The sequence below is a fragment of the Dendropsophus ebraccatus genome, chromosome 9, assembly GCF_027789765.1.
Source record: "Dendropsophus ebraccatus isolate aDenEbr1 chromosome 9, aDenEbr1.pat, whole genome shotgun sequence".
Lineage (NCBI taxonomy): Eukaryota > Metazoa > Chordata > Amphibia > Anura > Hylidae > Dendropsophus > Dendropsophus ebraccatus.
Genome location: NC_091462.1, coordinates 88,737,475 through 88,809,563, shown reverse-complemented (window position 1 = coordinate 88,809,563; position 72,089 = coordinate 88,737,475). Strand labels below are relative to the sequence as shown.

General features: G+C 43.1%; 3 protein-coding genes across 3 annotated transcripts in view; 1 reads left to right on the top strand and 2 right to left on the bottom strand.

Annotated features, from left to right (window-relative positions):
- ZP2 (zona pellucida glycoprotein 2) overlaps window positions 1–19,265 on the bottom strand; it is a 27,673-nt gene extending 8,408 nt beyond the window's left edge. Inside the window, exons 1-4 of the mRNA XM_069984914.1 lie at window positions 19,243–19,265; window positions 2,011–2,072; window positions 230–316; window positions 41–126 (exon numbers count right to left, since the gene is read on the bottom strand). Coding sequence (XP_069841015.1) covers window positions 41–126; window positions 230–316; window positions 2,011–2,023 — 186 coding nt within the window. The 5' untranslated portion in view covers window positions 2,024–2,072; window positions 19,243–19,265. The remainder of the gene's footprint in view (window positions 1–40; window positions 127–229; window positions 317–2,010; window positions 2,073–19,242) is intronic.
- Window positions 13,771–26,990, top strand: ANKS4B (ankyrin repeat and sterile alpha motif domain containing 4B). The gene is made up of 2 exons (XM_069983789.1): window positions 13,771–13,993; window positions 23,302–26,990. The coding sequence occupies exons 1-2, from the start codon at window positions 13,830–13,832 to the stop codon at window positions 24,365–24,367; spliced, it is 1,230 nt and encodes a 409-aa protein (XP_069839890.1). The 5' UTR covers window positions 13,771–13,829; the 3' UTR covers window positions 24,368–26,990.
- Window positions 26,991–35,944: 8,954 nt separating this feature from the next.
- Window positions 35,945–69,072, bottom strand: CRYM (crystallin mu). Its single transcript, XM_069981990.1, has 8 exons — window positions 68,713–69,072; window positions 63,522–63,672; window positions 57,845–57,907; window positions 54,453–54,554; window positions 50,203–50,386; window positions 48,468–48,589; window positions 43,794–43,878; window positions 35,945–36,325 (listed from the first exon to the last, which is right to left on the bottom strand). The coding sequence occupies exons 1-8, from the start codon at window positions 68,877–68,879 to the stop codon at window positions 36,252–36,254; spliced, it is 948 nt and encodes a 315-aa protein (XP_069838091.1). The 5' UTR covers window positions 68,880–69,072; the 3' UTR covers window positions 35,945–36,251.
- Window positions 69,073–72,089: the final 3,017 nt, after the last annotated feature.

The window sequence follows — 72,089 nt, the reverse complement described above, 5'->3', positions numbered from 1 at the left end:
TTAGGTATATTGTGCTTAGGTATATTGTAGTAGTACCAACCTCATGGCTTACACATCTCTCAGGAATAGTCAGCAAGTTGCCATCAGGAGTGATCTGACATTCATCCACCTCTAGCCCAGAAGAATCTTTTCAGAAAAAAAAAAATTTAGATCATAGCACAGTGCAAAAAACAAAAAAACTCTTATCTAGTTACTGATTAACAGCTATAACGCATGTACAACTACTTACCCACAACATGAAGAGTCTGCCATACACTCTGAGGAATACCCTTAGGTTTCTCTATTTGGAGCCCACTGTCTAGGCAGGTTGTGGAATCTAGAATAAGGCACTTGAGTTATATGAAATACTGCATTAAAGTAGAGTATCCATTTGTATTAGTTGTATTAAAGAGGGAACTCTGGGGTTCCCCTCCAAAATAAATTTTGCTAATACATTGCTTTAATAAAGTTATATTGCTTTGAATGATTAAAAGTAATGTAGTTTTTTTATTGAAGTTATATTACAATGTAATGGTGCGTTTACACGTAATGATTATCGTGCAAATTTGCGCTATAACGATCAAATTCAAACGATAATCGTACGTTTAAACGCAGCAAACGATCAAATGACGAACGAGAAATCGTTCATTTTGATCTTTCAACATGTTCTCAAATCGTCGTTCCGTGTAAACAGTCATTCGCCGATTTAACCAATGCGTGAGATAGGCTTAAGCAATCGCGAAACGATCGCAAAGCGAATTTTCTGTACAATATATCGTTCCATCTAAACGCTGATCATTATGAAAAAAAAATCGTTAATCGTACAATCGGGACAATTATCGTTTCGTGTAAACGCACCTTTAGGCTATGTTCCCACACAGTATTTTTGCTCAGTATTTTGTAACCAAAACCAGGAGTGGATTAAAAACACAGAAAGACTATGTTCACACAGTGTTGAAATTAAGCAGATCAACGCCATTTAAAGCCAAGCAACTATTTTAAAGTTTCCTTCTTTAAATAACTGTAATTTGCCATTGAATGGCGGCCATCCAGTGAATTTCAAGTGTGTAAATATAACCTGTGTTTTCAATCCACTCCTGGTTGCAAGATACTATAGCTTTGGCGCCCTATTGCACAGATTTATTATCACACACAAAAAAATAGTTCTATTGTTCAAATTTAAAGTGACTGTACCACCAGGCCCAGGCTGAAGCACTGGAGGTGGGTCGACCCACCCTTAGTGGGAAGAAACTCCAGCCCCTTCATGACAGGGTTCCATTGATTCCAATGGAGTCACATCATAGAGGGGCTAGGGTTTCCTCCCACTAAGGGTGGGTCGGCCCACCTCCAGTGCTTCAGCCTGGGCCTGGTGGTACAGTCACTAACAAACCACTAAAAAATGTGTTCATATGTCATTGATTGCATGTTTTGATGCAACTCTAAAATCATTGTTAATAGTCCACAAATTGAAGGTCTTACCCAGCCAATCAGTGACTGCGGCGGGGCCGTGCACCGTTTGGCTGAGTGGGACTTACAGAGCTGGGAGCCTCAGATGTAGCCGGAGTGTGGATCAGGTAAAGTATGTTCCCAGTGGTGGGGGGTAAGGGGTTGGCATTAATATACTCGCAGTGTGATGACAATCCTGCTGCGAGTATGGAATCACAGTGAAATATAAGAAAGGTATGCGCAGCGGATTCCACTGCAGATACAGTATGTGTTTCTACCCTAAGGGTGCCTTCACACACACCGGGTCTGCAGCAGATTTGATGCAGTGTTCAGTTATTTACCGTAGATCAAATCAGCTGTGGATCTGCAGCAGAAAAACCGCTGCAATAAAGTGTGTGTGAAGCTACCCTAATAGTGATTTATCTATCCCAGGTGGTATCTGCAATGGCTACATTATAGACTTGTGGGGTCTCCAGCAACCATAATCCATCCCTGTCTACATGCGTATGGTTTCTGTCAGCCCTCCTCCATACTGTGCAGCAGTCATGCAACAATGCAAAGAGCTCAGAACAGACCACTACTTACCCAGGAAACCCATCAGCTGTGCCCCGTCACACCAGGCCAACAGAAAACATACCAGTAAAAACCTTTAAAAAAATAAATAAAAAAATACAACTAAAGCTTAAGAGTCAAATGGGTGAGTTAATGTACGATTTACACAAAACAGCCATACTTGGCCAATAACCATTTGGTGTAATAGGTCACATTTTAAATCAACCATCAGCCAACACACACAATGTCAGCTGATCACTGATTTAACACATGACTAGAGATGAGCGAACCTTGAGTCGATCCGTACCCGAACTTTCGGCATTTGATTAGCGGTGGCTGCTGAACTTGGATAAAGCCCTAAGGCTATGTGGAAAACATGGATATAGTCATTGGCTGTATCCATGTTTTCCAGACAACCTTAGAGCTTTATCCAAGTTCAGCAGCCCCAGCTAATCAAATACCGAACGTTCGGGTTGGGATCAACTCGAACCCGGTTTGCTCATCTCTACACATGAACTAAAATCCTGACAATGATGGTGACGGTCTGTAGGCCAACGCCCTGTGTAACAGAAGCAGCAGCAGACTGCCACTCTCTCCTATGGGCCACCCATCAATGGTCCAGGCAGAGTCCATCACACAGACACCAAGCAGGGATCAAGGAGTGAGCGAGCACTGACAGGTCAGCACTCCTAAATATCAGGCCATGTAATTCAGCTCCTAGTAAACAGTTGCAGAGGAGAAGCAGTGCAGTTGCCTTTAGCAGCCAGGTCCCAGCCTCCTTTATCAGATGCCTTTTTCAGAATTAAAACCGCAGCCTTGATGCTATGAGAAGCTACCCCATTGCTCCTTCACACAGTTTACTATACCGCACCCAAAAGTCATCAGTATATCAGTTATAAGGCCATAGGGGGAGATTTATCAAAGGGAAAAAAAACATACACTGCTGTAAACTGCCCACAGCAACCAATCACAGCTCAGCTTTCAAGGGATAGTGCACCAAAAAAAAAAAAAAAATTCTCTTTCAAATCAACTGCTGCCATGAAGTGCCAGAGATTTGTAATTTACTTCTATTAAAAAATCTCAAGCCTTCCAGTACTTAGCTGCTGTGTGTCCAGCAGGAAGTGGTGTTTTCTTACCTGTCTGACACAGTGCTCTCTGTTGCCTCCTTTGTCCATGTCAGGAACTGTCCAGAGAAGGAGCAAATCCCCATAGAAAACCTCTCCTGCTCTCCAGACTGGAAATAATACCACTTCCTGCTGGGCATACAGCAGCTGATAAGTACTGGAAGGCTTGAGATTTTTTAATAGAAGTAAATTACAAATTTCTGGCACTTCATGGCAGCAGTTGATTTGAAAGAAAAAAATGTTGGTGCACTACCCCTTTCAGCTCTGGTAAAGTAAAAGAGGAGACACCAGTCTATATTTTACTGATAAATCTTCTCCATAGTGTTACATACCTCATCCTCAACGTAGGCACTTTAGTGCCTCTAATCCACAATCCCATCAAGGCACGTTAATACTTCAGCCCACACAGCAAGGCAACTAGCTACCTGGAAGAACAAAGCCTCACCAAGTGAGTGTAAGACACCTGCACTCCCTCCCCCCCCAGGCAGCTATAAATGCTCCATGAGCCCCCATCAGGTGATCACTAATGACTATTCCCACCCCTTACTCCAGATTCTCTCATCATATCCACAATCTGTAGGGTATAAACACACACACCGTATACGCAGCGTATTTACTGCTGCGATACACAGCAAATACACAGCAAATACGCAGCAGATTAGATCTAAATAACTGAACACAGCATCAAGTCAATCTGCTGCGTATCTGCTGCGTATTTGCTGCGTATCTGCTGCATATACGGTATGTGTGTTTGTACCCTACAAACACACACAGCAGATACAAAGCAGATACAAAGCAGATTTGATACTGTGTTCAGTTATTTAGATATAATCTGCTGCGTATCTGCTGCGTATCGCAGCAGTAAATACGCAGCGTATATGCCGTGTGTGTTTGTACCCTTAGGGTGCGTGCATACTACGGAATTCCCGCGTATGACCTGTGGCAGATTCCATCGCTCATACCCGCACGCGGCGGCGCGCATCTCCGCCCGTGTCATAGACACTATTCTATGCACGGCGGATTCCCCATTCTGCCAAAAGAATTGACATGCACGCACCCTGTCCCGGCTGTATTCCCACGTTCCTTGTTCCTCACGGAACACGGACATGGAATGCCTGTAACGGACTCTCCCCGCCCGGGCAGCATCTGTGATAAGATGCTGGGAGCGGGGAAACTGTACAGATATGTGCAGCGCTGTAATGACAGCACCGGGCGGCTGATTCATTACAGTGCGACACATATCTTTACAGTTCCCCCGCTCCCAGCATCTAACTACAGATGCTGCCCGGGCAGGGGAGAGTCCGTTACAGACATTCCACGTCCGTGTTCCGTGAGGAACACAGAATGTGAGAATGCAGCCTTTGTTCACACAGTGTCAAAGTATGGGCGTTGTTGCAATCGGCAACAACGGCCATACTTTGTATGCCATGACACCTTGCATGTTTTTCTACGGGATCCCGGCCGGAGCGTATACACATAGTATCCCAAGCAGTGCCGCAAAGAACTGACATGTAAGTTTTCTGCGGCCGCTAATCATTGAATAGCGGCCATAGAAAACCCTGTCAGTGCACACTATAAAGCGAGCGGCTCCGGCCGCTTGCTTCATACTGGGCAGTGGGAAGTTCAGATGCGGGCACGTGCTGATGCGCCCGCATCACAACTCTACGGCCATAAAGATTATCTGGCCGGTATCTTTTTAGAGACCGGTCGCTCTGTGACCCGGCTGGGTCACGGAACGGCCGGTCTCATACACCATGTGAACATGGCCTTAGGCTGGGTTCACACTACGTTTCTGCAATCTGTTTTTTTTCATCCGTTTTTGCAAAAAATAGATGGAAAAACTGATGCATTTGTGTGCATCAGTTTTTCAATTGACTTCCATTATAAAAAAGAAGGATCACAACGCATCAGTTTTTTTTAACTTTCACAAAAATAAAGTCAGCTACGTTTATGTGTATGTTAAGGGAAAAAACCAAATGCATCTGTTTTCCCATCCTTTTATTTTCCAAAAACAGATGGAAAAAAAAACACATTGCAAAAAACATAGTGTGAATTCAGCCTTACAAATTAGGTAAGGTCCATACTGTGTCCTGACATAACTGGGGTCCATCTGGCTTTTTTGTGGCATTTTTCTGGCTTACAAAAAAACTGCAAAAGATTAACTTGGCGATTTTCTGGCGTTTTTGACAAAATAAAACGCCAACTATGTATGGATTTTCATAAAACTGCATTGACTCACAGCTAACATCTGTCTGCCAGTGTTATGCTCAAGAAAAGACTATGGCGTTTTTGCAAAAAGTTTAGCCAGTGTAAAATCAGCCTATGGCTATGTTCACATGCTGTATAGGACCGGCCATTCCATGACCCGGCCGGGTCACGGAACGACCGGTCTCAGAAAAGACCATCCCAGCCAGTACTGCAGTACCGGCCGGATGATTTTTTGCACCACTGCACACTATGGAGTGTGTGGCCGGAGACGCTAGCTCCATAGTGTGCACTGACAAGGTTTTGTCAGTCACTGACTACGGCACCGCTAGGGATCCCGGCTAGAGTGTATACCATGTGCAGTGTCCCAGAACAGCCCTTCTTATGCTCATATTTTTATTATAACCAGTTCTGTTCTGTAAAGCTGTGGTCCACTGCAAACTGCGTGTATTGTGTCACCCCTGCAGTATTCAGGTCTGCTATTCCATTCATTTATTGCATGTATATTCAGGTATCAGTGCCTAATGGTATTATGTCGCCTCCTAGTGTTCGGGTGTGGTGCTTCTCATGTGTGTTTCTCTGTATATGCCTAATGGTGTGATGATGCAATGGCTGGATGTCACGTGACTGTGCCCTGCTTCCATGGTAACACCAATGGTCATCGAGCTTTTGGCTGGGGTTGCCATGTGACTTCCTGTTCTACCTCAGTCTATCTCCTGTCCCAGAGGGGATAGGGTGTGTTGCTCTGCTGTTCCTGTGCAGTCGAGTCTTGTTCTTCACCTTCAGGAGACAAGTTCTGTCTGTCCTCTTTCCCTGCTTAGAGAGAGGCCTGCGTGTGCTCTGCTGCTCCAGTCCACTGGCTGTGTTCCTGTCTCAAGTCTCAAGATTCTCATCTGGGTGTCGATTCTTCAGTCATTCTTCAGTTCCTCCCATCATCATCTTCTCTAATCATCAACGGCAAGTATTTCATTCAAGTCTTATTCCACCCAGCATCTCAACTTCAGTATCACTACTACTCCCATCATTCAGCACGCTACTCTCACAGCCTATTGCAGCATCACCCATTACTCTGCTTTATTCAAGTTTGCCTTATTCCCGGTTGCATCCGGAGAGACTGTTGCTAGTAGTTACCACCGTTACAATAAATATACAACTACCGTTGCTTCTGAACCTTGGCATTGGTGTAATTATTGGTGCCCTGACTAAGGACAACGAAGAATCGCATGCCCAGTACTCCCGCATGGTCAGGAGCCCGGTTTCCAGCTGTATCACCCTCGTGCCTACACCGTAACCACATTATCCTACAGCTGCCCCGGTTCCTGCCTGTTAGCACCATCTATACTGCGGAGTGGCCCCTAGGGGCCAGGGCATAGCACATGTATATACACTCCTGCCGGGATTCCCTCAGCCTACAGCACAACGTAAGTTCCGTACCAATCACGGCCGTTGCAACAACGGCTGTGATTAGTACGGAACTTTCGTTGTGTGAACATGGCCTAAGGCTGCATTCACAGGTTCTGTGAAGTTGTCCATGTGCATGGATCTGTGTACAAGGACAAATTTATAGCCGATTGCTTGTATTGAGCTGTTCACATGTTCAGTGTTTTCATGGATCTCCAATCCATTCAATTTTAAAAATAGTTTTACACGGATCATGGAGTACATGTGGACTACATTTACAGATGTAAATGTATGCAAAACCATGGTCAAACACTTTGGGGAAGATTTATGAAACTGGTGTAAAGTAGAATTGGCTCGGTTGCCCCTAGCAACCAATCAGATTCCCCCTTTAATTTTTCAAAGAGTCTGTGAGGAATGAAAGGTGGAATCTGATTGGTTGCCAGGGGCAACTGAGCCAATTGTACTTTACACCAGTTTGATAAATCTCCCCCTTTGTGCCTGGTTTGATCCGTTATTTTTTATAATGCGAGTCAAAGGAAAATGGCTCCTACAGAATGGCATACAATAGCATTTGATTTTGTATTGAACCTAGCCTCCAGCAAAAGAAATGTGTTTGTTGCTGTACTTTTTTGCTTTATCGTGTATTTCAATGGAAAACTTGTTGCATGTATTTTTTACGCTGGTGACCCAGGTCCGCGCTGGGTCAGAGACATCTTAGGCCTCATTCATATTTACTGATCAGAAAATACAGATTCCTTTGCAAACCATTAATTTCCATGGTGTAATTCATACATCCTTATCATTTGGGGATCCACAGTCCGCAGCACAAAACAAAGCACTGGTTGTAATGCGGTCTGTAATTGCATTACGGACGCTCCAATAGATCTTAATGGGAAACTACACAATTTGAGACCACATTGGAAACTGCAAAACCATCTGACATGTCATGACTTTGGTATTGCAGAGTACGGCTAACATACCCCACAATCCCAAGGTCAATCCCTTTTCCCCCTCTATGACAGCCCCGTCTCTTTTCCACCACCCCTTAAGCTTCACCACCCCCCACCTCCACTCCACCACCATAAAGAATGACACACCACCACCGTTTGGCTAATAATGGCCACAGCAGCCAATGTTTATTAACAAAGATAAACATACAAGTTATCAACAATGTAAACCGAATTAAATTACTAATTAAATTATTTTTAAATGCTATAACTAACTAACATAACCCTTGAGGGAGGTCCTTGTAGCTACATAGATCTGACACCCACACTAAAACCAACAGCTAACTATATTTTAGCCCCCAGCCACCCTGCCAGACTCGGGGACACCAAGCCAAATATGGCTACCATGCCAACCACCAACTCTCCGGTAATACACCTTGAGAGTCCACATGCACCAGACCGCCATTTAAATTAACTTCCAGAAATGAGGAGGAGGGTCATACCCAGGATGATCCCCCCATCCCTCGCCAATTTACCTACAACTACAACGACACCCCCTCCTGGCTGCCATGACAGCTGCAACACACCGAAACAACCCCTCGATCTGCCGTGACCTAGCCCCCCCAAAACAGCCAGCACTACACATGGGGAGGGTGGGTTTGCTACGGATTCTTCCCGCCGACTGAGTTGGCGCCCAGACCCCAGGTAGTTTTATAAACGAAGCTCCGCCCCCCTAACGTCCTTACGTACACCTCCTTCAAACCCCAGTCATGCGGGCCTCCTCATATGCCTGCGGCACTGCTCCGGCCCTCCTATTCTTTGAGCGGAGAGGTGCGGAGAGTGGAGGCGTGCGAGCCCTCCCCTTGAAAGAGATAGCAGACATGGAGTCCACGGGCGGGGGTTTCCGAGAAGAGGTGGCAACAGAGCCCAGCAAAGAGATGCTATTCCCGCTGAGGGTGCCTTCACACATACCGTATCACTGCGTTTTTAACGCTGCGTTTTTATTGCGTTTTTATCGCTGCATTTATGGTGCGTTTTTGGTGCCTTTTTTTACATGCACGTTTTGATTCTCACATGATTTTCATGTGAAAATCAAAACTCGCATGTAAAAATCGCACCAAAAACGCAGCGATAAAAACGCAGCGATAAAAACGCAGAGTTAAAAACGCAGTGATACAGTACGTGTGAAGGCACCCTGAAGATGAATCCGAAACAACACCAACTTGTCGAAGACGTCCAAAAAATACCACACCTCCAGAGTTGGGTAGCCAGAAAGCCAGGAAGCCAGGGTAAGCTGTGAAACAAAAAAAAATACTTTATTGTTTAAAACAAGTATATAAACATTTTGGGGGATTTAGTAATATGTGTAATTTCACCTACAGGTATTGGATTTCCTGCAACATAAAACAACAGTGGGGCTGGAGGAATATTTTTCAGGAACTTTAACCCCTTAAGGACCAGGCCTGAAATAACCTTAAGGATCGGGCCAATTGTCACTTTTGCGTTTTCGTTTTTTTCCCCCTCGCCTTCTAAGACCCATAAGTCATTTATTTTTCCACCTACAGTGCTATGTGAGGGCTTGTTTTTTTCAGGAGCAGGTACCAATTGTACACAGGCTCTGCAAACTTACAGCGAAGTTACATCCAGTGACTCACAGGGGGCGTCTTCTCTGATCAGAGTTGCTCCCATTATCTTTTCTTCTCCATCTGGCCCAGGCCATTATGAAGATTCTGATGACAACTTATCTCCACAGAATCTGTAATACATTTTAGGCTCTTTGCTCCAGCACCATCCTAACCTCTATACAAACTCCCGATCTATATTACTCCACATTGTAACAGGGCCCACTTTGCTGCCCGTAGGCCACATTCAGACTTAGTATGATACTGGTCATTCTGTGTCACGCCCATGTCACAGAATGGCAGGTGTCAAAGAAGTAAATCCCGATGAACTTCTTTTATGTTAAATTGCGATGCGGGGGCATCCGTGTGCGCCCGCATCCCAATTCACCATTGCTTACAATGGAGAGTGTGGCCGAGGCTGCCTCGCTGCCTCGCTCACCCGATGGGCGGGCTGGCGGAGCTTGCAGGGGCGTGATAAGGCGGGGAGGAGGCCACGTAGGGTTAAATCATGATCAAAATGTACACCTGCTGGAAGCAGGTGTAAATTTGGGACGCTGGGCGCAGAATCGGGCGCCCAGCCGGCCAGACTCACTAATAGGCATGCGCCTCTTAGCGAATCCTGACGGGGGAAAGGGGGCGGGGCCTAATATAAGACTAATATAATACAAGTCTTTGTAAATCCCCCCCCCCCGGCAGTGTAACATGAATTTTTTTATTAATCTATAAATAGAAAACTTATGTTGTGTGAATGTGGCCTTGGGCTGTATGTTTTAGGGCTTTGTATCTCATGGCCTGTGTCATCCCAGAAGAACTATTTTAGATTCGGGGATGACTATTACTTACAGCTGCAGGGGACTTCGATGGGGTTCCCTGCTGCACCAAGTGTCGCAAACATGAGCTGGGCCACTCCGCTGAGGGTAGTAGTAGGTGGTAGTACTAGGTAGGGACCCGGTTAGCCACTTGACTGATGGTAGTCACAGTATTGGCACAAGGGATAGCAGCTGTAGACCGGGAACCTGATCAAGCGGAGGCCGAGCAATTCCTCGTTGTCCTTAGTCAGGGCACCAATAATTACACCAATGCCAAGGTTCAGAAACAACGGTAGTTGTGTATTTATTATAACGGTGGTAACTCGTAGCAACAGTCTCTCTGGATGCAACCGGGAATAAGGCAGACTTGAATAAAGCAGAGTAATGGGTGATGCTGCAATAGGCTGTGATGATAGCTGTACTGAATGATGGGAGTAGTAGTGATACTGAAGTTAAGATGCTGGGCGGAATGAAACTGAGATGAATACTTGCTGTTGATGATTAGAGAAGATGATGAGAGGAATGACTGAAGAACGGCACCCAGATCTTTAGTATAGATGAGGATCTTGAGACTTGAGAATAAGGACACAGCCAGGAACACTTCTGGTAATGCTGCAGCAGAGCACACGTCTTTCTCTCTTAACAGTGGAGAGAGGATACACAACCTGTCCCCCAGAAGGTGGAAGACAGAGAGGCAGAGAGGAAGTCACATGGTATTCCCAGCCAAAGCTCGATGGCCATTGGGGTTACCATGGAAGCAGGGAACAGTCACGTGACACCAAGCCATTGCATCATCACACCATTAGGCACATAGAACTGAATGTATACAAGAAATAGGTGAAACAACAGACCTGACTACTAAGAGGGGTGACATTTGCAGTGGACCATAACTTTCCAGAACAGAGGCAATAAAATACTGAATGACCCAGATATAGACATACACTTTTGAGAAATAATAAGAAGAGAAACTCTGTTCTGGGACACTGCAAACATATTTATGTCTCAATTTGAACAGAGATACGTCTGGACACATGAACTTAGTTCACATGTCAGACTTTGGACAAGATATGTGGACGATGTGTGCCTGCTTTGGTCAGGCGAGAAAGATTCTCTTGAACAATTCATCACATTTCTTAACCAATGTGACCCCCTTATCGAATTCTCACTAGAGAGCGATCCCACCTGTATTCATTACCTTGATGTGGAGGTAAGAAAGGGGCCAGACAACGAGATCGTTACCACGCTTTATTCTAAGCCGACGGACAAGAATAATGTACTGTTACGCAATAGTGCCCATGCACCTCAAACCTTCAAAGGGATTCCCCGTGGCCAGTTCGTTAGAGCTCGATGCATATGTAACAACGATACTGAGTATGAAATTCATAAAGAGAAATTAATTGTGAAATATGCTGCTAGGGGGTACAACAGTGAAGAACTAAAAAAAAAAACAGGAGATAAGGTGGGAAGAATTGAAAGGAAGAATCTATTCCAAGGGAACAGTAAAAATAAGTAAGATAATTGCCCAATGTTTATCTCTACCTCTGATAGCCATTCCAAAATGGTGGAAAATGTAATTCGCCGTCATTGGAAGATGATGAGATACAATCCTAAATTTAGTAAACTATTTGACAAACCACCCAAATTCGTGTATAGGAGAGATAAAACATTGGCCAATCATCTGGTCCGTGCAGACATGAAAAAACGTAAAATGTCTAGACAGATGTTTTTACGTACTGCCAAACAGGGAACATTCCCCTGTAGGAATTGCCAGAATTGTGGGTCGATTATTCGAGGTCAGGACCTGTTACATCCGAGGAAAGTCACCCCAGTAGTACTAAATGGAAGACATTCATGTGACAGTAAAAATGTTGTGTATTTTTTAAAGTGCCCATGTGGGTTGGCATACGTAGGGCAGACTACGAGGTCCATTAAAATTAGATTAAATGAACATCACACTACCATTAAAAGAGCACTGTCGATAGGTGATGCAGCTACTAGCAAATATGGGTAAACAGGAGTGGCCAGGCACTTTGCCCAGTTCAGACACATAGTTAGTGAATTAAAATGGACAATATTGGAGGAGATACAAGTAAACAATGCAGAGGAGGTGAAACTGAGATTGCTGAGAAAAGAGGTCTTCTGGATACAAAAACTAGAAACATTAAGTCCACTAGAACTAAACGAGCAATGCAATTTAAAGCTATGTTCACACTACGTAAAACTACGGCCGTAGTTTTGCAGGGTGGAACATAGCCTATCTTCAATGGGATCCTGGCCGGAGCGTACACACATCGCATACGCTCCGTCCGGGATCCATGCAGCGCCGGAAAAAACTGACAGGTCAGTTTTCTGCGGCCGGAATTCAGTGAATTCCGGCCGCAGAAAGACCTGTCAGTTCACACAGTGAAGCGAGCGGCTCCGGCTGCTCGCTTCACTGTGTGCTATGGGAAGCTCTGATGCGGGCGCACGCTGATGCGCCCGCATCAGAGCTCCGCGGCCGGAAAGATCACTTATGTACCGGCCGGGATGATCCGGCCTAAGACCGGTCGTTCCATGACCCGGAACATAGCCTTAATGTATTGTGAACATAGCCTTAATGTATTGTGAACATAGCCTTAATGTATTGTGAACATAGCCTTAATGTATTGTGAACATAGCCTTAATGTATTTTTGTAAAGATGTAAAACAGATGATTGCATAGTAAACAGGGAGGTAAAAAGTAATAAAATGTATCACTATGTGATTGTATAAGATAACTTACTCCTGTATATCTATGTTTGATTTTAGTGGGAGAAGTAACCTCGCGAGACTTCCCAGGTATTTCAGGTTTTGGTGGGACTTCACTAATTATGCTTGAGAAAGAGAGATTCCTCTTGAAACGTTGCACGGCATGTGAATGCGAACGTTCCATCAAGAACTTGATCCGAATGGACAGATAGAGCTCGATTTGAGCCTTGGACTTTATTCCTTCCTCATTTACTGCGACATTTTGCACAAAGTGGTGATATGTTTACAAAATGTAAGATTTTGAATTTTTCATAAAGAAAATCGCAATTGAAGTGTTTGTTTACATTGGACTGATCCCAGAGGTTTTTGCCTGTATCACTACACAGAAGAAGTTCTGTAAAGATGAACAATTCTTTCAAGGAATCCTAGTGTCAGACGTCATTCTCCTGCACTCTGTATCACTCAAGCAGTGATGTCAATAGGTTGTGTTCCTTCATATTCTAACATCAGTGTTAACAGCACAGGGACATTACAACTAAAAGATGGTTCAGAATTGTTATTTCCTGAGATTTACTGAAAGAGGCATATCAAGAGAGGTGACTGGTCCTTTGTAGCTCCAGAAATCGCTCAGTCACCCCCATTTATTGCCCTAACTCGATAAACAATAACCATATACGTATTACTACTTAGGATGAACTAAATGAGTTACTCCATGTTAAAGTTCACGTTAAGGCGGGATCTCCTTGTTCAGACACCAGAGATGGGACTTTGGGCCATCTTTATCTTGAAGCTTATGGTTCAATTGCAGCCTGAATTTGCATCCCGACACTGACACAGTTGGCTCCTAAGGCTTCCTCCCTGTGCTAAGGCAATTTCTAGGGACTTTGAACCCAATCCTACAGCAGTAAATGAGCCATGCCGGCGTGTAATAATTAATCGACCACGGTTTAGAAACCTCTCTCTGCAAAGCCCTAGAGATTGTACAAGAATCCTACTGAGGCTGAAGGAGAAATAAGAATGTCCACCAGGTATCACCAATCCGCCATCGATGGCTATTTAGATATCTTGAAAGAAGCCACTAAGAAAGATGTGAACACGGCAGACAGTGATGGAATGACCCCCACTCTATTGGCAGCCTATCATGGACATCTGGATGTGCTGGAGCTGGTGTGTAACAGAGGGTAAGTAATTGCTGGGGTTTATTAGGAGACCAAGGCTAGCATCGAACTGTGCTGTACAAATGATTGACCCCAGACTCAAACAGGCATTCTGCGAAAAGTGGAATCACAAGAGACATATAGTGCCGCCTTTAATTGTCAATGCTGGCTAACGACAATAGACATATCTGACTATATAGATATAAACTAATGCCTATGTGGGCAAATTTAGCGAAAGTGACTTAAAATAGTCAGGGAGTTGTCCAATTGTATAGATAAGCAAGATCAGCAGGGAGGATGCTAACGTGAGTCATTGGATTGCTGCCTGTGTTTTTCCATTTGCTGTCATGAGACTTGGCTGGTTTTACACAAGCGTATTACCTGCGCATTTTTTACACCTGTATAACTGATGTAAGTCACAACCTGACCCTGACAGATGACAATCTGGGTCATCAGAAACATGGGATTTACCTCTGTAATAGTGGTGGAGAAACACACATTTAGCACAATCGCGGGAAACCAACCTTAGGCCACATTATTCATAAATCCATAGTCTTCCACTGCCCCCCCCCCCCCCCAGCTGTGGACCGGAAGCTACAGACAGGTCTACTATTGGGTATTGGATTTTTTTGTATGACTTACATTGCAGAATCTGCAGTGAATGTACACAATAAATACTCTCCATCTGATCATGGTATCCGGTGGTTGTCAGAGTATGTGGCTTTGCATTTACTTCAGCCATAATGTAATTCTTATGTACAATGGGTGTCTGTTTCTCTCTGCTATACTATGACGCACATGGTGACGCTACTGGTACTGTCCCAAATGTCATTAATCATCAGAATGCTATTACTTTTCCAATACATCCACTTTAGCTTCCTGTGAGAGTGCCTAGCAGACATGCTATCCATATAACACAGGTGGTACTGTATTCAGGGGTCTATGTTAGAAAAAACATGCAGTCATTGGGACTGTACAGTGAAACTTCTGCTGCTTTTACATTGTATTAGCCTCTAAAGGAGGATGCAGGCCCCTCTTATTTCTTTCTGTACTGAGAAGCAGGGATAACAAAGTCCAAAACTGTAACATGGCCAAACTAAAGGGTATTTTGGAAGAGAACATGATTATTATGCATTGTGAACATCCCATTATTACCTTTTTTCCCCTTGCTGATAGGAGCCTATTATTTGCCAATGTGTATGGGAAGAGGCTTGGGATTTCTCTATAAAGAGACTCTGTCAGCAGGTTGCCACCCGATGCCATACAGTATATCTGTATCCTCCATGCCCAACCGTATATAATCTTGTATCCAGGCTAGAGGTGTCTAACAGGGTGCTAACGCCTATGTTTTCTGCAATAAATGTATCCTTTCTCTCTAGGGCTGCGTTCACACTACGTATATTTCAGTCAGTATTGCAACCAAAACCAGGAGTGGATTAAAAACACAGAAAGGATCTGTTCACACAATGTTGAAATTGAGTGAATGGCCGCCATTTAATGGCAAATATTTGCTGTTATTTTAGAACAACGGCTGTTATATGGAAATAATGGCAGTTATTTACTGTTATATGGCGGCCATCCACTCAATTTCAACATTGTGTGAACAGAGCCTTTCTGTGTTTTTAATCCACTCCTGGTTTTGGTTGCAATACTGACTGAAATACGGTATACTGACTGAAATATACGTAGTGTGAACGCAGCCTAATACTATAATCACATATATCATTATTACATTACACAGAAAGTGTCAATCAATTTCTTGGCACAATATGTTTTTTTGTTAATAAGTGCACATACTGTAGGTTCCTGATACTAAATGTGAAGGTGTGCCATATAACTTGCTAGCGTTCAGAATCACGCTTTTGTGACAGTGATCAATATTCCCATAGGGTAATTGTTCCTAGAAGTGTAATTTCCATGCATGTGTTTAGGATGTCAGGATGCAATCTCTATTACTAATATGGATGAAAACATTGTCCAAACTCAGCATGATCAGCAGTGTTAGAAATATCAGTTTCTCCACCTGCAACTGTGAGACAAGGGTAATTTCATTTTTGCTTGCGGCTTTCTTTGATAAAGACGGCTCTATGTCAGTAATTGAGTCTCATAAATCACGCACCATTCAGTTATGTAACATTGTATAATGAGCGTCAGGACAAGGAAATTAACTGTTTATGACGTGTGGCTGGAAGACAAACCTACTGTAGCTTCTCACTTCCCTTACTTCTTCATTTGACTCCAGCGGCTGAAAATACTATTCACTCTACTTGTTTACTAGTAGTATTATTGATATTTTTATTATTTGCATGTTTAAATGGTGAGTCCTTTTATTAAGGTCTTTAAGGTTTCAATTTAAAAATAATTTTTCATAGGAATCAGAGAATAGGCTCTTCTTTGTAGACAGGGTATTCCCATCTCCGCTAACATAGTTATACTTGTAGAGCTTGACAAGTTAAAGGGAATCTGTCAATAGGTTTATTCCACCTTAAGGCTATGTTCACACTACGTAAAACTACGGCCGTAGTTCTCACCGCAGAACTACGGTCGTAGTTTTGCGGGGTGGAACATAACCTTACTTTCAATGGGATCCCATATACGCTCCGGCCGGGATCTAAGCGGCGCTACAAATAACTGACAGGTCAGTTTTCTGCGGCCGGAATTCAGTGAACGGCCGGTCTCATACGTAGTGTGAACATAGCCTAAATGAGGGCAGCATAAATTAGTGAACAGTAATGCTTAACAGATCGGTGTATTTCTTACATCATTTTGTTCAGCTGTTCTTCTAATAAGCAGGAGAATAGGATGATTAGCACACCCCCTCCCCCGCTCTCCAACTGCTGATTGGCAGTTATCTATACATGCTGTGTATAGGCAGTCAGCTGCTTCTCATGAATATCCAGGACTACTGGGCTCATGCACATAATAGAGAGAACTACTGATTGTCCATGTTATTCAGGAGGAGATCTCTGGATCAGATATTTCTGCAAATACATTCATTTAGCAAACTTACCTCCTTCTCCAAGCCAGTCCCATACACTACATAATATGTTACCAGCGCTGACTCCACCTACATTAGCTCCTCTCTCTTTTATTGTTAAAGAATAGAGATGAGCGAACCTCGAGCATGCTTGAGTCGATCCAAACCCGAACGTTTGGCATTTGATTAGCGGTGGCTGCTGAAGTTGGATAAAGCCCTAAGGCTATGTGGAAATCATGGATATAGCCATTGGCTGTATCCATGTTTTCCAGACAACCTTAGAGCTTTATCCAAGTTCAGCAGCCCCAGCTAATCAAATACCGAACGTTCGTGTTCGGATCGACTCGAACCCCAACTCGGTTCGCTCATCTCTATTTAAGAACCCATTTAGTAGCCCTGCCTTCTCTTGATCCCCACCCCATAATAACAACAACGGCTGTATTTGCACAAACAACGGCCGTCACTTGTAAAAGTCTGGCAAAATGTTTTATTAAAGTATTTTATTGCCCCCCCCCCCAAAAAAAAAAAAAAAAGTTATACAAATCACCAATCACCAATATACACTTATTATGGGAAATAAGTGTATATTAGTGGTAGGGGGACACTGAGGGACACAGGGCACTGGAGGGACACTGACCATCCCTCTGCCATCATCCTCTCCAGCAGCCACAGCCTGCAAAGCTCTGGGAGTCAGGTCATGACATCACCATTTTATCCAGGAAGTGACATCACCATTTTATCCAGGAAGTGAAGCCTTGATGCAGTAGTAAGTGCAGGGAAAAAAAGCGCTTTATCAGCATTTCCCATAATAAGTGTATATTGGTGATTTGTATAACTTTTGGGAGCCAATACAATGTTTTAATAAACATTTTTGCCGGACTTCTCCTTTAAGAACAAATATAGTGAAAAGAATGCAAAAACACAGTGTGAACCTACCTTTACATAGTTAAAGATGTTTTGGGGGATTTGCTTTGCAGTCTTTAGCCCTTACCTTGTATTACCTTATTACCGATTTTATTGAGCTCTTTGTAATTTTTAAAGGTTACAGCGGACCCCTCCAAATTTGTATTTTTTTTTCATGCCTTTTGCCATTTATAGCCCCATCAGATGTAAGCTTTATTAGTATTTCTGCATGCACATTCAGAATCAGACAATCCAAGAGAGTCAAAGTATTATTCATAAGTTATCTAAAAGATTTATCACATGATAGCTATTGCTTAGCATTTGAATATTTGTACAGATAAAACAAACAGATAAAATAACAATATTAATGGACACATTGATAGAATACTGTTCAACTGTATATATATATATGAATATAAAGTCAATCATAGGAAAAAAATATTTTACACACTCTCCTAATTCAGGTTTTGCCATTTCTGAAATATACTATTTTAACTGTATATACTCTAAGTACATTGTACATCATGCATACAGGGGCAGATTCCACCTTTCATTCCTCACAGACTCTTTGGAAAATAAAAGGTGGAATCTGATTGGTTGCTAGGGGCAACTGAGCCAGTTTCACTTTAAACCATGTTTGATAAATCTCCCCCACTGTGTATATTGGATGATTAATACAGTGTAGTTACAACATGAGAGAATTTATGACATATCATAAATGTAGTGTTTGACAAATAATAAAACATGGGCTGATATGTTATCAGACTACCATACGATCATGCTATGCTTAGTAACCCTAAGGGCCCTATTCCACCAGACAATTATCGTTCAGATTATCGTTAAATCGATCGAATATAAACGATAATCGTTCGGTTGAAATGCAGTTAACAATTAACGATTTATAAGACCTGGACCTATTTTTATCGTTGCTCGTTTGCAAAACGTTCGCAAATTGTTCGCATTGAATAAGGCATCGTTTGGTCGCTTTATAAGACCTGGACCTATTTTTATCGTTGCTCGTTTGCAAAACGTTCGCAAATCGTTCGCATTGAATAAGACGTCGTTCGGTCGTTCACAGTAGATACGAACGCAATAGCGAAGAAAAAAAGATAGCAAATACGATCATAAGTAACGAATATCGTTCCATGGAAATGAGTGAACGTTTTAAGGTCTTTCGCAATAGCGCTCGTTTGAGATCGTTAATCGTTAACGATTATGTGAACAATAATCGTCCGGTGGAATAGGGCCTATAGAACCCTAAAATATTTTTAACTTACAATGTTCACCAAGTAACCAATTAATATTGTAACTTGAGGGACCAGTGTAATATTTAAAGGGGTTGTCCACTTTATATTAAAATTGTTTAGTATGCAGTATTAGTAACTGTACTCACTGTATATACTGACATCAGCTTCCTGTGTCCCTCATAGAGCTAAAATCAGTCTCCCCTCCTCCAGACTGTGCTGCCTCTGTGGTGTTTCTGTCCATAAGATGGCTGACATGGAGGAGCATGTGACCATGTCCCGCCCCCTGTGTTCTCCATAGACATATACAGGCTCAGTGGTGGACACTAGTGGGCGTGACAATAGTCACATGCTCCTCCATGTCGGCCATCTGTCAGACAGAAAAACCGCAAAGCAGGGCAGCTCAACCTGGAGAAGGGGAGTCTGATGTTAGCTCTATGAGGTACACAGGGAGCTGATGTCAGTATATACAGTGTGCAGACCTCCTCTCCAAATTCCAGCAGGATGAATAGGCGCAGCTTCTCCCAACAGATGATGTAAAAAAACTACTTTATGAAAATAATAAAAACATGTATAAAAGGCTCAGCATTACGCGTTTCTAGACCGGACTGGTCTCCTCATCAGATGCTTAGTTAATACAGTGGGAAGTAGCCATATTTAAATCCAACAAGAGGAAGTGACATCACAAGTAGGAGGATACAGAGTATATATAAACCCATAAGTATACACACATATATACAAAAATACACACATATGCATGCATACAGACATACACATATACATGGACCCAAAGCCAGAATTCATATACATAGCAAAAAAGGATGACAAATTATTTGATGCTATCAATGCACTCGTTTAACCCATTCTGTACCAGAGATGACAGGCAAAAAATCCAATAGGTCTCCCTGTTGATTAGGGACTAGGGATGGTCCAAACCCGCCGAGGTTTGGGTTCGGATGAACCCGAATGCTCAGCATCGGATTCCCACTGTCTGCCCGCTCCGTGCAGCGGGCGGATTCAGCGGCAGGACCGCCTGGAAAAATTTTTCCAGGCGGTCTTCCCGCTGAATCCGCCCGCTGCACGGAGCGGGCAGACAGCGGGAATCATTACCGAGGGTTCGGGTTCGTACGAACCCGATCCGGACTCGGTTCGGACCATCCCTATTAGGGATCTATATCTGTTCTGGGCATTTATTGGAATCTGTTCAATGACTGTGAGGACTAAACTAGACGGGTCGCTATGGTGTTTAAGCAGATAATGGGGGAGAGGCTGTGCTTAACAAAACCAATTTTAATATTAGCACAATGTTTGTTCATTCTGCAACGAAGTGTCTGAACTGTCCGGCCGACATAGAGGAGGCGGCACGGGCAGCTCAGCAGGTACACCACGTAGTCAGAAGAGCAGTTGCATCTGTCTTTTATTCTGAATACCTCGTTGGTGATAGGAGAAGAGAAACTACTGACAGGATGTTCAGGGATCCAAGCACAACACATGCACCGAGATATCCTACAGCGGGAAGTGCCCCCCACAGTACCAATCTCAGCCGCAGGACCTTTAATACTACGAAGACGGCTCGGGCCAAGTAACTGCGCAGGTTCTTAGTTTTGCGGTAAGTAATATTAATGTTACGTGGTACAACTGTTTTTAGTATAGGGTCATTTTGTATTAATGGCCAATGCCTTTGTAGAATATTTCTGATTTCTCTGATACCGCAGTTAAATTCAGTGATGAAATTAAATTCATATTTCTCTGGTTTGGGCATGTTTTTATTATTTCTATCCATTGTATTTGTGTCATCATTCCTACTCCTATCCCTATTCTGTATGTCCTTTACAATGTCTGATTGCTGCAGATCTTTGGTGCAACTGCTCTTCTGACTACGTGGTGTACCTGCTGAGCTGCCCGTGCCGCCTCCTCTATGTCGGCCGGACAGTTCAGACACTTCGTTGCAGAATGAACAAACATTGTGCTAATATTACAAATTGTTTTGTTAAGCACAGCCTCTCCCGCCATTATCTGCTTAAACACCATAGCGACCCGTCTAGTTTAGTCCTCACAGTGATTGAACAGATTCCAATAAATGCCCAGAACAGATATAGGTCCCTAATCAACAGGGAGACCTATTGGATTTTTCGCCTGTCATCTCTGGTACCGAATGGGTTAAACGAGTGCATTGATAGCATCAAATAATTTGTCATCCTTTTTTGCTATGTATATGAATTCTGGCTTTGGATCCATGTATATGTGTATGTCTGTATGGATGTATATGTGTGTATTTTTGTATATATGTGTGTATGCTTATGGGTTTATATATACTCTGTATCCTCCTACTTGTTATGTCACTTCCTCTTGTTGGATTTAAATATGGCTACTTCCCACTGTATTAACTAAGCATCTGATGAGGAGACCAGTCTGGTCTAGAAACGCGTAATGCTGAGCCTTTTATACATGTTTTTATTATTTTAATAAAGTAGTTTTTTTTACATCATCTGTTGGGAGTAGCTGCGCCTATTCATCCTGCTGGAATTTGGAGAGGAGGTCTGCATCTTGTTACGGCCCTGGCGGGGGGTTTGCAGGAAGGCTGCACACTGGTTCCCTTCTTGAGTATACGCATGGAGAGTTGTGCCTCGATCTTGCACAACTTAGCCAGGTGAGAGGGGACCCGGTTTTACTCCGGTACTGGAATTCTGTCCATCCCATTGCAACTGGTCCTGCACATGGAGCGCAGTCTTTGTTCTCTTTTTCTGTAGTATATACAGTGAGTACACTTACTAATACTGTACACTGAACTATTTTACTATAAAGTGGCCAACCCCTTAATCTTAGCACAGCCCTTTTAATAGCTTAACAAAAAATGTACATACTAATACAGAAAAATCTGCAGCATTATTTATGAGGGCATTGTTGGGCATGGTTGTCTCCTACACCCTGTTCCAAATCCCAGGTAACTTCTGATGATCCCACTCTGCTCAGGGATAAGCAGAAGCAGCAGCTCTTACGGTAAAAATAAAGTGAAATCCAGCACATCCAGAGAAAAATAAAAGCATAGTCTCATTTATTGTATAAATTGAAAACAACACAGGCACATAGGATGAAATCTTAGGTCGGGCGCATTTCAGCAATTAGGGCATAATGAGAGAAAGCGAGTAATGTATACACATCACAGGTGACATCAACGATAACATTAATACCCCAGATGTGAGAAAACCCATCATGAAACCATATAAAACAAGTGCACAGTATATAAGAATCATCTGTTCCAATGCGATGTTCTATTTGGTGATCGCAGCTCACACTATATATTAATAATCAAAATAATTCTTGTTATCTGAGCAAGTTATAATTTATCATAAATACGTTGCTATAGAGATCCATTAGTCCCATTCTACAGGCTTCCTGTTGTTTGTAGGTCAGCTTTACATCGGAAGGTAAACTGCTCAACTTATTATTAGCTGACAGAATAGCAAGCAAGACAGAATGTGCTACCGTGTTTCCTGAAAATAAGACAGTGCCTTATATTTTTTTTTCCTCAAAAACAGGCACTATGTCTTATTTCTTTCCCAACGGTGATGGTTTCCTGTGGGTCATGTGATCTCATGGTGACCCCCTTTGGAAATTACATGTGCATTTGTGTTCTTAATGGGGTCACCATCTCTAAAGAGGGGGATACAGATGTTCTATCCCATTTATTCATGATAAATATGCAGTTCTTGTCAGTAATTGTGGATTTGATGACACATCAGCCTTCCCAATTCCTTTCATTCTTTTAGTGCTTACTTATCATTATATGTGTTTTTTGTTCGGTCTGGTTTTCTGAGCTAACATATTTCTTTATAGTGGTGCTGGTTCAGGTGTGTGTGGGGGGGGGGGGGGGCGTATGTTTAATTCCCACACTCTACCACCTCTTTTCACTTGCACCAGCAAGAGTTTGGGGTCAACACATGCAGTCTCCACTCAACCAATCAGTGGCTGAGGCAGGAGACAAATGCAGCAGCTGATTGGCTGAGCAGGGACTTTACAGGGCTGCAAGCACTGTGTACCGGGTTTGTTGCTGGTAAATAGAGTTGGTGGAGTGAGGTAAATATAAAGACCCCCCTCCCAACAGGCACCAAAATAAAGACATTTGTTAGCTTAGAAACCCCTTTTAAAGAGTTTACCCATTCCTTTCAGGATAAATACTGATTCCTATTTGCTTTTTTGTCTTTCAGTGGAGATCCAAACAAAAGCGACATATGGGGAAACACGCCACTGCATCATGCGGCAGAGAAAGGCCATGCTAACTGTGTGGCATTCTTAATCAATTTTGGGGCAAATATTTTTGCGTTGGATAACCAGCTGCGTTCACCATTGGATGTGGCCATCATGAAAGACCATAAAGAATGTGTCAAAATCTTGGATGGAGCTGCCAGTAAACAAACATCCTTGAACCCTAAGAAGGTCGCTAGATTAAAAGAACAAGCTATGAAAGATGCAGAACGTAAGGTCAAAGAGTGTGAGAAGATCCAAGAGAAACATCAGAGTCAGATGAACAAAAACTATCACAGGAACAAGACGGGTACAGTAAATTCATCGAAAGGCACCTTGTCAGGCTCTGTAGGTGCCCAATTTTCAACACCATCGACCATGAGCACATTATCCAGGAGTTTGAAGGACACATTGCAGTTCAAATTAAAAAAGAAAGATAAAAACACAATGGATAGAGACACAATGAGCAATGTGATCTTTGCCGATGATGAAAACACTAGTGGCCAACGTGTTAAGGTCACAGATGTATTCAGTGAACATGAAGAGGAGAGCATGACCTCAGATGAACAAGAAAAGCAATCCATCTTTAACCGCCCTGGTCTAGGCAACATAGTTTTCCGAAGAAACCAGGCAATGGGTATTAATACGGATTTTGATGAAATTTCTACAGCTGAAGATGACATAGGTTTCAAAGTCAACAGTGAACTATTTACCACAGAGGCCAATGAGGGCAACGAGAATGATAAAGACATTGATGACCAAGGGGCCTGGAATGCAGATGACATGGAACTAGATGTGGAAGAAGAAAGTTCTTCTCTTCAAGTCTTCCTGGCATCTCATAGCTTACTTGAATTGCACGTCACTCTTTTGAGAGAAAAAATGGATTTAGATTCTCTTCTCATGTGTTCGAATGAAGATCTGGAGAGCATTAACATCCAACTTGGACCAAGAAAGAAGCTGCTTAATGCAATGGATAAAAGAAAAAAAGTTTTGCACAAGCAAGGAGAGATTACAGACACTAAGTTATAAACAAGCTTCTATAGGTGACATTTTCTTTTCTATGTGGGAATGGATGCACTAACTTATGTAATAAATGTATAACTTGTGCAACAGAGTCACAACTAATAGTATATAGTGTATTATACTGTAGTGAAATTAGTTGGTGGAAAGTGGGATAGTTCAGTGGTTGTGGATGGAATAATTCTTTAAATATTAAATGAGGTCTTAATAATTAATAATTAGTTACCAATATTACTAAAATATAATAATAATAATAATATATTTATTGCTCTGTTTTGTTTGTTTTTTATAAATATGACTATGCTGTGTGGTCAGGGCTCATTCAGGTAATATTTGTGCCTTCGACCGCATGGATTTGTTGGCTAACTAGAGATGAGAGCAACTAGAGCATGCTTGAGTACGATCGTTCGGAATACCGGTGGCTGAAGTAGTTGGATGCAGCTCTAGGGAGTCTGGGAAAACATGGATACAGCCATAGGCCACTGGTTTTATCCATGTTTTCCAGAAGTCCTTAGGGCTGCATCCAATTTCTTCAGTCACCGGTATTTAAATGCCAAACGATCAGACTTAAGCATGCTCAAGTTGTGCTCATGCCTAATGCCAACATATCTATGAACGGACAGGCACTGGCTCCATTGACGTTGGTTTGGTCATTTTCTGAGTGTATATGGATTCTTCCCACTTTGACATTTTGCCAATTTATCCATGCCATGGAGGACACAAATGTAGAGTGAACCTAGTTATTTGTACACCAAGGAATCCTGATCCACATTGTGCACATTTCTGTCTCACTAGAGTTTATGTGAAAATTTACTAACAAAAAATGGGCTGACCAAGAGGCAGTGTACCTGAAAAACAGTTTATGTTTCCTATCTAGCTCCATCTGACCTACATAAATGCATAATGATAAAGTAGTGTGCTCCAGATTATAAAATGCTATTTTTAAAGGAAACCTTTTACCCTGGCACCCAGGGCGGAGCCCGCCTGACCCCCTAGTAGAGCCCCAGATACTTACTCTATCCTGCAAGTCCCGACGCAAAAGCCAGTCCCACCGCAGAGAAATTGCCGCCCAACGGTCTGTGTGTGCAATATGTACACAACAAGATATGAGTCATATGTCCATAGAAAATCACTGGAGCAGTGATTTCCTATGGACATCGGACTCATCTGTTGTAATTTACATATCGCACGCGCAGACCCTCGAGCAGCAATTTCTCTGTGGCGGGACCCGCTTTTGGTGCGGGACTTGCAGGACAGGGTAAGTATCTGGGGCTCTAATAGAGGGTCGGATGGGCTCTGCCCTGGGTGTTGGCGAAAAGGTTTACTTTAAGGGGTTGTCCAGTCTATTATTAGGATAGCCCATCAATACTAGATCGGTTGTGCTAGCATCCCAGACTCTTTAAATAAAAAATATATGTTAAATCATCCCCCCTCCTGGACACTAACGATTCATTCCATACATGTCATTACCTTATCTTTCTCCTCTCAGTTTTGAGCTGCTGCTTTCTGCTGAAGACACAAAAAACTGTGTGAGTCCCTCCTGTCTCGTTTCCTAGAGGGCTGATGTCAACAAGTCCCTGGCAGGCTTTTACTGCAACATTGTATCTTCTTTGTAATGTTGGGAGGGTTAATCTGAGGTCAAAGTGCTGAACTCGCTGTGATTATCCCTCCCGGCATTACAAAGTTGCTACAATGTTGCAAATAGGGATTTGTTTACATCAGCGGTCACCAAAGGTAGAGGGGAGGAAGGGGTTGAGAGCAGAGACAGACTCAGCAGCTCTTACACAGTATTTTTATGTCTTTAGCAGAAAGCAGCAGCTCAAAACTGAGGGAAGGAGACAGAAAAGGTAATGACATGTATGGAATGAATTGTTAGTCTTCAGGAGGGTGGATGAATAAATATATTTTACCTTACCGGATAACCCCTTTAATGTGTGCATTGTTTTGTGCCTGGTTTATGCTTTGCAAACGCAGTATATTTATTATTATAAAGATAGTTTTTTTTACAGTTTGCCCATTTATGTGAATAGATAAATTCTCCTCATTTTCACGGTAACAGACAACAAACTCCCTTTGCATCCATTTTAATAACTGCATGTAAAATTAAACTTATGCAACCGCATAAACAGTATTAATTAAAAATCTTCTACTGTTTGGTAAATATAGCTCCAGTGCAGAGCAATATTTCTTCCTGGTAAAAGGATGCAAACATAGTAATATCTTGCCGTCTTACCGCCTTTGACCTGTCCCCTACTTATTTACTTAATGTATGTTAACTAAAAGTAGGGGCTATATGAAAAAAAAGAGTGTGGCTACAGAATCAGAAAGTTTATTTGTAGTCTGTTACTATGGAGACACATAGGTCTGCATAGGCACTGCAGTTACCAAGCAATATGAAATTTTTATTTGAGAAGTTAAAGTTTCATTTTATATGCAGTAGTATTATAATACAAATAAAAACAAAGTAAAAAAGAAGCATAAAGCATTAGAATCGAGATCACTGTAGGCGTAGTTATTCCATGCAAACTAAAAGCCAGACCAATTCATATGCTTTAAATCTGTATGTGAACTGTCTGTATTATATGTATTAATGAGATTTAAGAGGTGTAGAATAAAAGTGATTTGTGCATTATGTATGACCTCTGTTATTGGCTATTCATTGAAATCTAACTTCTCATTGCTGCAGCCATATGTATAGGGTAAATGGTAAAATATTGAATGAATAAAAGGTCTCTCGTTATTAATAATTTATTATAAAGAACATCGAGACACATAGCCTGTCAGAGCTCAGTTGAATGGTGGATATTTTGCATATGTGAATAGCATGGAAATCCAGCGTTTTTCTTCTATGGGAAAGTAGAAAAGGACATCAAAGCTTATACATGCACAAACACATTCAACTGTATGACAGCTCACTTAAAGGGGTTTTCCGGGAAAAATCTATTGATGATCTGTCCACAGGATAGCTCATCAGTTGCTGACACCTGCCATCAGCTGTTCGGCTCCACACAACAGAGTGAATGTAGTTTGTCCCATTAAAATGAAAATTTGAAGCCAAAGCCAGAAAAGGAGAAATCTCAGGCTTTCCTTTATGACCTGATCTCTGTCTTTAGTCTGTTTCTGGCTTTGGCAGATAATCTTTCTGTGTTAATGGACCCTAAGAGTAAACGGCAGAGTGTGGACTGGAAATATCCTTAATATTCTTAATTAGAGACCAAGAAAAAGTTTTAAAGTCAAGCATCAGTTTGAAGAGGTAAATACAGAGGTACATTTGCTGCTCAGCTTAAAGGACAACTCCGACGAAAAATTTTTTTAGCTTATTTAACACACATTACAAAGTTATATAACTTTGTAATGTGGTTAAATACCCGGCCTGGCCCCCTTCCCCCACTTTCGGACCCCCGACCCCCCCGCCCGGAAGTTAAAGAATGTATACATTAACCATTACGATCGTCACGGTCCTCTTCTCCCGGGCGGGAGTGGAGTGGCGATCGATGGTGAGTATGGTGTCTGTGTGTGTCTGTGTTTTTTTTGGAGGGGGGTCCCGCCGGAGTTGTCCTTTAAAGCTTTTTAATGAGGGCATACGAAAGCTTGTTCATAGATGGACAAAGTATTGAAAACAACGATGATTATGTTGAAAAATAATGTATGTGTGACTAATTTGTGACCCTCATAGATGCACCCTTGCCTTGGGACTCTAACATTGCACAGCATTATACCTAGTCTGTTCACACTTATGTTCCCAACAGTAGGTTCTTGCCATCAAATATGTGTAGCTTTCTTGTGGTACGAAAAGCTGTATGTTACCACTCAACCACACAAGGTATGGAACATTTCTGTACCTGTCTAAAAACAGATCACAGTCACAGGCCTCAACTGAACTCTCAGGCAACAACTGAGTTCTTTAAACCCTCCTTTAGTAGCTCCGCACACAGTCATTAGATATTCTAGCTTGGCAGATCCACAAGTCCTCAGTAGCTCCTACTTTTAGTAGGGTTACAGTGGTACCGCAGCAGCATGCCAACTTTTGGTAAACCCAGGCCTTAGCCCCAAGGTAGCAGGCCACTTTGGTGGTTATAGGAAGCTGCTGTACTACCAGTTATAAATTATTCACACTGGCCATTACATCACCATCATCCTCTTTCTACCGCTCACTGATTTTGGCTCCCTCTTTCTTGTTAGCTCCTGACTAGTGTTGGGCGAACTTCAGAAAAGTAGTCGAACCCGGACACTTTTCTGAAGTTCGCTTAACACTACTCCTGACATTCATATAAACTCTTTTGGGTGGTCTCACCATACTCCTGGCTTCGAACCAAGGGAAGGCAACCTATGCTTCCACCTGCCTCTATCCTGTGCTGTCTGGTACAGGCTACATCAGAGCTCTGTTTAATTAATGTAAGACTTAAGTTCTGATTCTATGCAGTCTATGAGAAAATAACATCAATTACTGTTACTTTTTAATTAGAGTACCATACCTACACAATTACTAAGGTCTATTCATTAGGCAGTGTCAAAATCCATTAGCATCTTGGTTTTCTAGTCCACAAACCCAGCTGGTCATCAGTTACATTGACGTAAGGCCATTTTGATTTATGACCGGCTGGTAACAAGGTTAAGAAAGAATTAAGGCTGCTAATGTAATTTGTATAAGAACAGAAGAGCCAATGACATCACAAAGGCGTAAAGTTGAAAAAACAATTACCTCTTCTCCCTCCCTAACATGGCTGATAAATAGATAATGAATAACTGAGTAATATATGTGCTGCAGATATATTGATTGGGAATAGGAACAATATAAAGTACAACTGTTATTCTCCAGAATAAAGTATCATTTTTATTTATTTCCCATTGCTTATATATCACTAACATATCCTCTGGCCTTGTCAGGAGATGGGCTGAGGGAGTGATGGAAATGTCCCTTATGGGGCCAACAATTTAAATGGGTTATTCAGACCAGAATAGCATGACCACTTTTATCCCAAAACAGCACCATTGTCACCCCGAATTTGGGTGTAGTTTTGCAGGTCATTTTTATTGAAGTGAATGTAGCCTAATTGTGGTATCACACAGACTTCGGACAGGGGTGGTGCTGTTTTTGTAAGAAACTAGCTATGCTTTTTCTAACCCTGCATAAACACTTTAATTTTCCTATTCCAGCGACAAACAGATTGGCAGTCCATATGTTGCCAGGAACCGAGTACTAACCACCGACAGCAATATTGCTCAGTCCAAGTTCGTATGATCTGTTGGAGCTAAATATTGTGGTTATTTAGAAAGATGGACAATTAAAAGAAAAAGACTACCCAGCCCATCTAGTCTGCCCTTGTATTACTTCTATTGTATCACAGCAATGCACAGGTTACATCACCAAAAACACCCTGGATGAAGCAGATGAAACAGCTCACCACTCCAGATGGGATCCGTCTGTGCTCGAACTCTCCATGTGGTGAGAGCAGCCAAAAAAATGTAAGTAGGTGTTCTCCAATCCAAACATCTTTATTGTATAAAAATCCGGGCTGTCCACCCAACCTGCCCCCCCCCCCCAGTCAATTCGCCCACATTATGATCCGCTACTGCCCCCCCCACACGCTGTCCCCAACAAACACTGCCTGCCTCCAATAAACATAATGTTTGGTCCCTTGCTGCTACCTCCAGTAAGCATTGTCCACCCCACCTCCACTGCCCCCAATAAACATATTGCCAACTCACTCGGTCCCCTATGTTGCCCCCCCCCAAGGTCACAGTAGCACAGGAGGATGTCAGGAGAGGAGGGGGCTGATCTTATAGAGGAGGTCACAGGGTCACAGCAGCACAGAGGATGTCAGGAGAGGAGGGTGCTGATCTTATAGGGGAGGTCACAGCAGCACAGAGGGTGTCTGGAGATGAGGCTGCTGGTCTTATAGGGGAGGTCCCAGCAGCACAGAGGATGTCAGGAGAGGAGGGTGCTGATCTATAGAGGAGGTCACAGCAGCACAGAGGATGTCAGGAGAGGAGGGTGCTGATCTATAGGGGATGTCACAGCAGCACATAGGGTGTCAGGAGAGGAGGGTGCTGATCTATAGGGGAGGTCCCAGCAGCACAGAGGATGTCAGGAGAGGAGGATGCTAATCCTATAGGAGATGGTCCCCCTTTTCCCCCTTTTATACATGGTCCCCTTCTTTCCTCCTTTATAGATGGTCCCCCTCTATCTCCCCTTTATAGATGGTCCCCCTCTTCTCCCCTTTATAGATGGTCCCCCTCTTTCCCCCTTCATACATGGTCCCCCTCTTCCCTCTTTATACATGGTCCCCCTCTTTCCCCCTTTATAGATGGTCCCCCTCTTCCCCCCTTTATAGATGGTCCCCCTCTTTCCCCCTTTATACATGGTCCCCCTCTTCTCCCCTTTATAGATGGTCCCCCTCTTTCCCCCTTCATACATGGTCCCCCTCTTTCCCCCTTTATACATGGTCCCCCTCTTCTCCCCTTTATACATGGTCCCCCTCTTTCCCTCTTTATACATGGTCCCCCTCTTTCCCTCTGTATACATGGTCCCCCTCTTTCCCTCTGTATACATGGTCCCCCTCTTTCCCCCTTCATACATGGTACCCCTCTTCCCTCTTTATACATGGTCCCCCTCTTTCCCCCTTTATAGATGGTCCCCCTTTCCCTCTTTATACATGGTCCCCCTCTTTCCCTCTTTATACATGGTCCCCCTCTTTCCCCCTTCATACATGGTCCCCCTCTTCCCTCTTTATAGATGCCCCCCCCCCCCTTGCACAGCAGTCAGTAAATTAAAAAAAAAAAAACACAACTCACCTGCCATCCGTTCCCCCGTTGATCCTCTCGCCTCCTGGTCTGTCCCCGGCTGCCGGGGGTGTCCCGTCCTATCCCCGGCAGCGCGCGCATCACACAGCTCACTGTGCCGCCTGGGCCCTGAATTCCGGTACAGAGCGTCTCTAACGTGCGCTCCCAATACCGGAAGTCAGGGCCCCAGGCGTACAGGGAGCTGTGTGATGGCGCACTGCCGGGGATAGGACGGGACACCCCCGGCAGCCACACATCAGCTGGAGGCAGCCGGGGACTCTTGTGACCGCAAGCGAAATAATGCCGGGCCGCAGCGGCGTGGGCGGATTATAATGTGGGCGGGTGGCATGGGCCCAAACCGCTCACATTATAATCCGCCATTGGATTAAGGGTTAAGCAAACGCATTGGCTTTAACATATGGATTGTGTTTTTATGCAGTTAATATATTTGAATTGGAGAACACATTGTTGCTGAACCTACTTCTTGATTTAACCAGAAGTAGACAGCAATGACTATTTTTTAAAAAAAACACATGTCTTACCATTAAAATCTATTGATATGAATGGTAACCCAATAAGAAGTCTGCATTCTCAGTTTAATGAAGAGTATGTGGGCTGTTATGTATTACTGTAAGTAGGTGTGCAGTGTCCCAGAACATGCAGACTACTACTCCTATTATGGCCATTTCTATTTCTGTGTCAATGCCTGTTCTGGTAAGTGTTTGCACTGCAACTGCTGCTGGTTTTCCCCTAGTATTCTCTGGTATTGTGCATTCTCATGTGTATTCTCATGTATTCCTGTGTACTATTACAGTGTACAGTGGTATGCAAGGCTGTTGATCACGTGACCTGTAACCATGGTTCCTCCAATGGCTGACTAGCTCTGGCCAGGAGCAACCATGTGACCTCCCACTTCCTGCTGACAAGTCAGTTCAGCTCCTGCTTCCAAGCAAGGAGGTTGTGTGGTTCTATCCTCTCCCACAGAAGAGTGACTAAGTCTGCTGCTATATACCAGTCTTCGGCTGTATCTGCCTGCTCAAGTGTCCGGAGTCTTCTCTCTCATCTGGGTGTCATTCCGTTATCTCTCCTCATCGCTGCAAGGATTCACAGCAAGTATTATTCTCAAGCTAATCCACCCAGCAACGCTATTTCTCTCATACTCCTACTCCCATCATCCGGCACGTATTCTCACAGCCTATGCAGCACCACTCCTGCTTTATTTGTCACAGCCTGCTATATACCCGGTTGCATCCGGACAGAACTGTTGCTACTAGTTACCTCATCTATAATAAAACCGCTGTTACTGAACCCTGGCATTGGTGTCCACTAACTGGTGCCCTGACTAGGTGCAGCGAAGAATCGCATGCCCATCATCACCCGCAGATTCCTCAGACCGGCCCTACAGCTGTGCCGCCCTCAGGCCTATACCGTGACAAGTATAACCCCTGCAGCTGCCCCGGTCATTGCCCGCTCATAACACCAGCACTGCGGAAGTGGCCCCCAGGGGCCAGGGCATCGCATTTTTGGCGTCACGAACAGGATACAGACTGTGTTGTGCCAACTGTCAGTGTCCCCAGAACTGTACTGCTAATCCCCCCCAGAGACTTTGCCGATTACTATGGGGGTGATCGAAGTGTTTCGGGCCCTAAACTGTACACAAGATGGCCGCCGTCTTCTTCAATTTCTGGCTGCGCCATACCCCGGTGAGGAGGGGGTTAACAGCCATGCTGCCAAAGCGCGGGAATCGCCCCGCGCCATAGACTTTGCTGCTGCCTCCCCTGATTGGCTATATCAGGCCGCTGATGTCACAGTTGCTGGGCAGATTGGGGAGTCGAGCTTTCTGCCCTCTCGCTCCTCCTCCTTCCTCCTCAAAGAGACGCTGGAGCGTGACAAGATGGCGGCCCCCGAGAAACATTTGCCTGCAGCCGCAGCTCCAGTGATACCGGAGCTGCCGGGGAGCAATCCTGGCTGCCTGCTAGCACCGCTCCCATCCTACAGCGACACCAGCTGGGGCGCTGCCCCATCGGACGACAGAAGTCTTCGCCGGGCCTTCATCCCGGCCTCTGCTGATCAGACTGAGGGGACCATAGCTGAGACCAGCATTCCTCCGGGACCCGGTCACTCCAGCCCCGCTGGTACTATTCCTATGCCCACAGCTGCCACAGGGGTGCAGTTCTTCATCGGCTTCTCCCGTCTCTCCGGCTACAAGGAAGAGCCTCCGGACTCGCAGCTCACCCAGGCCGAGGAGGACTCCCCAGACGAGATGGACACTGCTCCAGTGTCCCCGGAGGGCACCCCGGATCCAGAGGAGGTCCAAAAGGCTGCCATTCTGCATGCCTGGCGTCACCAGCTCCAAGCCCTCTGGGAGCATCATCGGGCAGAGGTCATGGCCGCCAATGGGGAAGCCACGATTGCTATCTGGCAGCCGACTGATCCTCCACACCCCGGGCAAGAGTAAGCTTCTCTGGGAAGCTAGGCCGACATGGCCATCCTAACTGTTCTCACTGTAACTGTTCATATGACTGTTTTGTTTCAGGTTCCTGCTATGCAACGTTTAAGGTTCGTGCCTGGTCCTCCTGACCAAGTTCCCTGTACTAACCAGCCATGAGCTGATGGACACTTACAATAACAAAAGGTTCTCTAGTGCCTGTCCCAGAGCCTTTTACATGGACGATGTTCTAATTGCCTTAAAGAGACTCTACCTAACAGAGACACTTAACCCATTCCTTCCTAATGCACTTTCCTGTGATTGTGTGTTCCACACAGGGTATTATTGCACTCATTTCATTATTGCACTTTTTCTACCATTGCATTCCAGTGTTATCGAAGTCTTTGTATTTCCTCCTCTGAGTAAGCACAAGGTTACATAGATTGCCTCAGAGTAGAGCGCCTCTTTTGTAAAACAGTATATTTTCCAGTGTCTGAGTCAGATAGCTCCTCCTCTGAGTAAGAGAAGTCAGTTTACATATACCTCAGAGAAAGTCCAGTTTATGTAGGAGTGTATTTTCTCATCCAGTCTCATTATTGTGTATTATTATCATATCTATAGCTGGAAAGATTTAGTTGAGCCAGTTCGTATGCATATTTTTCTCAGATTTTCATTCAGATTTCTCTCAGGTTTCATTCAGATTCATGTGAGCCAGTTCTCCTCAAGACCTTGCAGTATTTGTTGTCTGTTGTGTTTCCCTTCCTTTTTGTTTCCAGTATTTGTTCACCTCTGTCTTGTCCCAACACAGTAGTTATCGCACATAGTCATACCTAACCTTCACACTTGTCCATACATATCGCACTTTGGATACCTTTTCGTGTGTTTGGCCTGTGGAGTGCTTGTGTGTGTGATCGAGTGGTATGAAAGGGAGCTCCCCATGTATGTTTGCTTTTATTATTTTGTTCTTTTCTCTTCCAGGTATCCAAGACACTACTCAGACACGCCAAGGTAGTACACAGGTCTTCACAGTTCTCTTTTCCAGTAGGGTAACACATTTAACAGAAAACCTACTGTCTAACTGGCTGGAATATTGAGGGTCCCCCGCCAGCAGTTAAGTTGTCCTGGCTTACACGTCAGATGGTTCACGCACTAGCTACCTGGTCGCCAGAGTACGTTAGGCACCCCTAGGTGAAGTCCTGCCACTAGGGTTTCTCATCCTCTCTCTCTTCTCACCTGTGCCTTGGGCGTGGGAAACACACACCTCATCACACTCACTCTCATCATTCATTCCTGTTGTTTAATTGTCCAGTCTATTCATGTTTGCTGCCTTCTAGATTCGCCGAGGTCGGCTCAAATTTGCTAGGGAGGTATGCAGTGTCCCAGAACATGCAGACTACTACTCCTATTATGGCCATTTCTATTTCTGTGTCAATGCCTGTTCTGGTAAGTGTTTGCACTGCAACTGCTGCTGGTTTTCCCCTAGTATTCTCTGGTATTGTGCATTCTCATGTGTATTCTCATGTATTCCTGTGTACTATTACAGTGTACAGTGGTATGCAAGGCTGTTGATCACGTGACCTGTAACCATGGTTCCTCCAATGGCTGACTAGCTCTGGCCAGGAGCAACCATGTGACCTCCCACTTCCTGCTGACAAGTCAGTTCAGCTCCTGCTTCCAAGCAAGGAGGTTGTGTGGTTCTATCCTCTCCCACAGAAGAGTGACTAAGTCTGCTGCTATATACCAGTCTTCGGCTGTATCTGCCTGCTCAAGTGTCCGGAGTCTTCTCTCTCATCTGGGTGTCATTCCGTTATCTCTCCTCATCGCTGCAAGGATTCACAGCAAGTATTATTCTCAAGCTAATCCACCCAGCAACGCTATTTCTCTCATACTCCTACTCCCATCATCCGGCACGTATTCTCACAGCCTATGCAGCACCACTCCTGCTTTATTTGTCACAGCCTGCTATATACCCGGTTGCATCCGGACAGAACTGTTGCTACTAGTTACCTCATCTATAATAAAACCGCTGTTACTGAACCCTGGCATTGGTGTCCACTAACTGGTGCCCTGACTAGGTGCAGCGAAGAATCGCATGCCCATCATCACCCGCAGATTCCTCAGACCGGCCCTACAGCTGTGCCGCCCTCAGGCCTATACCGTGACAAGTATAACCCCTGCAGCTGCCCCGGTCATTGCCCGCTCATAACACCAGCACTGCGGAAGTGGCCCCCAGGGGCCAGGGCATCGCAGGTGCAGAAGGTACCAACACATGCCTATGACAGCTCAGGAGGAAGGGGTAGACTGTGTGACTGGGGGGCCAAGTAAAGCCCCCCAAAGCTCTTGTATTGACTAACAGACCACAGTTCATTACGTAATAAATGACCTTTATAGTTTATTGCTTACAAAGATGCAGAGTTATAATGTTTAGCACAGTCATGGCATTGACAGTATTATTATAAAAGCTTCTTCGTACAAACAGAGATAATGTGTTGAGATACCATTTCCCAGATTATTACATCTACTGGGCGACAATTTATATTTAATTAGATAGCAAAACAATGGTGTTTAACAGTTGTAGTAAAAATATGATTATCCGGGAATAATAACCATAAAAAAGCAAAATGACAACACTAGAAGATATGCTTACTGGAAACATTATGTACTAGAACTTCTAATGCTTCTTTACTTATCATCTTTACTCAATAGCCAGGAGTCATAGACGATTTTTGCTGAGACGGTGTCTTCAATAGCCATGCCTGAAATGAGACGTGAAACACAACCATTATAGCAAACATAATAATCTTCGATGAAACGTTTGGTGTTTTAGCCCATTGGGAACCATAGTCCCATAAAGAAAATTATTTTGGAGCTCACCCTTATCTTTACAGAATACACACAAGTCTATGTTTAACCTGTTATTGTATACAAAGGCCAGATCAATAATAAATTCTAGAGATGAGCGAACCGGGTTCGGGTTCGAGTCCATCCGAACCCGAACGTTCGGTATTTGATTAGCTGGGGCTGCTGAAGTTGGATAAAGCTCTAAGGTTGTCTGGAAAACATGGATACAGCCAATGACTATATCCATGTTTTCCACATAGCCTTAGGGCTTTATCCAACTTCAGCAGCCACCGCTAATCAAATGCCAAAAATTCGGGTTCGGATGGACTCGAGCATGCTTGAGGTTCGCTCATCTCTACTAAATTCCTCTAGATTATTAGTGAATCCACTTCATAAGCTTTTCCCCTAGCAGCAGAACATTATCGACACTAGAGCAACTTCGAGGGGACTGACTGGCACAGCCTGGATATAAACAATTTACTGGAGCCAGAAGCCTCAGCTTTGTACATGTGGTAGTGACCACGTTGTGTTACTGCACACATTACTGGTTACTGATACCAGAATTTTGATGCAACATTTGATGCGTTTCTTTTTGGTGTCAATTTAATTTTTTCATTTAGTTTGATGCACATCAAAATCTACATGGAACCTAAACTCAGGCATAAACAGCAGTGTTGTCCGAACTTCAGATAAGTGTCCGGGTTTGGCCATCAGGCTGAACCATTGGATGCCAACCTAGGGCTGCCAGGAAAACATGGATACAATCTATGGCATCTTAGCTTCTCCTGACTGCAAGTGTTCTGGTTCGTCCATATGAGTGAACCCGGACATTTTTCTGAGGTTCGGTCAACACTACATACCAGCAAAAGAAAAGATTATACAATGTTTTACAACAAATCATTGTAGAAACATAATGTCAGGAATCAGGTGATACAGACACGACAAGACAGTGGGCCCTAGGTCTGAACCCACCCACTGTCACCTGCCTACTTGCCTCAATCGACCCTAGGAGGTCGCGGACAACCACAAAGACGTTCCCTAAGTGAACACACAGAACAATACGGACAGACAGACACAATAAAGAGTAATGGAACAATCTGGGTCAAACCACACGAGCAACAAAGTACAGAATCAGTAACACAAGGGATAGTCGAAAGTCAGGCGGAGGTCAAAACACGAGTAAGTCAGGCAAAAAGGAATTAGGACGGGGATTCACAGGAATAGGACAGGGGGAGCTGGGACTAGAACTAATCTAATAGCCAGCGAAGTTCTGCTGGCTAGAGCTGAACTAAATACTAGTGGCAGGAGTCCTGGACCAGAGCTGATTGGTCCGGCCTCCTGATGAAACTTGCACAGCAGCTGCAGCACTGCAGACAGAGTGGCTGAGCCCTTAGCCACTCATCCTGAGCGCAAGGCAGCTCAGCTGTGTGTCAGCCGTCCGGCAGTCACGTGACCCCACGGCGTCCCCGGTTGCTAGGGACGCCATCGGGTCTCCATGACGCCACTCGGCTCCGGCCGGCGGAGGCGGAGCGACGGCGCTGCGCTCCAGCCGGGATAGATGTCGCTGGAGCGCGGTTAGGTAAGTTGCTGACACATAAAAGCAGAGATTAGTGTTTCTGTTTCTCAGTACATATTATACAGGTGGAGGTTACAAGTCAACACACATCTTCTGGATGTCATTACTTTATATGTGAGAAAAGGTCTCAGTCAAGTAACAGAAGCACAAACACGTCCTTCAATGTAGTGGCATGAGACCATTTATAACAATTCCTGTACATTTCTGTCACATTCCTAACACTTTGGGTACCAGACAAAATATCACAAAATGTTTCAAGTGTATATCATACAGTGACCATAGCCTCTATGCTATGAGTAGCACAGTAACATTTTATGCATTGAATACAAGCTCATAAATGACTTCTGAATATGGAATAGACACTTAATCCTGAGCAAGAAGGAGTTAGATGAAGTGCCAGACAAGTATGTATTGGGACCTATAGACGCTGTGAAGGTGCTCAGGATATATACCAACTGACCAGAAAGCAATACAGGGTTTTAATCTTCATACCAGAAGGAAGACCACCAACGATCCACCAAGGAAGATAATACCATTACTTCATCCTGTAGGCTCGCCATGTCTAAGCCTCAGCCAGTTAACCAAACCACCTAACAAACAGGTGTCATTATCAATAAAGTACAGGGAAAAATATGGTGGGACAGAGAGACCATTTCTTCTAGTGATTTTCGCAGCACAGTAATATAGAACCTTGACCTTTGATTCCCCAATCCCCTCTGCATCTATTGGCTTAAACTACTGTATATTGATTATACAAGCCTGTATAAATCAGTCTTGACCATGCTCCCCCTTGTAGCGGCACTAAATCATTATACCAAGGGGAATTCATTTATTAACTAAAAAGAGGAAAGATATATATGTCAGGTGAACAGCAAATTTTTTATTGTCTTGCCGGATTGAGTTGTGTAGTTTTCCAGACTTAAAAAAAGTAACAATTACCATTGTTTTTATAACTCCCCTGCCACCCTGAGCCAATACTTTCATGGTCCCCGATGGGCTACTGCAGAGAATCACTGGCCAATGCGTCAAACTTATTATAAGAAAACCTATGCCAGCTCTGAGCTGGCATAGGTTTCCTCGGTGCACACGGGATTTATGTAGAGGCAGTGCACCTCTACATAAATCAGGGAAGTGTTGGCGATGCGGGGACATTTTTAAGCCAAGCGCAGAAAACGCCGGACTTAAAGTGTCACTGTCGTGAAATTTTTTTTGCAGAAATCAATAGTCCAGGCGATTTTAAGAAACTTTGTAATTGAGTTTATTATCTGAAAAATGCATTTTTATCATGAAAAAGCAGTTTGAAGCTCTCCCCCCTGTCTTCATTGTTCTCCTATGGAGAGAGCTAAAGAAAAGACCAAAACAGGACAACAAAGAGTTAATCTACAAATCCCTCACCCGTTATCTCTTCTGACCATCACCAGTGACCTGTCTGAGCTCGGATTACAGCTGTCACCCAGCTCGTGCCTGTAATCCTCTGTTATCTGCTTTCTGCTGCCGGCTAACTCCCTCCTTCCTCCTCCCCCCTCCCCTCTCCCTAGAACAGACAGGGTACGTCTCCTGCAACAAGTCACAATTTTCAGATTTTTTGGAGTGGATGAAAAAGAGGAAGGAGGGGGGGACCTGGGAAAAGGCTTTTTACATGCAGATAATGGCAGATTTGGCTAATAAACCCAATTACAAAGTTTCTTAAAATCGCCTGGACTATTTCTGCAAAAAAAAAAAAAAAATATGACAGTGACTCTTTAAATGTCCTCCAATGTCTGCAACATGCTCTTGCCCTCCTCTTGTCTGTGGATGTCAGCAGAGATGGTCAGAGGAAGGAAGGAAGGAAGGGCAGCACTGGAGAGCAGAAGATGTAAGACCTTTTCTTTTCTCTGGATTACCCTTTAAATTCTGGGTTAAGGCATCCAGTAAACAATGCCACTCAGTGATAGGATCACTCACTGGACTCCTTAGCAAAGAAAGATCAGAAATTTCAATCAATAAATGACAAGTTATACTGAATCTCTTCCCACACAGATACAGATCAACCTGCTCAGCTCCCCCTACTATAAGTTGATGCCAGTAGATTAGACTGCATGTTCATGGTGACAGGTTCACTTTTATATTTAGCGATATTGTTCTGATTTTCATTGGGATTTTTTTTTTAAATGAATAATAATAATTTTAATCTGCCCCAGTTTTATTATTCCTTTATTGAGGTACTGTTACTATTACAATGTCACATGTTGTGGTAAAGTGGCTCTATGCTGCCATGATGTAGTAGAGTGATGGGAGAAGCGAGGCCAATGTGGACAATGCCCAACATTACAAAAATGTAATTTTCCTTGTGAGGTGAATCAGTGGGAAAAAAGCTTATTTTTATATGCAAAAAAAATAGAATAGTCCATCAAGATAAAGAGAGAAATTGTTCTGAGTTCTGAATTCTCAGGAAAGTACACAGGTCTGTTCTTGGTATATAAGAAGCGGCACACATACGCCCCCACACTGAGGACCCCTGACTGCTTGATAACTGAAGACGTAGAGGTGACATTCCTTACTTGTATCTCATCAAACCGGCTCACAGCTCAACCTTCCTTCATTTTAAGGACACAAAACATGAATCAAAAGAGGAGGCTGAGAAAGTCGCTTATCCAGTTTAGTTGTATTTCTGCACCAGATAAGTATAAATGTCACTTGTGCACAGAGTCACAGACCATATTTAGGCGGCATTCACACATCCTGCAATTACAGGCCATGTGCAAAGGATCTGCTATGGACTGAAATCACAACTCCCGGCATCATCATTCATATTGGGAGCTCTGAAACAGTGTAAAGGAGAAGTCCCGGGGGGAGGGGTGAAATTATTTCAGGCAGGGGGTGTGGGAACATAATAAAGAACATATATTTCCCGGAGCCCGCACATGCGCAGCATCCCGCTCCTGAACCCCTGCCGCTCAGCCAGTCAGTGACTGGGACGGGACACCACCCTTTATATGTATACCACTGGTTTATGGTAAATGCTTTTCAGGTTACCCCTACAGTGCACTCGGTTTACATTAAAAGGATTATGCAGGCTTAGAAAAACATGTCTGCTTTCATCCAGAAACAGCACCTCTCCTGTCCTCAGTTTGGGTGCGGGTTTCGCAGCTCATTTCCATGGAAATGTATAAAGCTAAAATGCAATACCACACACAACCTGGGACAGAGGTGGCGCTGTTTGCACAAAATTAGCTGTGCATTTTCTAATGTTAAATAACCCCTGTAAATCCTCCATAACATATGTAAATGTATAAAAAGCATTTACCAAACTGGAATGAATGTTTACTTAGCTACAAAATGTTTATTTAACACATTCATCCATCTCAAGAATAGAGCAACACTGACAATATCCCATGCACTGTATAACCTGGGACCAGAGATAAATTTATATAACTAGCCAGAAATCCATTACTCGGTGGTATCCTACACGGCCATAGTTCAGTGCTTCATTCTTTCTATCATCTTATTGTTTTAGTCATGTACTGTAATAGATGGAGATGTCCTTTATGTGTATTTCATAGGTTGCAAATGCACAATGTGTTTAAGGCAGAATTGAAAGGCTGTAGTAGGGCAAACCTGTATTATGTAGAAGCATTAACTAATGTTCCTGCAAATATGTTGGGTATTGCTGCCATAGAAAGCGGACTATGTATGCTATTAGTATGCTATTAGCTGTTACCATGGCCATTGAGAAGTAATTTATATTGACCCAAAAGCATAGCTTGATGCACCTTTTAGCTAAAAATGGGTTTCTTGGACTCACTTTTTTATTAGTATTGCAATTCCAATTCTAGTTCTTTGCAATTTTTTCCTACTTTGTATATAATTTGCTGATCCTAAAATTGGATACAGGACCCATAAATATGTATGCATCTCTGCTCCCATAATTGTACACTAGTATCATCCACTCCAGCAAAGTGAATATCCCTGCCATCTTTCTTTCATTTCAGTGGTGTTTTTATTTCCCTACTAAAGATAAATGTATGGCAGTATAGGACTTCAAATACTGAATATACTGTAGGTGGGTAGATAGGATAAAAAAAAGGGGTAATTATCTTTGTTTTATTGTCCCACCCTTGCCCATGGGCTTAAGGTCCTTTTACACAGAACGATTATCGTTCGTTTTTGCGCAATAACGATCGCATTTGAGCGATAATAGTTCCGTGTAAACGCTGCGATCGATCAAACGACGAGCGAGAAATCGCTCATTTTGATCTTTCAACTTGTTCTCAAATTATCGTTGGTCGTTCGCAAAAAATTCGCAGATCGTTCCGTGTAAACATTCTTTCAACGATTTCACCTATGTGTGAGATGGGCTTAAGCGATCGCAAAACGATCGCATAACGTTTTTTCCGTACGATGTATCGTTCCATCTAAACGTTGATAGTTATCAAAAAAACATTGTTCATTCAAAATCGTTAATTGTGCGATCGGGCGAATTATCACTCCGTGTAAAAATACCATTAATTTGATATTGCAGCCCAGCCCCATTCACTTGAATAGGGATGTTACAAGCCCAGGCTCAGACAAGATTAATGCAGTTTGTACAAAGATTGCAGATTTTAATTTTCCTTAAAGAGAATGTACCATCAGTACATTTGCGTTAAGATTTTCATATAGATAGAACGACGCTGGTGAGGGGAAGCTATTCTAATGGAGCTGCACCATAGAGGGGAGAGGGTTTCCTTCCACCAGGAGTGGCCAGCCCGCCTCCAGTGCTTCACCCCCGGCTGGTGCCTAGGAATAGACTGATGCTGCACACAGAAACCAAGCCGCTGTTCAAAAAAGGGCTGCAGTAGGAATGTATATATACGTTCCTGACACTGAAGGGGTTTGATGTGTGTGGGACCGCTGCAGTGAGAGTGGCCCCGCACACATCAGTGTCCCGGGAGCCTTGCATAATGACAGGCAGCTTCAGGATCTCAAAAAACCCTTAAACGCCTTGATCTATAGTGATCGTGGTCTTTTAAAAGTACTCAGTGACAGGACATGCTCCTGTCACTGACTGTTTGGGACCCCCACAGCCATACTGAAGGGGTCCCGATCGCTTATACCGACGGGCGGGGGTAATCCACTTACCTCCGTCCTGTCGAAATGGGCGATCTATGTATAGAGTCTGCTCTGAGGCAGGCTCCATACATAGATCGCCAATAACACTGATCTATGCTATGCTATGCTAAAACATGCACTCTAATGATTGCATATTTTAGAATGAAAAAAAAAAAAAAGTGTTAAAAAAAGTGTAATAAAAAATGTTTTTAAAAGCACTTCAAAAAACCTTATAAACCCCACCCCTCCCAATAAAAGTTTAAAATACCACCTTGCCCATTATAAAACTAAAAATATTTAAAAATAAATAAATAAATAAATAAACATTATATATCATAGCGTGCCGATCTTTTTAAATTATATATCAACAAAAAATAAATAAAAAGTGATCAAAACTTTTCTGTTACACCAATATGATATCAACAAAAACTAGAGATCGTGGAGCAAAAAAAATGACACCCCAACCAGCCCTGTAGGTGGAAAAATAAAAGCGCTATGGCTCTTAGAAGGAACATTGCATTAATTTGACCCGGACATCCAGGCATCAATGGGCTCGGGGTTAAAATTAGGAACAGTAGGAGGCCACGTCTGGAAAAAATCTACACCCTTTCCATGGGGCGCACATTAATAAATATGCCTCCCATGTGCACAATGTAATAGGTTTATGCAGTTTGTCCATTTTCACCACGTTTTTAAGAAGCCAATTTTTACACTGCCGACACATGTATGTATCTTACCTACTGACTTAAAAACTGTTGTTTTATCTGGAAAAGCAGGTTTTGTTCCTTTTAGTATTTCACCAATTTCACCAAAAATAGATGCCTAAATGACAAAAGGCAGAAAAGATTAAAACTAATATACAAAAGAATCAATAACAGTAATACAAAAGAATCAAGGGGTACTCCTGCAAAAAAGGTCTTTCAAATCAACTGGTGCCAGAAAGTGCCAGAGATTTGGCACAGTACTTATCAGCCACTGTATACCCTGCAGAAATTGGATTTTTCCTTCCAGTCTAAGGGTATGTTCATACTGAGCAAATGGGGCGGAATTGACATGTCAATTCTTTGAGTGGAGGCACGCGGGCCCTCCCATAGAGATGCGGCCCATTTGATCACTGTGAACATACCCTAACACAGTGCTCTTCTACTGCCACCTCTGTCCATGACAGTAACTGCCCAGTAGCAAATCCCTATAGAAAACCTCTCCTGCTTTCCAGACTGAATACAACACTTCATTTAGGACATACAGCAGCTGATAAGTACTGGAATACTGGAAATGTCTTAATAGAAGTCAACTACAAATCTGTGGCACAATTTTTTTTTTTTTGGAGTACCCATTTCCCACCCTACCCCTTTAAGCTCTTAACAACAGACACCAAGATGGATTTGGCGAACCAGTATGGTCTTCTTTCAGCAGAAGTCACAATGCTGATGTGAACATGGCTTTACAGAATTCATCGATTTCAATAGGTTATGACTTGAGATCTGCCTGATGTTCAAGGGGCCTTTCTAACAAAAAGCAGTTGTCCAACCATTGTTTTTACCAATAATATACATTACACTACATATTTTCAGCACATTTTATTACGCTCGGTGTATTTATTACTCCCACACCATTCTCCCATCCTCTTTACATATTTAAATCCCCTGCTGCTGCTTTTTTCCAATAGAGTTGTCAAATGTGAAATCATTTCAATACAGCTCTCAATGACTTTTCATTGAGCCTCCTAGAAGACTAAATAGCTGCTGGGAATTTGTAATGTGTAGACAGAAAAAGGACTGACTGTTGGCATTCTGTATTGAACAGATGAATAATATGTTGAGAATACATTTTTAAAGCGTACCCATCATAAAAAAAACACATTAAGAACCTGCATAGTTCTGTTAGATTAACCCTTTAGATTGCTCATAATGTGATTTTGTGCACTTACTCTGCTTATTGATCCACTAAGAGCCTCCCTCATTATGGACCATTTATTCTGCATTCTCTCCATTTCAAGGGTTGGGACCAGAGCGGGGCTGTTTACCAGTAATATATATGGATACTTCCCTTATCTTACTTATCACGTAGTGCTAGTGAAAGCGTACTAGACTGGTATTGTGCTGAGGATGAATTACAGTAAGCTCCTATACATGCCATGTGGGGAGGGAAGAGTTACTGATGCACTGGATTTGCAGGGTGCTATGTGAGTAGAACAGCAGCAGCAAAGCAAAGAATGGGTTAAACTAGGCAATCAACTGCTGCTGCTGATAACAACAAACCTGCAGACAAAAGGGAGGGCAAAGGGGGAAATCACATTCAGGAGATAGCACTGTCTACATGCATTAGTAGGAAAACAAGGGACAGCTGCCCAGAACACCATGGGTAGTCTGAGAGGGAAGCCTTGATATACCTTTTATTAACAGTGTGATCCTCTAGAGGGTTTTTACTGGCACAGCATAGAATTAGTTAAAGAAAGCTGCCACTATATTCTAGCAGCAGAATTAAAATCCGCTGTGAGAATGCAAGGCTGTAGAGTAATGAATATCACAGCGAATTTGCTGCACTATGCGCAGCGTGAAACCTGCTGCAAACTTGTTACATGTGAACGGAGCCTTAAGGGGTTTTCTGAGATTTAAAAATGAGCTGACCATGGAAGTCACCTGAGATGCCATCACTGTGGAATGAACCAAGGGCAGCCATAGAAATCAGAGAACCCCTGCGCAATATCATTATATAGTCCCCTTGATCTTGCTCATGCGGGTGCACCAGACTTCTTTGTAACAATCCATTAGTTGCTAACATTTGGACACTTCACATATAACAATGAGTAGGTATAGCTTGATGTAGGCATGTTTTGTGTAGGGGGGTCCTATTGTGAGCATGGTTTGCATGGGTGTGGCTTGTCACCTGTGGGTTTTTTTTCCAGAATTTTCCCTAAATTGGCCTTATTGACCTAGGCAGGAACTCTCCATTGGTACCCCCCCCCCCCTCCCCAGTAATTAGCCCCCATACTTAGTAGGCATACCCTATAGACAATCCCACTTACACCTAACACCCCCTTGTAAGTAATGTAGTTGGAACCCCACTGTAGGCATCCCCCTGTTCCCAACACTGGTTAAACCAGCTGTGCCCACAACATGCCTTAAGCACAAAACAAAGGCTTCACAAACAAAGAGTTCTTAATAATTGATTAGGCATCTCCCCTGTTAGTTAACCCTCCCCCAATATACTTACCTGCCTGCAGCAATCCTCAGGTCCCCTGGCAACTCATCTCCCTGCTCTGTACGAGTGACGTCACTCAGGCATCTGAAGGAGAGTGGCCTCTTGTGGCCGGCAAGATACTGTCAGAGCAGGGAGCCAATGGTTCCTCGCTTTGTCAATGCACTCATTAGGAGTGTTGGCAACTATGTAACTAAGCTGTAAAATTTATTAGCTCAGTCCCTTACATGTCCAATAAAATACAGTAGGAAAGTGTAGAGGCCTGTAGAGGTGACAGTAGTCGCTTCATCTGCTGTGCTCCTGTACATAGGTAGTATGCATAGAAAGTCCGTAGATTGTTCTGGTCTTGTTTACCATTTTGCTCTGATGCAATTGCTCATGTTCCTGCAGTGTTAACAAAACTTCTATATGCATACATTATGATATGTAGCAAGCGTAGAGCTGCTAATTTTTATAAACCATGTGAGTAAAGCCTCCAATGTTTATTCATAAGCTCACACATTTAATGTACAATACTTAGCTCTTGTCAGACAATGATCCTGATGACCTGGATGATGTAAATCAGAGCACATACAGAGGAATAAAAGTTCATGTTAATTACTAGCTATGGATCTTCAGTAAAGAGAATAAAACATAATAGCTATAGACCCTCAAATACAAAGCAGCCCTGTTCAACCAGAGACCTTGTTAAAATAAATATGAATAAGATATATTTCCCCATATAAATGTGAGACCGAGACTTAAAGGGGAACTATCAGCAAGTTAAACAAATCTAACCTGGTGATAGCTTCCTAGTGGGCACAGGGCACTGAGGATTAAGGTATGTCTGTTACCTTTATCCTTAGTGCCATTCCCATGCTGTTAGTTGTGCATTGTAATGGCATTAACCCTCCAACTACGCAGACATTCTGGAAAGCCGTATCTCTTATTTTTCCATATAAAAGGGCTTGTTTTTTGTGGGACCAAATGTACTTTTTAACGGAATTCCTCAATATACCACATAAAGTGTAATTCACCATGCAGTAAAACAGACATGTCATCTTTATTTTGCAGGTCAATATGAATACAACAATATAACTTTTTTATTTTTCTATTTACACAGATGTGTGAGGGCTTGATTTTTTGCACTATGATTTGTATTTTTTTTTTTTTAACAGTGTCACACCTCAGTATTTAGTTTATACAATTGAGCATGTTGAGTTGATAACTTTTTATTTAAACAAAATGGTAAAGGGGGTAATATGACTTTAAAAAATTTTTACACTTCAGTCTCGCTAAGCAGGGGCGGATTATAATGTGGGCAGTTAGGGTGGCTGCCCAGGGCCCAAAGCTCCTGGGGGCCCATGACTGTCCAAACTGCCCACATTATCAAAGTGGCACTGTATATTACTCAGGGGCCCACAAAAGCATCCTCTAATGGGCCCATGAGCCATGTGCTGCACTCTCATCCTTGGAATCCAGACCCCTGTCCTGGATTCCCAGGTAAGTGCACTACTTAATTGCATGTGTACCTTTAAGATGCAGGTGCAATTAATGCTTATAAAAGGAGGCCTGGTCTTCCGTCATGGGCAGTGTGTCCTACAGACACTGCCTGCACTGGAAGTCAGAAAAGAGGAGGACCAAATCGGGTAAAGAAAGGAGAAGCAGTATTTTTTTTTCTTTTGATCTAATCTGATCGTTATGGGCAGGGGCGGATTAACTTTACCATAGGCCCCGGGCTGTTCACCAAGCCTGGGCCCCCACCCCACTGTAACTATGGCGGCACTAGCCCGGCTTTCATAGTACAGGATAGATAATGTCATGATGTCCTGATTTGTGCAAAATTGCCATAAAAAAACAGTGATTTTCTGCAAATCATGGCAGAAGTGTAGCCAGGAGACAGTACACCACTGAAAGTATAAGTCTTTGTGGGTGGTCATGGGCCCCCCAGGAGCTCAGGGCCCCGGGCTGCCGCCCAAAACGCCCCTGTTATAATCCACTACTGGTTATGGGGGCCCTTCAATTAAAAGGGGGAACTACATGGGGCATCTACCAAAGGGGGAACTAAACAGGAGGAGGCCACCTACTATAGGTAGGTTTGGCTAGTTTGTAAATTACATATGGTAGTTTCAGGGGCAATAGGGCCGTAGCCCTAAACAAAATCACAAAAACAGTCATGTTCATCTTCAGTAGTCATTGCGGGCTACAATATTTTTATAAAAGGATCTTACCCCAGATAGCACTATATCCCCAGACTCTGTTTGGCTGGCCTCTCTGGTGTCCACATACAACACACAATTCTTCATCAGTGTATCATCCAGTTCTCTCCAGTCCGGACGACATGCACCAAGGGCTGAAACAAAATATTATCTAATTTATATTTCAAAGCACGAAAGTATGAATATTCTCATGTCAATAGTGGTGGAGCATGAAAATGTATCATTGTTAGCCCATTGGATTTGCAGATACTTAAAAAAAAATAGATAGATTGTATATGGTTATTTATGAAAAACAAGGTATGAAACACTGATAAACATTGCACATGGCCTAGATGTACTAACGTCCAGAATTCTGTCCAAAATGTGGCGCACAGGACTATTATGCCTTTTAGAAAGTTTAGATACACTTTGCAGCTGGGCCCAGAAAAGGGGGTGCAGTGTCAGTTACAAAGGGGTTAGGCTCAATGTGTAACACTGTGCACCAAAAAGTGCAAAACAATCTGGCTGGATATTATGATATTATGGCGCATATTATGCAAACTAATTGTCTAAATTTCAAATAGATAGTTTTCAGATGTCGGTGAGAAAGTGTAACCTACTCAATGCAGCAGTATTGTTTTCTAGGCTGTAAACGTCATACCTGTGGACACTAGAGGCAGGGAGTGCCTTTTCCTTCAGGATACAGGGTATCCAAATAGTGAAGATATTGTGTTTCCGGCTTCCTGAAGGAAAAGATGCTCCTAGCCTCTAGTGGCTAGTGGAAATAAAGTTGCCTGTGGCCTCTCTACTGGGAAAACTACCTACTAAGGGGGCCTATATATAGTTGGGGGGCCATATATATATACTAAGAATACTTTTCTACATGTACTGGGGGAAATAACCTACTGGGGGGAACTACCTATTGGACACCTAATGATAGCAGTATTTACATTTGGAACACTATGGGTGGTTCAGATGAAGCAGAACAGGAAAAAGGATGATGCCACTCAGAGAAGATACCCAGGGTGAGTTACTGGATTTAACTGCACTGTAATTTCTCCCTATACTGTGGTAACTTGCCAAACCCGAACGCTTTGCATTTAACTCCCAGCAGCTGGAAAAGTTGGATGCAGCCCTAGGGCTTCCAGAACTTGAGTCCAGCCTATTACTGTATCCATGTTTTTTAGGACTTCCTGGTGCTGCATCCAACTTCTCCAGCCGCCGGGAATCGGCCAACCTCAAACGTTCACCAAGTTCCCTCATCACTAGTACTGTGGTTTGGGTATTCTGGATATTATGCAGTAACTGTACTTCAACACTATGCAGTGCCAATATGTGGTCATAGTGGGGTATTCAAGAATTCCCATCTGCTAGTTATTGAAGACAATTCCTGGGGCGAGGGCACCAAAGAGACATCCTGCACAGGGTGCCATCCTAATGTATCTAACAAGAGGAATATAAATTGCAAAATTTAAATCCTAAAAAAAAAATTGGGAAATTGTAATTTGGAAATGTAGATGACATGATCCTCACAGACAGCAGTACTTTATCTCCTACCAGCAACTTTACCATTGTATATGTACTTCCGACAGATCTAAGAAACACATTCAAATCAGAGCACTACTGAAATCAATGGTCCTTTATCAGAAGCGCTGTGTGACAAATCTACAAACAGCCCAGAGGGGGTCTGAGTGCTTTACAGAACAGCACTGTTATATTTATTAAGAATATTACTTTCCCCAGGAAAGAACAGTATTAACCACAGTACCGTTTATATGTGCCCCTGGCTTGACCCAATCCCCGAAAAGAACTGGCTCTGTAGACATCGTAGCTGTGATAATCACATCAGCATCAGTCACTGCTTCTTGGGCTGTAGAACAAACACGAACATTTCCTTCCACGGCCTTTGCAAATTTTTCAGCTTTTTCTCTTCTGCGGCTCCAAATCCTGACCTTTGTGGCAGAGAGAAAAAACGAGCGTCATGGGCAGTAGTTTTAACATTCTTTATAGCGTGATGAAAAAAAACTTTACTACACCACTGGGAGAACAGTTTGATGACTATAGAAGAGAGCATCCTACCACACTTAAAGGAAAAACTCTAGTCATTGCACAATAATACATTGAGGGCTTTTCCAGACACTGATAATCCTGCTTCAAACCTGAATAAAAAAAAAACAAAAAAAAAAAAAAAACACCTTATACCAGCGCAGGGAACGGCTCCAAGATGTCCGCCATCAATAGGGTGGTCTTGAGACAAGTGGGCAGGGACAGTGGGTGTGGGACAGTGTCAGGGCTTCACCTGTCTGTGTGTGTTCCCTTTGTCCTGACAGTGAACTGACGGAATACGTAATTGTAATAAACATAACGAGTTGCATCATAAATGAGAATTATCTTTAATATAAGTCTTGGAGAGATTACAGTTTCTTGGAATTAGGATGAATCAAATTATCCTTAAAAGGAATCTGTCAGCATGAAAACCTGTCTATGGACACCCATATATGAGGATAGGGTGAGGTGATGTGGGTTCACAAGACCTGGCCTGTGATGTTTACAGGGCTGTATGACATTATTAACCAAAAAGTTTAAATACTTTAGTACTACAGAGAATTTTTTTTAATCAACTGGTGTCAGAAAATTATACACACTTGTAAATTATTTCTTTAAAAAATAAAATAAACCTCAAGACTTCCAGTTCTTATCAGCTGCTGTATGTCTTGCAGTCTGACATAGTGCTCTCTGCTGCCACCTATGTCCGAGGCAGGAACTGTCCAGAGCAGGAAAGGTTTTCTATGGGGATTTGCTACTGGTCTGGACAGTTCCTGTCACGGACAGAGATATCTGCATAGAGCACTGTGTCATACAGATTTAACTCTATGGGAAACCTGTGGATTCTGCTTTAGAATCTACAAATAGACCTGTGGATTCTGCCCACAGATTTGGGCTATGCTCACACACCGCCAAAATGATGCCAAATAACGGTCATTATTTTAGAACAAGGGCCGTTATTTGTATACTAACAGCCATTGTTATAAAATATTAGCCATTATTTGTTGCTAAAAGACGGACGTCTAATAAAAAAAGCAGTCATCGTTTTGGGTGAGTGTAAACATAGCCTCGAAGTTAACATCAAAAGAAGAAAAAAAAAAAAGTTGTGTGGTTTCTGCACCAGGCATCCTGGACGTGGGTTAGCTCCACTAAACGAGATATCCTGTATTTTTATGCTTTGAATCCCTGTTAGATTTCTCCACACGTTTTTACATCTAAGGGGGTGAACTATTAGTTTAGCCGAAATATACCGTTCTTTCTTTCAGCACTATTAGCTTCATATTGCACTATTCACAGTACTCGGCACACTTTACCAGTTGCTGCCATCAAGTGAAGCATCTGTACGGATGTGCCATAAGACTTCTCTCTGGGGCTCTAACAATCTTATGTAGCTTGTACTAAAACTGACAATGCTAAACATGAAAAATGATCCGCTTTACATTCCCGCAACTATAGGCCTACGCATCACTGCAATGCAGGGAGTCCGCATGCCATCGCTTCTTTTATAACATAGTTCAGGACCCAAAAACAAGAACACATTAGAAAAAGTCTCTTTGAGGCCATGTTCACACAGTGCAAAATAACGGCCCCATTTGAATTTAAAATAACGGCCATTGTGTTCATTTTTTAATGATTTCTATAAAAGTCTATGGAAACAAAGTTTGGTTTTTCCCTTGTCATTACATTGACTTATAGGGCCATCTAATATGGTGGTTATGGTGGTTTCCCTACAGGAGCCACCCTTTGGCTGGGTCCTTCCCAGAGGGATATCTGGCTAGTTCTGTGTTTTGAGACTCCTAAATGAGGCTCCACGGCTCTTCTTTTGCATATTCACTTAGATAGACAAAGACTATCTAAGGTTCTGTTTCAGGAACCAGTTGTTTTGTATTTACCCAGTCCCCTGTATACCTTATCCCCCTACATGTTTTTTTTTTATACAGTTGTTCCTTTTTTCTTACATTGTACTGCCTCTTCTTAATAAAACACTTTGACACTAATTAAAGACACACCCAAAAGGGCCATCTATGAATTTAAAGTAGAATGGTATTCAAAACAATGGCCATTATTTTAACCCCTTCAGGACCAGGCTAATTTTCGTTTTTGCGTTTTCGTTTTTTCCGCCTTGTGCTTAAAAGGCCATAGCACTTGCATTTTTACACCTACAGACCCACATGAGCCCTTATTTTTTGCGTCACTAATTGTACTTTGCAATGACAAACTGAATTTTTGCATAAAGTATACTGCGAAACCAGAAAAAAATTCAAAGTGTGGTAAAATTGAAAAAAAAAAAACGCATTTCTTTTATTTGGGGGGAATGTGTTTTTACGCCATTCGCCCTGGGGTAAAACTGACTTGTTATGCATGTTCCTTAAGTCGTTACGATTAAAACGATATATAACATGTATAACTTTTATTGTATCTGATGGCCTTTAAAAAATTCAAACCATTGTTAACAAATATACGTTCTTTAAAATTGCTCTATTTCCAGGCTTATAGCGCTTTTATCCTTTGGTCTATAGGGCTGTGTGAGGTGTCATTTTTTGTGCCATGATGTTTACTTTCTATCGGTACCTTGATTGCGCATATACGACTTTTTGATCGCTTTTTATTACATTTTTTCTGGATTTGATGCGACCAAAAATGCGCAATTTTGCACTTTGGGATCTTTTTGCGCTGACGCCGTTTACCGTGCAAGATCAGGAATGTGATTAATTAATAGTTCGGGCGATTACGCACGCGGCGATAGCAAACAAGTTTATTTATTTATTTACTTTTATTTAAAACCTGGGAAAAGGTGGGTGATTCAGACTTTTATTAGGGGAGGGGGCTTTTTACTTATAACAATACTTTTTTTATTTTTTTTATTTACACATATACTAGAAGCCCCCCTGGGGTTAGGGTTATTCCCCCTGGGGGACTTCTAGTATATACACTTTGATCTCTCATTGAGATCTTTGCTGTATAGTTATACAGCAAAGATCAATGAGATCGGCACTCGTTTGCTTTCGGCGCCATCTATGAGCGGTCCCCGGCCGGCTTTAGTAACAGAGATCTCACCCACTAGACACCAGGAAAATGCTGCGTCTGGTAAACGGATGCAGCTGTCATGTTTGACAGCTGCATCTGGTTACTGTATTAGCGGGAACGGCGATCGGACCGTGCCCGCTAATACCCACGGTCCCGGGCTACAAGCGGCACCCGGGACCGCGGCGGTTCAGAGCGGGGTCGCCACGCGGCCCCACTCTGAACGCCCGCACCCGCGCGAGGATGTACAGTTACGTCCTCGTGCGGGAAAGGGTTAAAGGGCTACTCCAGCAGGGGGGGGCTATTTTAGGATCTTGCCGGGGAGGAGGTGGCTGAGAGAAAAGACGTCCACTCACCTCCCAGATCCAGCGTCCGGTCCCGTATCGCGGCGATCCGGTCCTCGGTTCCTGGACGCTTCCTGGTGTCTGACGCGGGCTCGAGACGTGACGTCCCAAGTCCGCTCAGCCACTCAGTGACAGAGGTCCAATTCAAGTCCGCTCAGATCCGCTCAGTCACTGACTGGCTGAGCGGACTTGAGACGTCACGTCTCGAGCCAGCGTCAGACACCAGGAACCGAGGACCGGAGCGCCGCGATACGGGACCCGCCGCTGGATCCGGGAAGTGAGTGGACGTCTTTTCTCTCAGCCTCCTCCCCGGCAAGATCCCAAAATAGCCCCCCGCTGGAGTACCCCTTTAAGTATCAAATAACGGCCATAGTAAATCGATGTGTGAACAGTCTTTATCCCTACCAGCTTGGCCTTGTGTATTTGTATTTTGCAGTGAAAATAACCTATAATGGTTTTTAGAGTATATTTGCCTTCATACAATTCCTGACTAAAATGAAACATGCTCTGTCTCCTTGGCATTGTTGTGCTTGATATGAATGATTCTCATATTAGATGATGTAAGTGCGTTGCTTCCTTTAGTTGTTTAAAGTCTCTTAGTTACCTCTTTGAATAAAAACTGCTGTGTAAAGACCTGGTAGTGACTGTGCGCCTGTGCCCCGGAGCCCAGTATACAGAGCACTTCAGCAGACGAGGGTTTCAGCAGCTGGAACAGAGCAAAGGTATATCAGAGCAGAAACAGAGCAAAGGTTTTTTTTAAAAAAAATATGTATATTATATATTAAAAGTATATTTCTCAGATCACTTTCCAGTGAACTTGCTCACAGATACACTCCTGTTCCGGGACCGTACTTGTAATCCAAATCCACTCTTAAACCAAAAAAAATTTCCCATAAGAAATCATAGAAATGTAGACAATTGGTTCCACAACCTAAAAATAATGATTTATTATTCTGAATAACATGTAAAACAGATGAAACAAACATTTAGAAACAGCAGAATATGTGATATTATAAGTTACTGTACAGTAATGGAGAGGATGGGAAACACAAGGGCTGACAGAGACTGCAGGGAGCATGAAGGAATGAGCAGGGTAGATGTGGGCACATACATGCAGCGCTCTCTGTCCGGGCAGAGAGGGGTTATAGCTATAAAGATATTACCCCCCACAGTCCTGTCCCCGATGCAAGCCCCAGCCTGAGGTGGATCTGCTATGATTTGGAAGGTGAGGGAGACTTCCTGGGTCAGAGTACAGTGCTGTAGACCCCGCTATGCAGACCATGCCCCTCCTCCACTCGCGCTCCCAACCAGTACAGAGAGCTCTTAAACCAAAGCAATGCTCTTAAACCAAGTCACAATTTTGAAAAACTGTGAGCTCTTAAACCAAGTTACTTTTAAACCAAGGTATCACTGTATATATATATATACGCACACATACACACTAGTCTAATTCCCAGTAATACTGACCAGAGACCAATTTAACCAGTTAGAGCCAGAGATTGAAACACACTTTTTTTATCAGCAGTTTCCATTTTCTGATTGTAATTTACTTTATTTTGTACATTATGGAAGAAGCCATCTTGTCCAGGCAGATTCCCCCCGAAACAGCTGTTGCTAGGTTCTGTTTTATGCTGTCCTACATATGCCCTTTAGGTATAAGATATGGGGACAGTGAAGGCCAGGGAGGTAAAGAAAGCATGCTGTGATGTTTCTGGAACTAATCCCTGACTATAAAAACTCTTGCGGCATGGTGCACGGTCCTGCTGAAAGTATCCTTCCGCCATAGAGGAGACAGCTGCCATGAAGAGATAAATTTGGTCAGCCGCCATGCCGAAACGGCAATTTCCATCTAGCTAAAAGACTGCCGATCAGCCCCTTCCTGCAGATACATCAAAAGCATAGCTCCTGGTGCTGGTCTATTAAAGCAACCTTCATTAAGGTCAGTGGGAGTTATGCAAATGACAGAAGAGAGCTGGTTCAGCAGCGTACAACAGGACAGAAGGGGCCAGGAAGCCATGTTTTAGCGAGATGGCAATATCACTTTAAATAAACCAATCACCCAAATTTTTTAAAATTAAAATATACAAACAGTTCTAGTACAACAATCCCTAGTCACTTCCCTATTTTTCCCAGATGTTTTGGTATGTCTGCTACACGGGCCGATATCGGCCAGAAGTGTTGCTACAAACACTCCTTTGCCAATCATTTTTAACTCCTTTTTCTATCCATAAATTATTATTCTACATTTATTACCTCCAGCATCATATTTTATTTCTAGGTTTTTAACCATAGCATAGAATCAGAGAAATACTTGTCCCTTACGGTTGACCATCTCCCTGAATCCAGTAAGCCATATACAGTACATTCTTAGGCCACGTTCATACAACATATTTTTTCAATAAATAACGGCCATTGTTGCAGTTTGCAACACCGGCCGCCATTTATTGTAAGTGTCAAATGACATTGTGTTCTATGGAATCCCGGCTGGAGTGTATACACTCTGGCTGGGATTCCATGTGGCCTCACTGTCTGAAAACTGACATGTCAATGTTGTGCGGCCGTACTTTACATTGTCTCCTATGGTTAACTGGAATGCGAGCACACCCGAATGTGCCCACATTCCAGTTAGAAAGAAGTGATGTTTATCTGGTCGGCACTGCAGTACCGGCCGGGGTGAACTTCACAGACAACGGCCACTGTCTTACAGCATGTGAGGAGTCCTTTTCCCACCAATGAATCCTTATTACTCCCAATATTTACCAATGGCATAAAAATAATATCTAAAATTTGGTAAAGGAAAATTTCCTTCACTTTCCGGAACCAAGAAAAATTTGTGCTTTTCCTGACCCATATCAGACATTTGTCCAGGATCCAGATCGGCGTTTGCTGTTATTTTTTTACGTTTGTCTCTACTTTTTTGTATTTAAAAATGATAAATAAAGAATATTAAATTGAAAAAAAAGGTCATGAGATAAACTTGGGGAGATCTAGGTGTTGAGTACCCCACCGATTGCTAAAATGAGAGGGCAGAATGGGTCAGCAGGGCGCTATGCCCATCCATTTCTGCATGCCACCACTTAGGTTTTCTTGGAGAGCAAAGCAAACAGTGTACTGATTTATAGGAAAAATATAGATTTTCTATAAATCTGTACACTCCTTACGCAGCTCTACACCCAGCGCTCAGCAGAAATGCCCGGGCACAGCACTTAGCTCACCCATTCTGCCGGCTTTTTTAAGAAATTGATGGGATCTCATCACCTCTATCTTCCTTCATCAAATGTATAGGTTATTATGACAGAACTATATCAAGATGTTAGGTACCCCCATTTGAGTGCCAGCCAGTATATTGTAGCCAGCGCTTCAATACTGTCAGATTGATTATTATGCAAATAGATCAAATGTTCTAATAAGATTATAGAATTAAAAGAAGTATGCCAATTATTTAAAGTGTGACACAAAACAAAAAAAAAAATTCTTTCAAATCAACTGGTGTCAGAAATTTATATAGATTTGTAAATTCCTTCTGTTTCAGTACTTATCAGCTGCTGTATGTCCTGCAGGAAGTGGTGTTTTCTTTTCAGCGACACAGTGCTCTCTGCTGCCACCTCTGTCCAAGACAGGAAGTGTCCAGAGCTGTAGAAAATCCCCATAGAAAACCTCTCCTGCTCTGGACAGTTCCTGAGAGCACTGTCACACTGGGAAGAAAACTCCACCTCTTGCAGGACATCCAGCAGCTGAAAAGTACTGAAAGACTGGAAATTTTTAAATAGAAGTAATTTACACATTTATATAACTTTCTGACACCAGTAGATTTGAAAGAAAAAGATTTTCACTGAACTACCCCTTAAATGTAACTTCATAATGCAGGGTTTTCCTTTAAAAAGGCAGTTGAATGATATCTTACCGTTACCTCATACTCTATGAACATAAATCTGCATTTTAGGATTTCTGAATTCTTCCCATATGGGATAAATACATAAAACACTGTGCGCTTACCTTTGTTGCAATTGCTGAAACTGCAGCTGTTCTCTTATCTGTAATTACTTTGCCATCTATTACCTAGATCCAAAAATAACGTATAAAAGGAAAATAGAAACACATGTTTGTATGTGGCTGAAAAAAAAAAAAACAGCAGTGACAATAATACAAAGTACTAGTAGACTGAAGATACTATATACGGCTTTAGGCTGGGTTCACACACAGTATATTTTAGTCAGTATTGTGGTCCACCTTCCTCATATTGCAACCAAAACCAGGAGTGGATTAAAAACACAGAAAGGATCTGTTCACACAATGTTGAAATTGAGTGGATGGCCGCCATTTAATGGCAAATATTTGCTGTTATTTTAAAACAACGGCTGTTATATTGAAATAATGGCAGTTATTTACTGTTATATGGCGGCCATCTACTCAATTTTACCATTGTGTGAACAGATCCTTTCTGTCTTTTCAATCCATTCCTGGTTTAGGTTGCAAAATACTGACCAAATACTGACTGAAATATACGTAGTGTGAACCCAGCCTTAGGCTATGTTCACACAACGTATCTTTTCGTAAAAGTACGGACGTACTTTTTGCGAAAAGATTTGTTGCTTATTCCTCTATGGGATCCTGGCTGGAGCGTATACACATAGTATACGCTCCGGCCAGGATCTCTGGCGGCGCCTCAAACAACTGTCAGTGCACACCGTGGAGCGAGCGGATCCGGCTGCTCGCTCCATAGCGTGCAGTGGAGAGTTCTGATGCGGGCACGCACGGATGCTCCCACATCAGAACCCTGTGGCTGAAAAGATCATCTGGCCGCTACTGCAGTAACGGCCCGGATGATCTTTTCAGAGACTGGTCGTTCTGTGTCCTGGCTGGGTCACGGAACGGCAGGTCTCACATGCTATGTGAACATAGCCTTAAACTGTAACATTTCAGTAAAGAGCATTTAAAAAATGCCCATAAAGGATGATGCCAGAAGGTGTTTACAGGTGCTGTACGCCATCATGCTGGACAGAGCAGCACATTCTATAGAGAGTCATATGCTTTTACTACTCTATGTACCAGCTTTGTCCTCAGGAACATTTTCCTCTGTGACCTCCAAGTAGAAAAAAAGCATTCTCTTTCCTAGTCTGAGATGAATAGTTGTCAAGGACCTCCTAGCAGTTCATTACTTTAGTCCTCAGGTTCAGACCACTTCTACCACCAGGAGCCAATCTGTGCTAACTCCATCACATCAAGCACTTTGACATCCTCTCCACCACCTGCACCACATGCTGCTGTTTTATTCATGTTGGTCCTGTACACTATTCAAGAGTTGTGTCTCCATGTATATAGATGATTTGTTGCTGAAAGTAAAGTCACCGTTTTCTCATCTTCATCCCTTCTTCCTGCTCCCCTTGTCCCAGCTACATCTGTACCTGTATAACATCAAGGGTACCCCAGGGTACCATCGGCTGGGACCAACCTGAAGCCCTGAAGCCCATTATTATTACTGGTGTGTGTGTCCCAGGATCGGAGGCTCCATCTTAACTACCATGATCCACTTTTGCTCTTGTGCCTATGGCATAATACCTGCAACCCCATGGTGGCACGCTACAATAATATACCACCCACACAGGATCTTCTATACCTTATAGGGCCACATAAAGGTTTTCCAATGAAACTGGTCAAAAAAAAAAAAAAAAAAGTCATGTCTGCAGGTGGTATTAATCGGCATCCTAGGCCATATTACAGGGTTATACTACTCTAGAATATCATAACACTAGAAGGCTCTCTTTGTCCTTTCATAAAGACTCCGCACCCACAGCTCTGACATGTGCATAAGGCCTTAATCTGCACTGGGACACTCTTGAGTTAAAAATTGGGGGAAAATATTCTGTCATTATCATATGCAATATTGTCCCCTGTAAACAATGATGTCAAGTAGGCAATGAGGTTTGTTTTTTTCCTTTGCAATTGTTTCATAATGGTAATTTGTTTGGCTTTGCACGTTGGTACAGTAAAATCCTTTAATACAGCAGGCTCTAAAGGATTAGCAAACATGTAGGACAAAAATTACAGTTACAATACAGATCAACAATTCAAAACATAAAACAAAAGGTAATTACGGTAGCTCAAAGTATAATAAATCCTACTTGCAGCTTTCCACTTCCGCAGTATTCCAGATCATCATGTAACTGTGATACTGATACAAGAAGTATCACTAAAGTGTAGACAGCAGCATGGGAAAGGCGTATGGCTAGTGCACACAAAGCAGCATAAGGGTATGTTCACACCGAAGATTGCTGCTGAATATTAGTTCCACAAACCAAGTCGATATTTAACCGCACTTTGTGAACTGGTGCTAGGCCAGGTTATAAATAGTCCAATAATGCAAAAAGAGGATATACAGGCAGCAAAAACAATCTTACATTTTTAGAATAATAATAATTTTATATATATATATATATATATATATATATATATATATATATATATATACACACTGCTAAAGCTTTGGCTGTCCAGGTATGATGGGGGTTGTAGTTTTGCAACAGCTGGAGGGACAAGGTTCCCTACCCCTGGTATAAAAATTACAAGTGGGTAACCAAAGCCTGCAGAAAGATTCCACCTCTATACTAGGTTGTACCTATATACACAAGAATATTTACAGCTCCTGCTCATGTGCAAGAACAAGACCTGCCTGCTTATTCATAGTAGGCGGGATGGTCCAGGCCGGGGACCACCCCCAGTGCACCAAAGGAAATATGCAGTGTCCCAGAACACGCTGTCTGTTTCTCACTGTCAGTTTATTTTTGCTTCTACAGCCATGCCTGTTCTGGAAACTATTTGCACTGCAACTGTGACTATGTAGTCCCTATTACTCTCAGGTTCCTGTATATTGTACATGTGTTTAACTCGATCACGTGATCCTCAGCCTTTGCATACCACTGCACAAAGCCCTGTAACCATGGTTCCTTCAATGGCCGTCGAGCTTTGGCCAGGAGTACCATGTGACTTCCCCTTGCTAGTTAGTTCCGGCCCCTGCTCCAAGCAAGGAGGTCGTGTGTTTTGTGTCTCTCTTCACCTTCAGAAGAGAGGCTGGTGCTCTGCTGTAACCGAACCTGGCTGTCCGTCTGCTCAAGTGCCTGGAGTATCTTCTCATCTGGGTGTCGTTCCTGTTATTCATCTCCTCATCAAGTCAACATTCATACCGCAAGTACTCTAAGTTCACCCAGCATCTCTATTCTTCTCTCACTACTACTCCCATCATCCGGCACGTTTCACCTCAGCCTATGCAGCACCACCTTTGCTCTGTCTATATAAGTCTGCTATATACCCGGTTGCATCCGGAAGAGACTGTTGCTACCAGTTACCTCAGTTACAATAAAAGTGTAACCACCGCTGTTACTGAACCCTGGCATTGGTGTCCGTTTACTGGTGCCCTGACTAGGTACAGCGACGAATCGTATGCCCAGTAGCAATTCTACCGCAGTATCTGCAGACCGGTCCCTCAGCTGTGCCATCCTCTGGCCCTATACTGTGACAATCCTATACCCTGCAGCTGCCCCGATTCCTGCCCGCTCACAACACCTGCACTGCGAAGTGACCCACACGGGTCAGGGCATCGCAAATAATTTGCATATTTCTTTAGGAACAAAATGCATCTTAATGGCGGCATCTATAAGTAAGAACACCTGCACCAGAACGAAAAGGTAAGCAGCTACAGGGACACGTCAGCAGGTTGGTATGGACAAAGGAACCAGTGTGCCTAGAAAAACAGGCGGCACAGAGACTTCCTATATGTTGTATGCTTTGTACACAGCTCAGGTACATGCTGTCAGATTCCTCATCACTTTAATTCCCTCCTGAATTACCATTCACTTGTTACAAGGAATTATATGTGAACAGTCTAGACTGGAGGAGATGTCACTGCTCTTATCACTATTCGATATGTTTCGTCTATTATGTTTGTATTTTACACAATGGGACATGGAAAGAAGAAAGTGACTGGATGTGGCAGACACCAGCTGCAACAGGGTGTCTAGAAAACGCTTTGTGGCTTGCCAATATCCATCATCTCACTACTGCATCATTAATTATATATTTCCGAATGCCGGCTTTTATTCCCAGCACGGGTTTCACAAAGTTGTAGATGTCTGTAGGGGGGAGGGAGGGATGTGAGTCATAAATCTCCTAAGGATTGATGGAGAGCGTTGGGGAAAAGTACTATAGATGGCAATAAATTATTTTATATTCTAGCAAAAAGAGCCACTTTTGGAAAACTGTTGTCCACAACATGGAACATAAAAGAAAAGAAAACAGGCGCTACACATAGACAGAAAAATTTAAAGAGATCCCATCATTTACGAAAACTTTCCATATGTCAAATGTGTCTTTAGAGCCCCACTGATCATTAGAATGAATAGAGAGAAGCATGGAGCTATGTGCTTCTCTCCCTTTCTCACCGTAATTTCTGTCCGGTTCCAGAGGATGATTTCCATAGACTTATAGTGGTGCCTGTCTCTTGCAACTGGACAGAGATCGCAACGTCATGACAATGAACGCCATCTTGGACAGCAACTGTTTTTCCTTTGGCACACGGCCATATTTTGCAGTCCGCAATTGCACATCCGCAAATATTGACACAATGGGGGACATTTATGAAGACCAGAGTACCCGTATGCTGGTCTTAAATTAGGCCCCGTTCCCAATTACCTCCCCCCCCCCCCAGATTCACTAAGAGGCCTGACCTCCTGAACGGGTGTGTGCCACCATGATTTATGCCTCGAGCAGATGTAAATCATAAATCTGGTGCAGGAGCCACACACCCCACCTGTGAGGTGAGCGGGGGATATGACAGGTGTACACCACGGAGAAGGGGTAATATTGCGCCTAGGAAGCACCCTATGAATGTACATGACCATAGATGCCGCAGGCTATGCTGTCTCCATTTTTTCCCAGACTTCACAGGGCTGCATCCAACTTCATCAGATGCCGAACAATCGAACTCAAACAACAATGAGTTGCACTCATCTCCAATCTCCATGTAACGCAGGACACACAGAGTCCTTCAGAGCAAGAGGCACTTTTTGTAGCTGTAGTTCTGAGTGAGGGATCCCCATATCAAGTTAGAATTCTCGAATTTGATATTTTAAAACCCTCTAAGGGGATGTTCACACTAGTAAAACAGGCAGAATTCCGTGGGGGAAGCCCAGTCGCAAAACCCCACCTGCCTCGGTGTGTCAATGCGATGCCTCGCACGCCTCCGCTCTCAGAATTGACATGTCAATTCTTTAAGCAGAAGGGTGGAGGCGCGCGAGGCATCGCATTGACACACTGAGGCAGGCGGGATTCCGAGCAGAGATGTGGTAGGGGCCCCGTTGTAGACTTTTTTACTTAGTGTGAAAGCAGTAAGTTTAAACCCCAGTAGTAAGTTGTGAAGCTATGGAGCTATGGTGTGAATTACAAATAAAGTATCTAAGGCTCATAGAGATATCAGCTAAGCTATAAATTACAGGTAAAATGTTACAGATGGAAAGAACATTTGATATAGTAAACAATAACCAGCTACCAACACTTTTCTAATATCCCTCGAGAAAAGCATAAACTGACAAGCCTAAAGAACAATGGTGCCCCCTGCTGGAAATTACATAGACAATAAAATCTCTATAAACTAAGAACATGAATTGAGCATTGTACTTACAGCTTTCAGACTCCCATTGGATGGCTCAAATAAAAGGACAGTTGCTTGATGCGAGGGAACGTCTGATGAGGTATTGGTTCCATAAAACGTTACTAACTTTGTTGTTAAAGCGTCGTCCTCAGCGATATAAGCTGGCATCACCCCTAAGAAACTAAAAGTATATATAATGCTTAGGATTTGTTCCATGATTTATTATATCATTGAATGCCCTCCTAGGAATGGACAAACATAAGGCAGCTAGTTCACAAAACATCAGGAACAGAGTGCACTTTAAATCCACTGTATGGGCATTTGTTTGTCCCACCCTGAAGAAGTTTACGGTACATTCATACAGTCTTTACACCCTTTTCCTTTTTAACATTATATATATATATATATATTTATTTTTTATTTTTTTTACAAATTTTGCATGACCATGTGTCCTAGGGTAAAACGGACTTGGGTATACTCATATTTAGTTTTCCATTAAAAAAAAAAATTAAATCTTGTTTTTACATACTCATTATAGGGTACTTAATGCAGAATGCAGTCATGCCACTTGAAAAGCCTTGGTCCCTCACCCCTGCATTATAACATCCTCAAATCATGTCTGTCATTTCTGATATAATTTTTTTGGGGACATTCTAAATTTACTCATTTACATCTCACCCAAACTTTGCCCCTAAAACTGGGACTCAATTGACACCCATATTCAGCAGGCACAAGGCCATGCAGGAAGTAACTCTCCAATATGGCTGCTCCTATGGAACTTATTGAATAACTACAACAACAAAAGCTCTTCTTTTCTGTTTGTATAGTTGACATTACACGTTGATGCCGGGTTCACACCGTGTATGACATTGGCTGTTCTGTGACACAGCCGTGTCACAGAACAGCCGGTGTTAAGGTGCGTTTACACGTAACGATTATCGTGCGAATTTGCGCGATAAAGATCAAATTCGAGCGATAATCGTACGTGTAAATGCAGCGAATGATCAAACGACGAACGAGAAATCGTTCATTTTGATCTTTCAACATGTTATCAAATTGTCGTCGTAAAAAATTCGCAGATCGTTCCGTGTGAACAGTCGTTCGCCGATTTAACCAATGTGTGAAAAAGGCTTAAGGATCACAAAACGATTGCAAAACGAATTGTCCGTACGATATATCGTACCGTATAAACGCTGATCGTTCTGAAAAAAAAATCGTTACTCCGACATCGTTAATCGTACGATCGGGCCAATTATCGTTTCGTGTAAACGCACCATTAGTGAAGTTCATCCCAGCAGTACCTTCATTTCTTTTTAATTGGGATGCAGGCTCATTTGGGTGTGCCCGCATTCCAATTAACCATAGCACACAATGTAAAGAGCGGACGGAGCCGCACTTTACATTGTCTGCTCTGTCAGTCTTGTGCGGCCACTATTCAATGAATAGTGGCTGCACAAACATTACTTGTCAGTTTTCAGTGCGGCCGTAAGGAATACTGGCTGGAGGGTATGCTATGTGTATACACTCTGGCCATGATTCCATAGTAACGAATGTGAAAGGTAAATTAATTAAATAACAGCCGTTGTTGCAAACCTGCAACTATGGCCGTTGTTTAATAAATGTATGCGTAGTGTGAAACTAGCCTAATAGTACATGCATAAGCAGCTCTTGGAGGAGAGGGTAATCTCTATAGGCCTGCAGTTAATAAAGCCCTCTGACAACCCTGATTAAAGAAAAAAAAACAATAGAACATCCATTCCTATAAAACCTGGAAACTACTAGTTCTCACATCTGCCTGAAGAACACAGATATGTTAATAATCAGTTACTTGGGGAATGCTTTCCAGATCTTGAAGACATATACATCAGCCTGAAGCTTCCCTATAGCAATTCTCAGTTTCCCCTCTATACATCTTCATAGAAAACTTCAAAAAGGTTACAGGTCAGGAGAATATATCACTCATGAAGTTGCTTTTTCTTTGTAACACACGTATTATATAGAATCATGCCTCACATGCTTATTCTGCTGTCAGGATGAAGGACGAACACGTCATTATGGTAAACAGCCTGGTATAAAGCAGTACATAATAATGCTTGCTATTTCTGCATAGTTCCAATGTAAACTTATCCATTATATTGCTATTGTTAGTTTGCCAATCTTAGGTCCAAAATTATCAATGGTAAAATGTTTCACCTTTTCACTCATAAATACAGAGAAACAATACAGATAGATGCTCCGTCAAAAACAGGTAGTCCGCTGAACAGATACAATTGGTTGTGTTGGATTTTTTTAGTTGACTGCATACACATGGAAGGTTTAATATTCCCCTCCACTGAAGTAAAAGAAAGGCGAATGCACATCAGCATGTTACACGTTCCCGAGTAGTTATTGAGCCTCCCTGAACAGATGTTCTAGCCTCACGTGCCCTATTACTGCCCAATCTTCAGATGTCCTCATCAAATGCCTCAGATGTTTCCATCAGCGCTGCAGCCTCCAATGATCCCAGTGTGCCAGCTACAGATGCCCCCAGGACTGGCCACGCTGCACAGGGGTTTCTCTACCTCTATGTCTCTATCAGACATAATAAACTGTGTAAGCTATAACAGTAAGGCTGATCTTAGTGTCTGACAGAGGTATGTGTTAATACAACAAAGAATACCAACAATATATAGCTCTGATGGATGACTTTTAATGTGGCATAATTATTTTTAACTTCTCTACACAGCTGTAAAACCTAAATTCTGCAGTTTTAGTACCTTACTTTAGAATAGATTTCTTTGTGCTTGGTCCAGTGAAAAACGCTTTTTACCATTGGTGGATTGTTCCACTGGACCAAGCACAAAGACACTGCCCAAAACACATCGGCTCTGCCCCCTCTGTTACATCATCGCCGTCCAAGCCTACGGAGCCAATGTGGGTGGGGCTAAGTGGCACTGCAGACGTGAAACCCCGCCCAGGTGGCACAATCCACCAACAATAAAAAGCATTTTTCACTGGACCAAGCACCAAGAAGTCTATTATAAAATAAAGTATGAAAACTGCTGAATTTAGGCTTTACAGTTGTGTAGAGGAGTCCATATCCAGAAAGGGGGAGACAGAAGCTGATCAGAAAATGCATCAGTTGTCATTAGGTGTTCTGTCCTTTCTTTTCCCTTCACTATCAATGTACTACCATATGGCCTGTTCGGCATTCTAGCGGCGCAATTAAATTGCTGAATGCTTGGAATTGTCCCCTTCAAATAAATGGGATCAGTTCAAAGATCTGTTTCCCTCTGGTGCTTTGCAACTGCACCAGATCAGTGTAAACCCAGCCTTAGAAGAGCTACCAAAATGAAGGACACTAAAAAAAAAAAAAAAAAAAAAAATCAGCAGGAAACGAACATAATGCTGGATTCAGCTTCAGACATCAGGTTGCTGTCACACACAGCAGGTTTTTTTTTTATAATGTGATTAGGAACTCACCTGACCATAGGAGAAGTCCCAGGCTTTCAGTTATACAGTATGTGTGTTCAATTTACAGTCTGTTCCAAGCGTTGTATGAAATAATCACAATTAAAAACCTGAACTCACATTTAGGTTATGTTCATACATAGTATTTTGGTCAGTATTTTTTTCAACCAAAACTTAAGAGTGTGTTAAAAGAAAAACATAGAAACTGTGCGAATCTTTCCATTATCATTTTGTACTGTCAGTTCCACTCCTGATTTTGGCTGCAAATAGAGATACTGACCAAAATACTGTGTGAACATTGCCTTAGAATTTGTATAATTTCAGTAAAGTATTTACAAAGTTACTCAATTTCTGTTGTGTCTCTGTATTTCCTCCTGGAAATGTTTGTTGTCAATTTAAACAACAATTCTAAGAGGAAAAACAGAGGTCCAGCAATAGGCAAAGTGTGAAGAAAGGATATTCTAGCACTATAACTTTATGGGATATTCAAGTATCTACTAAAACAAACTTGTTGAGGGAGCTCAGGTCATCTTTTAAAACAAAATTTATCAAGAGCAGTGTATTCATACACTGGGTAACGTTCTGTCCCTTAGGCTGCATTCACACTTTCCACGTTCCGCACGGAACACGGACGTGCAATGCCTGTAACAGACTTCTCCCCCTGCCCAGGCAGCATCTGTAATTAGATGCTGGGAGCGGGGGAACTGTACAGAGCATATCTGTACAGTTCCCCCGCTCTCCCAGCATCTTATCACAGATACTGCCTGGGCGGGGGAGAGTCCGATACAGGCATTCCACGTGTGAATGCAGCCTGGGCCAGGGGGGTATTTTGGAGGATCGCCGTGGAGGGGGTGGAAATTGAAGCCACTTACCTCCCCCGTTCCAGCGCTGGTCCCCGGATAACACCGCCTGGTACTCCCGTCCCGCAGCCGCTTCGTGGTCAGAGCTGCTGCATGAGACGTGACGTTTTAAGGCAGCTCTGCCAATCAATGGCCATAGCGGAGTCCTGCCTCGGCCGCTTAATGGCAGAGCTGCCTTGAGACGTCACGTCTCATGCGGCAGCTCTGACCAGGAAGCGGCTGCGGGACAGGAGCACAGGGCGCCACGAGTGACCTCCGGCTTCAATTTCCACCCCCTCCCCGGCGGTCCTCCAAAATACCCCCAACCCGGAGTACCCCTTTAAACCCACACTGGATTTATTGATAAGGGGCGCACCTCAATAGATGAGGCTGCCTGTGCAGCGGCTTTGTAACTGGCTACATTCACACTTCCACAAGTACTGTCTGCACTTGCGAACCCACAATTGTGGACAGCACTTTATGCTTTTGTAGTGATCTGCAATTCACAGACCACTACATTATAGACAGTGTGAGTCTTCACTAGGACGTGGCCTGATTTCTTTGCAGCACGGATCACTGCCTATTCACAGATTCGCAAAAATTGCAAATGCGTGAATAGGCACATAGAAACCTATTGCCTTTGAATGATGTCCATAATTGCAGATCTGTAATTACATACAAATTTTGTAGACGTGTGAATGAGGACTCAGTCCGGTCTGTGCCTGGCAAAGCCTTTATATACTCCCCACCGAAGGGGAAAGAGCCCTTATAGCTGATAGGAAATTAGAATATTATATTTACCAGACAACGTTCACTTTTTGTATTAAGGTTTCTGTTGCTTGAATAACTTGTTACAATACTAATAAATGCACTAATAACACAGGCGGTATATAAGGAACACATATATGTGTATGCCATAAGAGTATACTTACCCATTGTACTTTGCCACAGGCACAATGGTCCGGATGGGTTGCACAATGCCTCCGTCCTTTCCGCTAGAATAATTGATCAGGGCTTTTTCCAGCAAGGGGATCAGAGTGGAATAGACTAAATATTTCTCCACTATCTCAGCCCCTAGGAACACTGGCTGCTCACTCATACTGACAGTGTAGATGGGAACTGAAGAGTAAGCTATCTAGGTCACTAGCCCATGTGCAATACCTGACAGCTGAGAACTTTAAAATCCAGCCCCATTGCTGGTGACGCCTCCTCTTCCCGACACTCCTCTCACCCTGGTTGGGTGAACTTTCTGAGGTTACTTTTTAATCCTTCTGCCAGGACAAGTTTGCTGCATTGTATCACTGCAGAAAAGCTGAGGGAGAAAGCACATTTTGGAGGAAGAAAGCAAAAGTTATATTGTAATGTAAATTATTTACATGTAATGTGAACTTTAAACGTCAAGCAAATTTTATAGTAAGGGATCATACACATGGACGTCATCAGGGCACTTCAGTAAAAACCAATGGAGCAGCACTGGACTAGTGGAAGGGATATTTTATCATTAAATACAGTGGCAGTACCCCGTACTATGACCTATTGAGTTTGAAACTTGACAAAGAAAGCAAGTCATTTTTTGAAGATGAACATAGCACAGCTTTGAATTTTCACTTTTCTCTATTCATGTATAAAGCAATAAGACAGTGACATCTAGTGGTAATAATCTAGAAATGCAGTCATTCAAACGACAGTTCGCCACCCCAAAAAACACCAGAGAGAAGAGAAAAATGGCATCCCAAAAAAAACGCCATGTGTGTAAGGCAGATCATCGACTTCCATTGACTTCCAGCTAACATCTGGCTGCTGGCGCTTTTCCGAAATTTTAAGGCAGTGTGAAGCCAGCTTAGCAGTGATTTTTGTTTACTGGTTACAACTTGTGATCTTATGCTTGAGCGAGCAACAAGTCTATGGTGGTGGAATCATAGGGGGAATGCAGAGAGAAAAAAACAGCTAAGGGTGCCTTGACACATACTGCAATGCAGCTGATTTCATGCTGCGAATCTGTGATACTCAGTACTGTCATTGTCGTGGCCCGGGTGCTGTGTGGTGTTATGCAACAGGTGGGCTTGGTGTTTTACTGCTGGAACACATGGGTACTTGTCATGGTAGCCAGGAGTAGTATGACCCACAGCCCATCCCACAGCTCCCCATGTATATGTTTGTGGTGTACTCCCGGTGTGATGTCATATTGGAGGAGTGGCCGGTCACTTGCTAGGTGTTGTAGTGTGATGCCACTTCTATGGTGGATAGCCGAGATACAGCCGGACCTTGAGATGTTGTCACGTGCCACCAGTGCCTCAAGGGCACATAGGTGTTATGGCACACCTGCTTTTATTTTATCAGGTCGGCTGTACCCCTTTCCCCTGTGTTCAGTGTCCTGCCGGGATGCTACCGGGTCCCTTGGGATGATGTAGTCACAGATGGCCAGCGTGGTATAATGACCCTCCTGGATAGTAGGACCCGCCACCCACAGAAAGGGGAGAATGTCCCAAGGTTGCGGTGTGTGTACTGTGTCGGTGGTGGTGAATAATCACAGACTCTAGAAATAAAGTTGAGTTGGTTTACTACTTGTAAAGGTGCAGCAGGTAATACAGAAGTGACAGTATAAAGTTCCTTGAGTTAAAATCTCTGAAACACACTTGACAAAGTTCCAATAAACACTTGATAAGAGAACGACCAGATCTGTAGTAGAAGTGCAGTGTAGGATATAGTCATGTTGGTTGAGTTGTGCTGAGTAATGCGATAGGTAGAATAGCAAAGAGGAGGATGCTGTGAGAGTCTCAACCCATGTAGTAATGTGCTGTGCCGGGATGTTGGAGGATGAGGTATTATACTTGTAAGAAGAAGGAGGAGAAGAATAAGAAGAACACCTGTGCCCGTGTATTGACCTTTGACTTCAGTCTTCACACCACCTTATGCCCACTAGTTTTGTCCGAACCGTATTAATGGGTGACACAGGCCCCAGACCTTGTTACCTGGGATGAGCGAAATACTGTGAGATGGAGTTCATAGGCTACTGCAACATTGCTCCACCCGGATCAGTTCCTGGCTCTATGGCTCTGGTATCCATACTGTCCTGCACTGTGACTTCTCCTTGTCCTCGGCGTGGGTTGAGGGTTCTCTGGCTAGTCCTCTCTTGAGAAGGGTTTAACAGTGCATAGTGCTTTGGATAGTCACTGGTAAAGAAGTGGGTAACAGTGAGCTGTTTTGCGTCCTTCCCATGCAGGGTACTGACTACGACTGACTTTAGGTACGGAGACCTGGCAGAGGGCCCAAATAGGACCACTGTGGAGAGCTATCTAGAAAATGTCCTTCCTCCACAATGTCCAGAACGAAAGACTCATGCCACCCATGTAACTAACTTCCTCTTCAGCATGTAAAGTGGGCTGTGAATGGGTGAAAGAGTGCAACAGAAGAAGAAAGGAGGGAGATGATAAGAAAGAATAAAGCAGAAATCCTACTGGTCTACAGATTCTGGTAACACACAAGAACAATAACCCTTTATGATCCTTCAGCTGTGCGGCTTCCACATATACATACACAATACAGCGACATCTAGTGGTGAACTTTTAGTACTACTTTTACCTCAATAATAATACAAGAAGTACAGACTTTTGTGAAGGGTGTATATAACTGCAACACTCTGCAACTGCGGGCAGGCAGAGACACAGCAGGAATCATGGGCAGGAATTACAGGCAGGAATCTGGGATCACACTCTAGGAAGCATGCAGAGCCTCAAACAGAGGGGTCACAGAGGTGCACAGATTTATAGAAGAGTTTTTGTGTACAACATTCAATTAGGGATATACTGTGCCTTTAAATCACAGCGAGCCAGCGCACAATTCTGGATGCCTTTGCTATGAGTCCCATAAACAATTTATTACCCTAGACATGAGGTCATAATCAAGTGATGCTAAAGTTTCTCTATAGTTATTTCTGAATATTGTATTTAATAAAAAAGCCTTTGTCATGTGTTGACACACCGAACATCACGGCTACACTTTCAGTGCGTGTGAGACAGCATGGAGGGAACTCAGGACAGAGGTGAGAGAGCCGGTCTGGGTCACTTCTAAATCAAAATCGATTAGAGGAGCAGCCAGCTGGAAGAAGGAAAAGGCTCCAACTCCAGCCGAACAGCCTGAATATGAACGGCAGTCGAGCCAGCTTCCCACGCTAACCTGCCAAAGTAATTCAATGACGCTTTTGGTACACTCACTTTTCACTAAATGGAAATTTAGCCACAATACCCAATTATTCCTCAAGGGGGTAGAGACAGAATCATTACCCACAAAGTGCAGTTCTGTCATCTGT

Excerpts from the sequence above, each read along its gene's own strand:
- ANKS4B (XM_069983789.1), top strand. The coding sequence starts at position 13,830 with ATGTCCACCAGGTATCACCAATCCGCCATCGATGGCTATTTAGATATC. Across the intron at positions 13,994-23,301 it reads GAGCTGGTGTGTAACAGAGG|TGGAGATCCAAACAAAAGCG; the intron begins GTAAGTAATTGC and ends TTTGTCTTTCAG.
- CRYM (XM_069981990.1), bottom strand. The coding sequence starts at position 68,879 with ATGAGTGAGCAGCCAGTGTTCCTAGGGGCTGAGATAGTGGAGAAATAT. Across the intron at positions 63,673-68,712 it reads CCTGTGGCAAAGTACAATGG|TTTCTTAGGGGTGATGCCAG; the intron begins GTAAGTATACTC and ends ATATACTTTTAG. Across the intron at positions 48,590-50,202 it reads GCCAGGGGCACATATAAACG|CCCTTGGTGCATGTCGTCCG; the intron begins GTACTGTGGTTA and ends ATTTTGTTTCAG.